Source organism: Uloborus diversus, chromosome 7 (genome assembly GCF_026930045.1).
Source record: "Uloborus diversus isolate 005 chromosome 7, Udiv.v.3.1, whole genome shotgun sequence".
In the NCBI taxonomy this organism is placed as follows: Eukaryota; Metazoa; Arthropoda; class Arachnida; order Araneae; family Uloboridae; genus Uloborus; species Uloborus diversus.
The window spans coordinates 12,284,333-12,348,236 of NC_072737.1; the positions used below are offsets into that span (position 1 = coordinate 12,284,333).

The 63,904-nt window shown below is 35.4% G+C and overlaps 1 protein-coding gene across 1 annotated transcript; it reads left to right on the forward strand.

The window, feature by feature from the left end:
• Window positions 1-3,443: 3,443 nt before the first annotated feature.
• LOC129225729 (alanine aminotransferase 2-like) lies at window positions 3,444-42,521 on the forward strand. The gene is made up of 13 exons (XM_054860223.1): window positions 3,444-3,575; window positions 9,005-9,094; window positions 10,519-10,627; window positions 10,874-11,004; window positions 11,089-11,202; window positions 16,547-16,676; window positions 16,780-16,859; window positions 21,820-21,953; window positions 28,198-28,306; window positions 30,458-30,523; window positions 34,720-34,875; window positions 38,828-38,940; window positions 42,431-42,521. The coding sequence occupies exons 1-13, from the start codon at window positions 3,444-3,446 to the stop codon at window positions 42,519-42,521; spliced, it is 1,455 nt and encodes a 484-aa protein (XP_054716198.1).
• The last annotated feature ends 21,383 nt before the right edge of the window (window positions 42,522-63,904 follow it).

A 63,904-nucleotide genomic window follows, 5' to 3' on the forward strand; every position in this document is an offset into this window, starting at 1 on the left:
CTATGGTTGCTGCAGTCAGCAACTGTTTAGCATTGGATTGCTTGTTATTTCATGTCTAGAGAGTAGTAAAATGTGTCGAAACTAATTTTACGCCTTGGCATTTCGGACTGCCCTTGATTTTTTAGACGATGTACGCAGCTATTAAGTTATTTAATAACCATTTGCTTCTTTACAATTTCCAGTGTAACCATAATTAGATATATATTGTGTGTTCAAGCGTGAATAGTTTCAACACCCGTGTTTATACTTCATGAAACGAAACCCTTTGGATTACTTATTCAGTTGTAATGGAGGTACTTAGATTTTCTTCCGCTCATGTTCACTTGTAAGTATTAATGAATATTTTAAAACATGTTGTTATATACATTTATATTTTTGTTGATTTGCATTTGATGAGGCTCCAATTGTAACTGTTTTTGGGTTTATTGAATTAATTTAAAGTTATCCTACATACCTATGTGCGCGGTGTACTATTTGTTGTAACCAACTGAAACTGATTAATTACGCAAAAGAAAAGAGATTTATATTTGAGAAGCAATCACAGAAAAGTTATTTCGAAATACTTGGAAGTACATACATTTTGATTCAAAAAGAAAAAAAAAATCAATTGTTTAATTCATTAAAAATATGGTAATGCAAATATTTTCTAGTATTGTAATATGCTTCACAAAAAATGTGCCAGTATTATTTATCTTTTTTTATTATAATTTATTCATTCATTAAAAAATATTTATACCATTAGAAAATGACCATGTTATCTATTAGTAAGAACATAGTTATGCAATTAATTCATCTGCTTATTCATTTTGTTGAATGTGGTTAACAATAAAAAAATTCCTTGACATTAGTTGTTCCGAAAATAACATTTCCTTCGTGGATAGACTAGTTTAATGTAGGACAGTCAGGAGGAATGAGTCAGTGGCAAAAATGGAACAGCTGCATTTACATGCCGAAATAAAATTTAATATTATTTCATGTCATCGTTTTAAAAGTGATCATTTTTTAAATACTATGTTATTAATATGCAATGCACATATGGGGAGAAGACGAGGGGCGTTCAAAACGCAGACTTGTCATTGACATTTTCAAGTGGTTGCTTTTTTTAGGGGGGGGGGGGCGCTTTATATCATTTTATGGGTGCACCATCACTCTTATGGTGTGGGGGGGGGGACTCTCGTATATATGAAATGGAATAATCATGTAATAGAGTTCAATGTGTTAATAAATAAAATATATAATGCATTTTGCGCACACTCTAAAAATAAAATCAGTAACCTATTTTGATTAAGTATCTATATTTATGATAAACTGGAAAAGGGCAAGAACAGAAGAATAAACCCGAATGGTTCCAGCAGGGGGACTTTGGTGTCATATTTAAATTCATCAATTTCTCTGTTGGTACTTTTCGGTACACTTTGTTCGTCAAAGAAATTGACTTGACGTGAACGAATTTCGGAACGCGAAGTGTAGGTAAGTTTTGTCAAATTTTATCCGAAAATAAAAGCTATCAAGTTTGATACAAGATATGTTTTTAAGTTCTGCATTAAAAATACAATATGTTGATAATTTTGTCTTGTAAATATTGAAAGAAAAACTGAAGTTTAAGATTGTTTAACAAACAATCCCCACTTTTCAGAAGGTACCCCCCCCCCTCCAATTCCCCGACGATTTTGTGATTGGGAATGAAACTACTATATTATTTCATAAATTTTCAAAAATTTATAACTGTGCATATGTTATGCTGTTAACCATGCTGTTTGTCATTAGAAATTCAGTAAAAAAAAAAATACATGAATGATTCTAAAATTGCTTGTTTCATTGCTCTTAGATATGAAAGAATTGAAACTGATATGGCATGCAATACTATAATAAAGAATTATTTTTTAGAAAAACTCACGGAAAAAGGATTCCGAAATTCTCAGAAACGTTTTTGAAAATTGTTTGGAGAATTCCGAAATACTCGGAAACGTTTTCGAAACTTTCATGAACCACAGCTGCACAGAATACTCAGAAACATTTCTGCAAATTACGGAAAGAGGATTCCGAAATACTCAGAAACGTTTCTGAAAATTACAGAAAGAGGATTCCAAAATACTCAGAAACATTTCTGGAAATTATAGAAAGAGGTTTCCGAAATACTCAGACACGTTTCTGGACATTACAGAAAGAGGATTCCGAAATACTCAGACACGTTTGCGGACATTACAGAAAGAGAATTCCGAAATACTCAGAAACGTTTTTGAAAATTTCATGAACCGCAGCTGCACGATATACTCAGAAACGTTTCCGAATTTTTTTTACAGTGTAATTATTTCAAACGTATCTCAAACACAATGAAAGATAATGGGGTTTAGTTTTTTGGTTTAAGAGTAAGTCACTACTTTTTTCTAAGTGTTGACAATATGAACCTAATCCTGAGTATGATATTTGCTCCATGATGTGGGGTGGAGGGGGTCCGGAAGCTCTCCCCCGGAAAACTTTCAAATTTGTAGTCTTAAAAATGCATTTTAGCTTAATATTTTTCACAAACTTGCAATTTCGCTTTGGGTGTCATCCCTCAAAAGGGTGACACCCGAAGTGGAGCGCCCCCCCCCCCCCTATCGACGCCTAACTGCATCACGTCAATAGGGAAAAATTCGGTTCTGGAAGGTTTTATTCCTACAACAAGGAGTCATTTGTTAATCCGTTACCCGATTAAGCGGGACTGACAGAATTTGAATTTTGTGTTCTGGCCTTCAAGATGGTGAGACCCTCGCGCAGAAACGGGGTTTGCACCACTGATCTTGCTATTATTCATTTGAATCGTAGGAAAGGGGGTTTTAAAGCGTTTGTTCTTGTTTGAGACCTATCGTTCATTCACTAAAAAGAAGTCTTTTTTTTTTTTGTAATAAATCGTGAGCACAGCAACCATATCAAAACGTGACGCTGTCAGTGTATTATCAGGCTCTGTCAAGGTTGTTGTGATAAAATTTGCATTCGGGGGTGAACGAGCCTCGGTACTTTGAAGATAAATCAAAACATCTGAAAAATTTCTAATGAAACTACGGAAATGACTTAATCTTAATGTGTCTTAGCGCAGGGGGAAAAAAAGGCAATTTCATTTCTCCACTCTTAGGCTGACAATTCAGTGAGCAACTACAGCTAATCTCATTGACATCAGCTGAACGGGAAAATTACTAAGGATTTCGTAAGCCTTTATTTACCTGTATTTTCATGGTTTCAGGGGCAGTTATCTCTTATTTATCGCTATACGTCAATCTCGAGCGAAAAGAGAAAAAAAAATCATGTGTTCTAGTAATGCTTTGGCCGTTCGGCGCACTCTGGCTGATGTTTTAGCGCACGTGAATAAAGATTTCACGAATAAAAACTCCACATGTGCCACCAGAAAAACTATGCACGGCGGTTTTGCAGGTTGCCTTTCTAAACTAAGGGTTACGTCAAAAATGTATTCTACGAAGATGAGTTCCAAGACAGTGACTTTAGACAACATGAATCAAAACTTTAAACCCATGGAATATGCTGTTCGCGGGCCAGTTGCTATTCGTGCAGCAGAAATAGAAAAAGAATTGGAAATGGTGAGTTTAATTAGTGATATTTTTTTCTGATATAATTACCAAATTTTAAAACCATATTTTTGCCAAAGTGTTTTATATTTTCTTTGATATGCATGGTCGATAATTTACTCTGTTTTCGCAGAATAAATGAAGTTAAAGAGCTCTTCTTGCGCACTGACATTTACTGTAGTCTTTAGTTGGTAGTGTAATCAAGATCGTTTTTTCTTGAGGTCAAAGAAATTCTATTATTGAGCAATATTTTTTAACTTTTTCATTTTAAGTCGTTGTTGAGCTTTTCAATTCTAAATTTCTGAATTTTACTGCACTTAGCAATGTTATCCCAGGTTCCCCTTTACTTACCTGTATGCGCTTTACCAGTTTAATGAGGCTCTGAGAGTGTTTGCCTATTGTCTCCATAGAACGTGCCGAGTATTAAATAGTGTATCCATAATTAAACGATCCTACTCTAAAGTTGTCTAACGGCGAAACTATTGCTCAGAAACTGACGAAATTTTGTGCACAATGTATGAGGAGATGGGAATTAGTTTGCGTGAATAAAAAAAAATCTAAAATTTCACCACCAGAGCTGCATTTGTATGAGTTACACATTTATTATGCGTAGCGCATCCAGAAGATAAGTTTCCTGAAGTTTTCCAATTTTAAGTAAACCTAACTAGCCGTGTACATTGCGCATGCGTAACAGATCTATAACGTATCAATCATATGCCAGCCATACAGATCCCACCTTGTGCCAGTAGCGTGGTAGCAGTGATCCGAAAAGGAAGCATTTATTCCTTCTCCCGCCGCCTGGGAGGTTCGGTCGGTGATAAAGTTCTTGAATGCACAAAGGATTGCGCCGATTGAAATTCACCGTCAGCTCTGTCAGGCCTATGGGCCGAACAATATAAGTAAGCATATGGTGCGTCGCTGGTGTTGGCAGTTTTCTGAAGGTCGTCAAATTGTCCATGATAAAGCGCACTGTGGGTGACCGTCCCTACCGCCCTGATCTTACTCCCAGCGACTTTTACGTTTTCTTGCACCTCAAGAAATTCCTGTTTTCCGGTGAGCGTTTTGGCAACGACGAGAACCTAAAGACGTCTGTCACACGCTGGTTCCATTCACACGCGATAGAGGGATACAAAAGTTGATCCCGCCTACGACAAGTATCTCAATTCTGGTGACGGCTATGTTGAAAAAACGCTGAAACATTGCTGTACTTGTTGCCAATAGATATGTTCCTGAAAGTGTGAGGTTTTTTTCTTAATGGAGAGAGTGAAACTTATATCCGGATGCGTCTCGTACATTTAAGATAATTTTAAAACAGATCTTGCATCAAAACGTGTTCAACATGACGGCTATCATTTTTATCAACCTTCTGGATTCATGAGATAGCATATGTTCTAGAGTTGACCACAGTATGCTCTTTGATGTGCTATGAACATGCTGTGAAATGCTGTATTTAAGATCAGATTAAGTTCTTGGATTTTCACGATTTACGAGGTGTTTCAAATGAATCCAAAGCTAAAACACAGTTGGATCGGGTAGTAAACTTTAGTGATCGGGTAGCAATGTCTTTCATTATTAACCCCTCACCCCCGCCGGCGGCGAAATTTCGAACTTTTTGAAATTATTATGAATTTTATTCTCTCAAGCAAATTACCATTCCTTCAGACGTTGACCAGCAGAAGGGAGGAATGGGGTTGTTTCCTTCAGTCAAAAGTATTACTATTTTAGTCACTGAAATTGATAGAATAAGCAAAAAAATAACATGGACCCCAGAAAATATTTTAATCTTTTATCAATCTTTAATCAGTTATCTTTTAATTAATTATTTAAAATGTCCGATTTTTCAAACAAGGCGTGGTCTTTATGACGTCACAAATGATGTACTTTTGGTGCATCTGTCTGCCGCGATTCCACGTTATGACAATCAAGAAGCGAATGAAATATTGCGCTCTACTCTTGCTATTATTCCTATCGTTGCCAGTACATGTGAGTCAAGAAGCAGATGAAATATTACGTTCTGCGAATGGTGACAGTGAATGGCATTTCATCATTTGTGATATCATTGGCAGAAGCGTAAACGATGAAAGCACACCAATTAAAGTATTTTTTTTAAATACTAAACTTAGTCAAATTATTTAAAAATGGTCAGATCCTATGTTTTTAAGCATGCTCTTTGAAAAAAAAATAGTTTTAAAATTTTGGAAACGATCCCATTCAGTGAAGCCGAAACAGCCTCTTCGTGCTGTTTCGGCTTCTTTCCAGTGGAACTACCAATCAGTGTTGCCAGGTGAAAATTTAGGAAAATTGCCAAACAGCTTCGAGAATTTAGCCCAAAAATAGCCAACCTGTACGAAAATCACCGTCTTTTTTAGATTTTTTGGAAATTAGAAGGGGATCGACTTCCTTATATTTTAAAACTAAACTTAATAAAAACTCACGAGAGCATAAAGTAACAAAATAATGAAAATGAAGTGATACTGTTACTTTGGGAGACTTTCGATTTCAAAATTGTTAAACATTTTCCCCATGCTCTAAATCTTGCCTTAAAATGGGGCAATAAGTATTTAGATCTGGTACCCTCAACAGCCACGTGCACATTGTGAAAAGCAGTTTCGTTAGGTATCCCTTAAAATAGATGACCCAAAATTTGAGACTTCAAATTCGACAGTTTTCACTTAGTTTCGGGACATTACTTTTTCCATGTATGATGACTGTTAAGTAAAATGTACGTATATGCATGATTTAAAAGTTATATAAAGCTAGTTGAAAAAAAAAAAAAAAGAAGCAATTCCTAAAAAGTCAAAGCAACAGTTAGGCGTAAACGTAGTCAAACACCAGTTTGGCAAATTCTTTCTATTTTTTTTACAGCCAAGAGTCATTAAAAATGGCCAAATTGGCTAATATTAGCCAAATTAGGCAACCCTGCTACCAATTCTCTAGTGTTTGAATACTTGGGAAATGTGGACTCGGGCATTAGCGTGGTAGTTTCGTATTTAGGATCCTGCAGCTGCAGACCTGGCTCAGTATCAGTCCCCTATATATACGAGCCGACGCATCAGCTAAAGATCAGCCATTTTGTATCGGAACGCGTGTTAGAATGGTTGTCTTTTCTGGTAAGTAATCGCGTTTGGTGATTTTTCACTGCGAACAGTTATTAGCGTCACGAAGATTGCTTATTAAATAAAATGTTATTTTTGGCCCATTTGGCAAAACCCGAAATTTTGCCGTGGTAACACTAGCTCAACAACAATGAAAAATCCGATCCAAAATGGCTAAACTTAAGCTGATGCGTCGGCCTGTATATGTTACAACAAATAAAGCATATCATGGGGCTGAGATACAGATGGGTGAAAACCACAACTTGTTCTGCCGTGTAAACTGTCCTTAGTCGCGTGTTTAATTTCTTTCGTCTTTCTTGGCGATGGATATTTGGTTTTGCTAATGGCTAACATTTGGCTTTCGTGGCGGGGGGGGGGGGGGAGCTCTTGCGTCCCGTAAAAAACGTAAAAATAATGACTATAAAACTTGATAATATTGTCTCCATCCTAAGGACTGCACGTCCAGGTCAGTAAAATCCCCAGAAAAGAAGCCAAACTTGTATCATTAATTTACAAATGCACACACTGAATGACAACCAATCAGAAACATATAACACAATAACAAACCTATACTTAAAAGTAAAATCAAAAACTATCCATATAATTTTTCGGTTATTAATCATGCCTCTTCGTTGTTTTACGAAACGTAACTATACTCATAAACTATGGCCACAGTATCTGGCTAGCCGATCATAACGTACAACCCTCGATTTAGAATAATGTTATCTATGGATCCTCACTTTGACGTCTTTAGGGACTGTTTAGGGCTCATCCCAGTGCATCTGCAACTTGGGTGAGAGACCTTTCCTTCGGATGGGATTCCAAAGGCATACCTTGTCACCTTCGTGGAATTCATGCCCAGTAGTCCTTGTGTCGTATCGGGTCTCGATTTCTCCGTCCCCATGTTGATCCGTTCTCGTGTTCCGTTGATCCGTGAACGTGTTCAAGCCGGGCCTGGAGATCCTGGATGTCCATGTACTCCATCCCCTTCCATGTACTCCTCTGGCGATGAAGGTACATCTGGAAGACGACCGAACACGAGATTATAAGGTAGACGAAGATCTCGGTCGAAGAGCATCTGAGATGAGGAATATCTGGTACTCTTGTGGGCAGCACTGCAGTACGCACGAGTGCAATAACAAAAGTAACTTCCTGTCTCAATCCTGTAGGGTTTTGAATACCGTAAGCGAGAGATTATTCCGGTTTGGGCGGTTAAAGCTCTTCATCATGCAGTCCGATTGTGGATGTCGTCCCAGTTTTCTCCATTTTGAGAAGTTGACATAGTCCTTCGAAGACAGCAGAGGTAAAATTCTTTCCTTGGTCAGCAAGAATCTGTAAGGTTACTGCATACCTGGAGATCCAATGCTGGACTAGAACCTCTAGTGCAGTGGAAGATACTTGATCCAGAATGGCATATACTTCGTGACATTTGGTAAAAGACACTTTGGCAACGGGGATGTACTATATATTGCCATCAGTGGTTCTTGTTGGAGGATCCAAGATGTCTGTCGCAATCCGTTCGAAAGGAGCTTAATGTTGTAACGATGCAGCTACCCTCAGTTTCTCCTCTTTGGCTCCTTGCGAGAGCACAGACATTGCAGACATGACACAACTTCTCTACGCCATCCTTTGCCTTGCTCCAGAAGAAGCGATCTCGATCTTGTTCCTTTACGAACAGCACAGGCGTCGCAGGAATGGCACCACTCTCTACGTCCTACTTCTCCTTGTTCCAGAAGAAGCCCTCTTGAATTTTATTGGGAGGAGGGGGGGGGGGGGGTTCAGGACAACAGAATGTCCTCCAGGCTCTCTTCTATGCTATTCCTTTGTTCAGAACGTCCGAAATTCTTGACCGGGGAAGTTTGTTTACTATCTTCAGATTCCCATAATTTCGGTACAGGACGCCGCGCCGTTCCGTAAATGGAGTGAGTTTAATGGAACATAGTATCTCTTCATGGCAGAAATCATGGTGCATCGTAATATGACGTATCAACTTTCTCAGACGACACCTGTTTCCCTCCCCTTGTTTTTCAGGGTGGAATTTTCTTCTCCAATTTTCCCTAGTTTTTGTTGTTCTTCACGGACTTTGAACTCCCTAAATACCACAAAAGGGAAGATTTAAAAGCGAAAAACAGGGGGAAGAAAATTTCGCGTCGGCGAAACGACTGGGACTTCAACTATTTAGGGCAAAAATAGAAAAATAATGTTTATGTTGCAGTATAATTTGCTTCTTGTTTTGCATTCTATTGGAACTTTTACTTATTTTCTGATGAATAAATATGTCTAACTGCATAAATTTTTTTGTGTGCTGCTATGCATGAGTGGAAGTAACTTATTTTTTAATTTTAGGGAGTCAAAAAACCATTCAATCAAGTCATTAGAGCTAATGTAGGAGATTGTCATGCAATGGGTCAGAAGCCTATCACTTACATTCGACAGGTAAAAATTGTTTTAATGTACATAAATGCGACCATATTCGACTAGCAACCGCTTTTAAGATGGACTAAACAAACTTGTCCGTATCAGCTGGCAACCAAATCCATGTATCTTTTGTATGTAGCTAACTTTTCGGTTGTCACACAACTATCTCTGAAGCGGAGTTTATAATTTTATCGATAAATAGTACTGTGCATTAGAGTTTAGCATAATGTCAAAATTTAAAGATAAAGTGACGTCATCACTGTCACGTGGCAGCTATGATGTATGACGCCATCAGGGTCATGTGACATCAAATATAGCAGCCTGTGGTGGTCCCACGACAGTGGTGAAGCCATCCATCAAAGAGGTCACGTGACCGTCATTAGGAGGGGAACCACCTAGTATCTTCTTCATCATCAAAGAGCGCCGGAACGTTTTAAGATACTAATTTAAAAAAAAAAAAAAATCCGGGGAGATCATCCAAAACATAGCATCACCAAAAATAGATTAACATTGCAATGTTTAGACTTCAGTTTCAAAAAATTTTAGAGGTTGAATCCTCGAATGCGCTATCTCCTTCCCCTACTTTTAAAGACGGCTTGAATTTGCGTAATTATGCCTCCAGTTTAGGAATTTTTTCTATTAAGAAAGATTTTGCTGATTATTTTCCATTTAAAAGGGACTTTTAATGTTGTTTCATTTGTTTCGGTACCATTTTAATGGAATTTTCAATGACTTGTTTTAATGACCTGAGTTTTTTTGAATAGATTTTTTTGGAGAGTTATCTTCATTTTATTGGTTTAATTTAATTACTTTTCTTTTGAAAGGAACTTTTAATCGTGAAACAAATATTTTGTATGTAGCTTAGACCAAATATAGCACTTGGCTCCCCAGCGTCCCCCGCACCAAATGATTTAAACTGGTTTATATCAGATGGAAATGACACGGCAAGCCCTGGAAAATGAGGGATTGGTTTCCACATGGTACTAAGGGGATGGAGGCTATCCATTACCCGGCAGCTAAGGTAACTGCTAGTGACCTCCCCCGGGACTTTTTGAACCCGTTGTTTTTTTGCAAGCACGTACTCAGTGGGTATTTGATGGCACCGGGCTTTGAACCCAGAACCATCCGATTCCGAGTTCAACCCTCTATGCACAAGCTTCTCAAGGCCTGGAAAAACATGCCAACAATAAGTGAAATGAAAACTAATCGCGAATTTTTAAACCGTGCCGCGTGCCAAGCGTAGAGCATATAAGGGGAAAGTACCGTCGTATTTGTATGCTGTTAATTGTTTGAGAAACGAGACTGAACTAAAAATCCTTCCATCGAAAGGATTTTTAGTCCATCCCTATTTGATTTATATTCTTTTTTCTTTTCACAACGTGATCTTGCTTTTACCAGGTTGATAAATGAAGACCAGTAATTTTTGTGTTTTCTTGCGACAGGTTCTGACTTTATGCACTTATCCTGATCTGATGGAAGATGACCGTTTTCCATCTGATGTCAAAAAACGAGCAACTGAGATCTTAAATGGTTGTCTTGGACGTAGCGTTGGTAAGTTATTGTTTGATTTTTTCAAAATTTAATTGACTATTTTTCTTGATTGATAATTTTAACACTTTTTTTAAAAGAAATTATTCCAAAGGAAAAATAATTGGAAGATAAATTTTAATATTAATTATCATTAGTGTAATAAGTAGTATAAATAAAGTCGATTCCACGGGACAGGAGCCGTTTGTCGAAACCTAACAAGTAGGGTGCTATCGCAACTCGTTAACACATTTGTCAACATTTTTGTAGGTTCTTACAGTGACAGTGCAGGTTTAGAGATTGTTAAAAAGCATATTGCTCAATACATTGAAAAAAGAGATCGTGTTCCTGCCAATTACTTGGATATCATTTTGACTACTGGAGCTAATCAAGGGATTAAGGTTGGTTTCAATTTTATTTCTCCGTCCTTCATTTTGTAATCGTCTTGTAATTAGAAACTAAAATTGAGTTTTAAATTTTTTAAGGCTGTATTAAGCTTGTTGGATTATAAAGATGGTGACAAGGTGTCTGGTATCTTGGCTCCTGTTCCTCAGTATCCAGTGTATTCTGCAACGATAGTTGAGTATGGAATGCGTCACGTAAGTAGAAGTTTTTACTTCATGTAATTTGGGATAGGGGAGTATCAGAGAACTTACAAAGCGGGTAGGCATTAGTATGACGCCGCATGGTGTGCAAGCGGCGATGCATGCGTATACGGGTGTACCCGCACTCCCCCCCCCCCCGTTTCAAATAGTCCCTGAGAAGCAGCGGTTAAGCAGCATGGCATGACCAGGCTTAAAATAAGAAAAGTGATGCATATCTAAAAAAAACTGAAGGTATGTAACTTGTGATTAATCGAAGACCAGTTTTTTTTTTTGTCAATAATATTACTTTATTTTGACACCATCCACCTGCAAACTACAATGGTCATTTTTTTTTTTTTTTGAGCAATCACGATTGCTTATTGTTCTCACTTGACAGTTTTGAATTCCTATGAATTTATTTTCCCCCCGCCATCCTCTGCAGCACCATCGTCGGCCGGCCGGCCGCCTCACGTGCTGCTCCTCTAGCGAAAACCGTCTGCAGGATACGTCACTTACTTGCCTACACTTACACATACACCAACACACACACCTACACACTTAAACACATATACACGCGCATACATACAGACACCTACACATACACACACGCCTACACACACACACAAACACACATGCCTACACACATACACATACCCCCACACATCACAAACATACCCCCCGCCACACACACAAACAAACACGCCTACATACACACACACTCGTGATTGCCAAAAACATAATTTGAATTCAAGATGTCAAAGTTCAAATTAATTTAAGGTTATGATTATTGAAAAAAAAAAAAAAAATGTTGGGCAATGCGGGTATAAGATTTAATCACATATTTATTTATAATTTCTTGAAAAATGTGCTAACTTAGATTCTCTACTTCAATAGGAAAAGTAAAACTTAGGAAAGTTATTTTTTATGATGGCAATTAGTTAGTCAAATTATTCAATCAATTATTTCTGTATGTTTTAAAACAAATGTGCTGACTTTGATTTTCAATTTAAAGTGGATAAGTACATTTTATTTGCTTATTTTTTATAATGGCAGTTAGCTAGTCAATTAATTTAATCATTTATAACTTCATATTTGATTTTTTTGTAAAAGGAAGTATTGTATTCGCGAAAAAATTTTCACTCAAAAATCGGCCTTAATTTCCATTTTTCTCACCCTCGAATGAATGTTGAGTTTTTTTTTCGACCCGACCCCAGGTGGATAAATGCCTAGGAACGTACAGACACCCGAAATATCCATTTTGACGACCCCCGAGTTAATTACAACGAATTTTCTCGTGATGTCCGTATGTACGTATGTGCGTATGTGTGTATGTATCTCGCATAACTCAAAAACGCTATGTCCTAGAAAGTTGAAATTTGGTACGTAGACTGCTAGTGGGGTCTAGTTGTGCACCTTCCCTTTTGGTTGCATTCAGATGTTCCTAAGGGGGTCTTTTGCCCCTTTTTTGGGGGGAAATCATTGTTAATTTCGATGTAAACTCAAGTTGTGTTATAATTTGTCGGACACTTGTCGATTTATCGCCAGTCTTTTGGTCGCCAAGTTTTGTCGCCAACTTGGCGACAAATTTGGCGATTTTTTTTTCTTTTTTTTAAAATTTGATTTCAGTTTGGCCACTGTTGGTGATATTTAGAAAATAAACAATTGAATCACATTAAAATTGTCAATAATTGGGAAATGACATTGAATTGGAGTAAAAGGAAGTCATGTGATGCACACATCAGCTCGTTTTTGTCTCAATTTTCAGTCATTTTTCGGTTTTCTAAAAATTTCAAAAGGAAGCTAAAGTTTTCTGAGCCTTTTCGCAATTAGGCCCAAGTGTCTTTTCTATTTTGCTGCAATGGGCAGGAACTGCGAAATTTTATTTTTTTTAATTTATTTTATTATTATTATTATTATTATTTTGCATTTTTGTTATCTATTGTACGCTAGCTTAATTGTACAAGCTTGCCTATTTGGTTTCCTCTGAAAATAAAGCGCAAAAACAACTCTAATTCCAACATTTGCCTGTTGTTATTATTGAATCCAAAACGCGTTTTCTCAAAAATCTCCAAAACTCATTTCTTGAGATACTGCCGTTTACCTGCTCACGACAGTATACGTCTTTGTGATGTTCTAACTTAATTTTGTTCTCTCTCATTAAACTATCAAAAATCTATGGATGGCCTTGAAACAGCCAATGAAATCGCTGAAGTGTTATGACGTAGAAAAGTGAGCTTAGTCAGAAATAGATCAAATACTATAATTTGCGACTGATCAAAACAAGAGTCGTATAGATAGCACAGTTACACAAATTTGTTGCAAAATAATTTTCTATCTATATTTAGAAAAAATATTTGAAAATTAGAACAGGTGCCCAATCATGGAAAAGATTGTAGGAAAACATTTTCCTTTAAAAGTCAGAGTGTATAAGTAGCAAAAAAAAAAAAAAAAAAAAGATTTTCATACACATACAGCGTAATATTTTTTGATAGTAATTATGAAATTCTGTTATAGCATTTCGATTCCGAGTCACAACTGACTACAACTGTATTTTTGTCGAGGACTGCATACTAAGTGCCTTGCTCCATTATTTTTTATACCGATAGATGGCAGCACCATCAGCGGATCGAACAGTTAATGAGAATTTAGAACTAGACCAGGAGCTAATAGCTACCTGGTGCTAGCACCCCCAGAGGTATCGTTTCACTTGGAGGACATTGAGACCACGAGCCTATTTAACGTCGCCCAGTCCCGTTTAATGACGACGGTGGATCTTCGACCATCGAGGTTCGAACTCAGGACCCTCCGGCCCCGAATCCGACACTCTACCGATCGGGCTACCACGGCCCCTTATAGCGTTTCAAAATTTGTTTCCTTTTTTGGTGATAGGTGGACAAGTTGCCTTCATTAACAATAGTTACTTAGGCTTTTTATGTATTTTTATTGATTTAAAATTAATTTTATTACAGTGAAACCCCGATTTTACGTCCCTAGTATCCCTAGTATCTACATTTTCCCCACATCTTCGGTTCTTTTCATCCGGTCCCAGTTTTTCCATTTACTATCCATCCTATATTCTAGTGTTCGTTTAACCCGGATTGTAGGTTTGTTATTTAAGTATATTTTCCGCATTTTACGTTTTTCTTGGGAAGTAAAAGAAAAAACTAAAATGTTCTAAAATGAATAATAAGTTTCATTTGTGCTTTTTAAAAGGCTTTTCAAATTTTGAAAGTCATTCTGTAGAAACAGAAATGCTGCTACTCCATCCGTAGCCGATCTTATGGACTTTTCGTCTGCAAATGAAGATGAACAAGAAGAAACGGAAGCACAGCCCGTCACTTTTATCAATATCGCATTAAAAAGCTGCATTGAAAACGTTATTGCATTAAAAAGCAATTGCATTAAAAAGCTGCATTAAAAAGCATCATTGCAGTTAAAAAGCAATTGCATGAAAAAGCTTACAAGTAGTTAAAAACTGTTTTCTCTCTTATAAAGATCAGGAAAACGTCTTGCAAAGTATTTCAACCCTGGACGATGCAGCATTTACTTTGAACTCAATGGCTAAAAAACGAGCTGATGTGAGCATCACATGACTTCCTTTTACTCCAACTTAATGTCATTTTCCCATTATTGGCAATTTTAATGTGATTCAATTGTTTACTCTCAAAATATCACCAACAGTAGCCAAATCGACACCAGATCTAAAATTAAAAAAAAAAAAAAAATCGCCAAATTTGTCGCCAAATTGGCGACAAAACTTGGCAACCAAAAGACTGGCGATATATCGCCAAATTATTACACCACTTAAATTTACATGGAAATTAACAATGATTTCCCTCCAAAAAGGGGCAAAAGACCCCCTTGAAATCACTCGACTGCAACCAAAAGGGAAGGTGCACAACTAGATCCCACTAGGAGTCCACGTACCAAATTTAAACTCTCTAGGACATTCCGTTCTTGAGTTATGCGACATACATACACACATACATACGCACATACATACGTACATACAGACGTCACGAGAAAGCTCGTTGTAATTAACTCGGGGATCGTCAAAATGGACATTTCGGGTGTCTGTACGTTCCTAGGCATATATCCACGAGTGGTCGAAACGAAAAAAAAACCCCAACATTCATTCGGGGGTGAGCAAAATAGAAATTAAGGCCGATTTTTGAGTGAAAATTTTTTTGCGAATACAATACTTCCTTTTTTGTAAAAGGAAGTAAAAACAATCCACTATTACGGGCTGTTTTCAACATGGATTCGCAACTTAATGCGCAAAATCAATTTAATAATGTTCGTTTCGTAAACTATAGATATTGCACCGTTTGAAAGAGTCATCTTTAGTACCTTTAGTTTTTTCTTTTTTTTTTCTTCCTTTTACAAAAAGGAAGTATTGTATTCGCGAAAATATTTTCACTCAAAAATCCACCTTAATTTCCATTTTGCTCACCCCCGAATGAATGTTGAGGTTTTTTTTTTCGACTCGACCACACGTGGATAAGTGCCTAAGAACGAATAGACACGCGAAATATCCATTTTGTCGATTCCCGAGTTCATTACAACGAGTTTTCTCGTGACGTCTGTATGTGCGGATGTATGTCGCATAACTCAAGAACGGTGTGTCCTAGAAAGTTCAAATTTGGTACGTAGACTCCTAGTGGGGTCTAGTTCTGCACCTCCCCTTTTGGTTGCATTCGGATGTTTCTAAAGAGGTCTTTTGCCCCTTTTTTGGGGGAAATCATTGTTAATTTCTATGTAAACACAAGTGGTGTTATAATTTGGCGGACACTTGGCGATATATCGCCAGTCTTTTGATCGCCAAGTTTTGTCGCCAATTTGGCGACAAATTTGGCGATTTTTCTTCAATTTGGATTTAATTTGGCCACTGTTGGTGATATTTAGAGAGTAAACTATTGAATCACATTAAAATTGCCAATAATAGGGAAATGACACTAAATTGGAGTAAAAGGAAGTCATGTGATGCACACATCAGCTCGTTTTTTTTTTTGTAATTGATTTTCGCTTTCTAAGCATTTTCCGCATTTTACGTTTTACCGTATTTTACGTTTTTTAGCCCAGTCTCCTGAGAAACATAAAATTGGGGTTTCGCTGTATTATTATTATTTGGTGTAAGCTAATGCGGTCTGTTTTTTGTTCTTTATTACTATTGAGAAATACAAATTATATCAAATATCAATGATTCTATTACTTGCTTTCTTAAAACCAATAAGTTTCGAGAAACATGATAATGAAAGAATATTATCATCTACTTATAATTTGAATTAGTGTTTACATTTTTTCAATTAAAAATTAATAAAACTCATTTTAATTATATAAATGTTTTTTCTCCCTGAAGATAAATTATTACTTAGATGAGGACAATGCATGGGCTCTAAACATAAAAGAGCTGAAAAGAGCCCTAAATGAAGCAAAAAAAGATTGTTTTCCTAGGGCTTTAGTAGTTATCAATCCTGGAAATCCTACAGGTAAATTTTATAATGTTTTTTATTTCAAGTATTTTAAGCCTCTAATCTAATTTCTCTTTTTGCTTTAATGTATCAAAATTTAAAAAATATTTTTTAACTGTAGGGGCTGTGCTTACTCGTGAAAACATCGAAGAGATCATAAGATTTGCTTATGAAGAGAAACTTTTTCTAATGGCTGATGAGGTAAACAGTTTGCTTTCAGTTTTATTTTTCCTTCTTTTCTATTGATTTGTATTTGTATGTGATAAACGGCTGTTCACAGATGATGTCACACTATTCTCAACATTTTTGCCCCCCCCCTTCCCCAGTCGTCACTATGTGCCACACTTCACCTTCCCCCTCCCCTTGTCACATGTCGCGCTAATTTTCATAAGCGTATTCTTATTTTTAAAAATGCTTGACGACATCTTGTCCCTCTCCCCTTGTCACTAACTCTCAGATTTCACGAACCTACGTCCCTCCTTCAAAGCGTAATATCATTTGTAAACAGCCCCTTTATTAAAAAACATTACTTTCGATCGCTTTCAACTTTAATAACATTTTTTTTAAACTAGAACTTTAGAGAACACCAAAAAATTTGTTAATGTGTTTGCTAATAAAATTAGAAATGATTTTATTAAGAACTAGTGGCACCCGCACGGCTTTGCCCGTAATAGAAAAGTTAAAAGGTCTTTTGGTTCGCCTGTATATTTACAAATAATGTATGGGGAATTTTCTCGCCAATTGGCTTGCGCCCACGTTACAGTTCCACGTTATGATAATTTCGTATCTCGCCAATTGGCATGTGCCCATGTTACGGTTCCACGTTACGATAATTTCGTAATTTATGATAGTTTTTTTCTTAAAATTGAAATAGAAAAAGAACCACATCGAAATTTCGAAAAATCGCTTCGAGGTGCACACCCCCATGCTACAAACTAACTTTGTGCCAAATTTCATGAAAATCGGCCGAACGGTTTAGGCGCTATGCGCGTCACAGACATCCTACAGACATCCTCCGGACAGAGGGACTTTCAGCTTTATTATTAGTAAAGAAGATAAAGATAAAGATTCTTTCCCATTTTATTAAATTTCTGTGAAAAATGGGCTTAACATTGGAATAAAAAAAGAACAAAATCGAATTTTCGAAAAATCGCTTCGAGGTGCACACCTTCATGCTACAAACTAACTTCGTGCCGAATTTCATGAAAATCGGCCGAACCGTCTAGGCGCTATGCGCGTCACAGACATCCTACATACATCCTACAAACATTCAGACATCCTCCGGACAGAGAGACTTTCAGCTTTATTATTAGTAACTAGTGGCACCCGCACGGCTTCGCCCGTAATAGAAAAATTAAAGGTCTTTTGGTTCGCCTGTATATTTACAAATAATGTATGGTGAAATTTCTCGCCAAATGGCTTGTGCCCATGTTACGGTTCCATGTTATGATAATTTTGTAATTTATGATAGTTTTTTTCTTAAAATTGGAATAAAAAAAGAACCACATCGAATGTTCGAAAAATCGCTTCGAGGTGCACACCCCCATGCTACATACTAACTTTTTGCCAAATTTCATGAAAATCGGCCGAACGGTTTAGGCGCTATGCGCGTCACAGACATCCTACAGATATCCTACAGACATCCTACAGACATCCAGACATCTAGACATCCTCCGGACAGAGAGACTTTCTGCTTTATTATTAGTAAAGAAAATTGGAATAAAAAAAGAGCCACATCGAATGTTCGAAAAATCGCTTCGAGGTGCACACCCCCATGCTACATACTAACTTTGCCAAATTTCATGAAAATCGGCCGAACGGTTTAGGCGCTATGCGCGTCACAGACATCCTACAGATATCCTACAGACATCCTACAGACATCCAGACATCTAGACATCCTGCGGACAGAGAGACTTTCTGCTTTATTATTAGTAAAGAAGAAGAAAAGAAAAGAAGAAAGATAAAGAAGTAAAGAAAAGGAAGATAATTTTCAGAACAAATTCTTTCCCATTTTATTAAATTTCTGTGAAAAATGGGCTTAAAATTGGAATAGAAAAAGAACCACATCGAATTTTCGAAAAATCGCTTCGAGGTGCACACCCTTATGCTACATACTAACTTAGTGCCAAATTTCCTGAAAATCGGCTGAACGGTGTAGGCGCTATGCGCGTCACAGACATCCTACAGACATCCAGACATCCTCCGGACAGAGAGACTTTCAGCTTTATTATTAGTAAAGAAAGCAAGTTTCGTTGCGTGCCTGAAGTAGAAAGGGTTACTTCCGGTAATTTTGAAGACATATTGTTTATTCGCCAGACAAATATATTTTAAAGAAAACCGACGTCGGTTAAACAAGTTTTCGGTTAAAAGAGTTTCTGATGATTGGGGTTCCAGTGTGCTTGGTCGGATTTTGAAGTGCATAATTTTGAAAGCTGGTTCTACAAAAACTTTATTTCAATCTTGTTATCGAAAAACAAAAGTCAAATTCGCACTATAAAGATTGAAAATCGCCAATACGCCGTTCCAATTTTTGTACTGTGGTTCATTCAAATTTTTTTCTTAATTGAGTCCACGTGCCTGGATTTTTATACATTTTTTAAGAGTGTTAAATAGTGTACAGCGGTGTTTTATCACACTTCAAAGTGTAAAGCTTATCTATCTTTTGATTTACAATCGCTCTCCATTGGCGGTCTGGCTGAAGGAGTGTTTCGCATTTGGAACTCCTACCGGTCATAAAAAGAGGAAGAAAAAGGTCCAAAATAAAGCTGAAAGTCTCTCCGTCTGGATATCTGTCTGGATCTCTGCGTGACGCGCATAGCGCCTAGACCATTCGGCCGATTTTCATGAAATTTGGTACAAAGTGAGTTTGTAGCATGGGGGTGTGCACCTCGAAGCGATTTTACGAAAATTCGATTTTGTTCTTTTTCTATTCCAATTTTAAGAACATTTTCCCGAGCAAAATTATCATAAGATGGACGAGTAAATTACCAAGTTATCATAATGTGGAACCGTAACATGGGCAAGCCAATTGGCGAGAAATTCTCCATACATTATTTGTAAATATACAGGCGACATTTTAATTTTCTACTACGGGCAAAGCCGTGCGGGTACCACTAATAACAAACAAACAAATAAATAAATAAATGATGTTTCAAAATTACTATCCTCTTGATTGCGAGGAGTTTTTCTTTAGAATCAAACTCATCTTTTTCTACTGTTGTTTTCATAATATGCCCTGATGAAAACAAAGCTAACCAATTTCAAGTTTTCATTTTTATCAGATTAATGTGTAGTCCACCTGATGATTGTTGGCGTTCGTCCTTGGACGAGTAAACTTCAAAATCGGTTGAAATTAGGAGAAACAAGGGGTTTGCTATAATAAAGCGTAGCTGAAACAAGTTTTTTTCTGAACCGTCGTTGTTTGTTTGCAATAATAAATAAACTTGAATTGAAAACTCGCGCCAGACTCCCCGCTAATGCGCTAACAGTGGAAGTTCTCGGTTTCGCGATCGCGCTTACTACTCTCCCTGTTTCCTCGAATCCGATGTCTTTGACTCTTTCACCATGTGAGGTGGATTAAAATTGAACATTTTTTATAGAGCAATGACAAATTGCTTATTATCCTCACTTTATTAAAGTTGATGTTGCTCTGATATTTCTGATTACCATGGAAACATATTAAGACGATTGTTTCTAATATTTATTTAGAGAGCGAAATTTTCGTTGCCATAGTTACAAATCGTCTGGATTTGATTTTAATCATATTTTTGTCATGGCTTGACTCAAGCAGACGTTACATTAAAAAATGTTTTTTTTTCTTTTTTTTTTTTTTGTGTGTGTAAAATCACTTTTTTTTTTTTTTGGAAAAACACCCCATCTATATAGTATTTGTTTAGTAGAACAAATATAGATGAACTTGAAAAACAAAAACTTCATTCAAATATAAAATTCTCAGATTACTGATTCCCCCATCAATTAAGATTGATAAGAAATAACAATACATGACGTTATACGCTGCAAATAATCTTTGTGATAAGTGTTCTGGTAGATATCGGCCATAAAATCTTTATCTTTATTATCGCATCCTAATCACCATTTCTTTTTCATGGATATGCCTCGTAATACCTATTCTAGAACATCACCAGTCATTATATAACGGGAGCCAATTTGTTGGCCATTTCCATTCCATTCTATTTGTAGAAACAAGAAACCCAACGAATGGGTCCTATTCCTGATTGCCGAAGAACATAATTTGAATTTGAGACGTCAAAATTCAAATAAATGGTGGATGTTTTTTTTTTTTTTTGAGCAATCACGATTGCTTATTGCTTTCATTTGACTGTTTTGATGTGCTATGATTTTATTTTCCCGCCAGCACCCTCTGCAGCACCACTGTTGACCGGCTGCCTCACGATGCTGCTGCTGCAAAGTCTCCAGGTTGCGTCAGTATCCTACACTTACACGCATACATACACGCACGTACACATACACACACACACACACCTACACACAACTACTCACACACTCATGCCTGCACGCGGACACAAACACACATGCCTACACAAATACACATACCTCCTAAACACAAACACACATAACCCCCCCCACACACACGCCTACATACACACACACACACCTACACACAACTACTCACACACTCATGCCTGTTCACAGACACAAACACACATGCCTACACAAATACACATCCCCCCTACACACAAACACACATACCCCCCCACACACGCCTACATACACACACACACACCCACACACAACTACTCACACACTCATGCCTGTTCACAGACACAAACACACATGCCTACACAAATACACATCCCCCTACACACAAACACACATACCCCCCACACACGCCTACATACACACACACACACACCCACACACAACTACTCATACACTCATGCCTGTTCACAGACACAAACACACATGCCTACACAAATACACATCCCCCCTACACACAAACACACATACCCCCCACACACGCCTACACACACACACCCACACACACACACACTCGTGATTGCGAAAAACATAATTTGAATTCAAGATGTCAAAATTCAAATTTTTTTTTTTTATTTGATATTTTCAGTTATTTATTTATTTATTATTTTTTTTTTTTTGTAATCGTACATTTATGTTTCAGGTATATCAAGATAATGTGTATGCCGAAGGAATGAAATTTCATTCTTTTAAGAAAGTTATGACAGAGATGGGGGAACCATACAAAAGTATGGAGTTAGCATCCTTCATGTCCATCTCTAAGGGATACATGGGAGAGTAAGTGGTGTAATATACTTAGCGTTTAACAACTCATTTTGGGTTATTTATTTTAAGACCCACTATATACTGTCTGACCATCGATTATGTGGAAAGGCTAATATCCGGTTTATAGGCGGAAATGGACGTATCTATTACTTTATAGGGTTGTTAGTTGGTTTGTTGCAAAAGTGCACTTTTGCCTCTCTCTATTATTTAGCCTTAGTTTTGTAAAAATGAAAATTTACTCACAGCAGCATTTTTTAAATCTAAAGTATATTCGATCCATATTCTCACGGCAAAAATTAATTGATTTATTTATTCACCACAAAGTTTTGAGCTTACCATTTTGCTTTTACGTCCCTGAACGAAATGAAAATATTTTCTTCTCTTTTTTTTTGTTTCCATGGTAACTATTTTTGTTTCCTCTTATTTTATTTTTGAGAATGCAATAAATGAATAGGGCACTAGTGACATCATAAAACGCGTGCATCGAAGTCCCATCGTTATTTTCCCTTCTCCCCTGCTAGATTCATTCAGATGGAATCGTCTTTACTTGGCAGATTGCCGAATTACATACAATCCGTGCTCAAACAATACATGAGCCGACGCATCAGCTTGAGATCAGCCATTTTGGATCGGAGCACGTTTTTGAGTGGTTGTCTTTCCTGGCGATTTATCACGTTTTGTTATTTTTCGCTGAGAGCAATTATTAGCGGCACGGGAATTGTTTATTAAATTAAATATTATTTTTGGTCAATTTGGCAAAACCAAAAACTGTGCTCTGGTAACCCTATTCCCGCAACAATGAAAATTCCGACCCAAAATGGCTAAACTTAAGCTGATGCGTCGGCCTGTCTTAGCTCTAATTTACTGTAAACACATCGTTACAAGTTCGTTGATTCAGTTCTAATAAAAATACAGTAAATTTATTTACATTTTTTACAAATAAGTCGTTACAATAGCTGAAATGTTTAGCAACTACGCGAATCTCGTAAAAATGCCGTAGTCGCCACGGTAAACGCGTATTTGCTTCTAAGTAATCAGAACCCACTTTCGTGAAAATCACATCTCAAATTGCGCAACGGAGATAAACAACTGGATAATAATTCAAAACTGACAACTGTATGCAAAGTTTCTTGACAATAACGTCACGATGACGCGGGGAAAAAACAGAGTTAACAGATAAAGCGTCACACATACTAGTTCCTTTCTTGGCGAATTAGAGGAGATCGCCAATAGGGAAGTTGCAACCTATTAAATGTTCATATTTTGGCTATTGGATATTGTTAATTGACCCTCAAAACTAAAAAATTCACCATCGCCGAATTTTAAAACACCGTGGTTGATTTTTAATGAATTTTTAAAAATCCACGCGCAAAAGTGCGCGCTTCTGAAACGTCACGAGCCTACGTCTCAGGGCGCGAATGGGCAGCCTTCCGCCGAAGATCCCTTGTTTTCGCTACGGACATTTTGAGCGCGCTGATATTTTTATTTTTTAGAAATTCAATAATCCTTTTGAACACACTATGGAGGCCGGATTCGTTAAAGCACAATCTAAATAATCTTCCTCAAGTAACACCAATGAGATATTCGAATATTTCCGAGAGGATGAGAGGTTTAATGTTCCAGAAACGCGAGGAGTTAAATGCGAGGAGAAAGCCTTTTACGTTTCGTCTTCGAAGTCGAATGCATGACCTTCGCTTCTCCCCTATCGGAAGAGGGGATGACGTCACTTCCTATGCCATTTGACGTCACAAGAGCTTGAACTTTAAAAATTAATTTAAAAAAAACTACTTATCGTATCGCAAAAATTTTTTCACCTATGATGTTCATACATATTACTCTATCATATAAAAATAAAATTGAAAAATCGAAAACTTCCCTATTGTTTCTAAGCTCTTATTGGCTGATTCGTTCGGTTCAAATGAATGTACTACTTCGCGCTATGCCGCTCGTAGAATTAAAATTATTTAACTGTTTGCAGAAATTATGACAAAAAAGGCTATGCTTGCATGGATTTATCAAACTAATCCAATTTTTAAAGCGAAGTGACTAATTTAACCCAAAACTTGGACACCACGCTGAGAACTACTTACATCGCTTGTTCTCAGCTTATTACTCCATTGTCAACAAATGTTGCTGCCTCTGATAATTACTTAAGATCAGAGCAGCAACTATTTACATTCTCGAATGGAAAATCGCTGGAAAATTCTAGAAATATCTATGATCATCAATTAGGTTTAAAAAGTCGCCAAATGCTTAATGCTGCCAAGCCTGGCAATGGCGTCGTTTCCGAAATTTAAAAAAAAATAATTTTTTCTGATATAGCATGCTTAAAAACATAGGATTTGACCATTTTTAAAATAATTTGACAAAGTTTAATACTTTTTAACCATTATTTTAATCGGAGCGCAAATTCAATTTCAGTTTTTGCGCTTCTGCACATGACATCACAAGTGATGAAATGCCATTCACTGATGCCATTAGCGCAGAGCGCAATAATTCGCTTCTTTACTCACACGTATTGGCAACGATAGGGTTGATAGCAACCGTAGAGAGCAAGGTTCAATTCGCTTCTGAATTATCATAATCTGGAAACGCGGTAGACATTAAGCGTAAGCATTCAGCGTGCCAGTGGAACAGCGCGCCAAAGTTTATCACTTGTGACGTCACAAAGATTACGCCTTACTTGAAAAATTGAACATTTAAAAAAAGTAATTAAAAATTAAACGTTTTGAAAATAGAAGTTTCCCCCCCCCCCCCCCCCGCTCCTTGTTTTTTTTTTTTTTTTTTTGAGCAATGACATTGCTTATTGTTCTCATTTGACTGTTTTGGTTGCCCTATGACTTTATTTTCCCTTCGCCTTCTTCTGCAGCACCACTGTCGACCGATGCTGCTCCTCCAACGAGCACAGCACCGTCTTCAGGTTCCGTCAATATCCTACAATGCCTCACACCTACACACACACACACTCATGCCTGCACACAGACACAAACACACACGCATACTCGTCATTGCGAAAAACATAATTTGAATTCAAGATGATGTCAAAGTACTATTTTTTTTGAGCAATCACGATTGCTTATTGTTCTCATTTGATTGTTTTGATGTCCTATCTTTTTATTTTCCCACCGCCACCCTCCGCACCATCACCGTCGACGGGCTCCTCACGATGCTGGACCTATAGCGAAAGTCGTCTCCAGGTTGCATTCATGTCCTACACACACACGCGCATACATACACAACTACACACACGCACGCACACACAAACACATACACATACATACAGACACCTACACATACACACACACATACACACAACTACCCACACACTTATGCCAGCACACAGACACAAACACACATACACATAATCCGTACACACAAACACATACATACAGACACCTACACATACACACACACAAAAACATACACACACACATACACACAACTACCTACACATTCATGCTTGCACACAGACACAAAAACATATGCCTACACACACATACACATCCCCCCCACACATTCATACACACAACTACCCACACACTTATGCCAGCACACAGACACAAACACACATACACATAATCCCTACACACAAACACATACATACAGACACCTGCACATACACACACACAAAAACATACACACACACATACACACAACTACCCACACATTCATGCCTGCACACAGACACAAACACATATGCCTACACCACACCATACACATACCCCCCCCCCACACACATTCATACACACAACTACCCATACACTTATGCCAGCACACAGACACAAACACACATACACATAATCCGTACACACAAACACACACGCCTACATACACACACTCGTGATTGCGAAAAACATAATTTGAATTCAAGATGTCAAAATTCAAGTTAATTAATTAAATTTTTTTTTTTTTTTTTGCTCTTTCTATCAAACTCGGTGATTAAAAGTGGTACTTTTGACTGATGGAAACAATCCCATTTCTATCAGTGTCTAAAATCACTTATGCCAAAGTCCCAGTTTTATTATTACCCCTCACGAGAGAGCAGTTCGCCGACTGAGGTGTTCAGTCCTGAAGGGTAAGAAATGATTATGATTGTTGTCTAGATATACTTGGAACTATAAAAATTTTACTTCCTCATCTTCTTCTTCTTCTTCTTCTTTATCTTTACTAATAATAAAGCAGAAAGTCTCTCTGTCCGGAGGATGTCTGTAGGATATCTGTAGGATGTCTGTGACGCGCATAGCGCCTAAACCGTTCGGCCGATTTTCATGAAATTTGGCACAAAGTTAGTATGTAGCATGGGGGTGTGCACCTCGAAGCGATTTTTCGAAAATTCGATTTTGTTCTTTTTCTATTCCAATTTTAAGAAAAAAAACTATCATAAATTACGAAATCATCATAACGTGGAACCGTAACATGGGCACAAGCCAATTGGCGAGATACAAAATTATCATAACGTGGAACTGTAACGTCGGTACAAGCCAATTGGCGAGAAAATTCACCATACATTATTTGTAAATATACAAGCGAACCAAAAGACCTTTAATTTTTCTATTACGGGCGAAGCCGTGCGGGTGCCACTAGTTACTAATAATAAAGCTGAAAGTCTCTCTGTCCGGAGGATGTCTGGATGTCTGTAGGATATCTGTAGGATGTCTGTAGGATGTCTGTGACGCGCATAGCGCCTAGACCGTTCGGCCGATTTTCATGAAATTTGGCACAAAGTTAGTATGTAGCATGGGGGTGTGCACCTCGAAGCGATTTTTCGAAAATTCGATTTTGTTCTTTTTCTATTCCAATTTTAAGAACAAAACTATCATAAGATGGACGAATAAATTACGAAATTATCATAACGTGGAATCGTAACATGGGCACAAGCCAATTGGCGAGAAAATTCACTACACATCATTTGTAAATATACAGGCGAACCAAAAGACCTTTTAATTTGCTATTACGGGCGAAGCCGTGCGGGTACCACTAGTACTAATAATAAAGCAGAAAGGATGCAGCGGAGGATGTCTGGATGTCTGTAGGATGTGTGTGACGCGCATAGCGCCTAAACCGTTCGGCCGATTTCCATGAAATTTGGCACAAAGTTAGTTTGCAGCATGGGGGTGTGCACCTCGAAGCGACTTTTCGAAATTTCGATGTGGTTCTTTTTCTATTCCAATTTTCAGAAAAAAATATCATAAGATGGACGAATAAATTACAAAATTATCATAACGTGGAACCGTAACATGGGCACAAGCCAATTGGCGAGATACGAAATTATCATAACGTGGGCACAAGCCAATTGGCGAGAAAATTCACTACACATCATTTGTAAATATACAGGCGAATCAAAAGACCTTTTAATTTGCTATTACGGGCGAAGCCGTGCGGGTACCACTAGTTACTAATAATAAAGCTGAAAGTCTCTCTGTCCGGAGGATGTCTGTAGGATGTCTCTCTGGATGTCTGTGACGCGCATAGCGCCTAGACCGTTCGGCCGATTTTTATGAAATTTGGCACAAAGTTAGTTTGTAGCATGGGGGTGTGCACCTCGAAGCGATTTTTCGAAATTTCGATGTGGTTCTTTTTCTATTACAATTTTAAGAACAAAAATGTTATAAGATGGACGATTAATTTACGAAATTATCATAACGTGGAACCCGTAACATGGGCACAAGCCAATTGGCGAGATACCAAATTATCATAACGTGGAACCGTAACATGGGTATTACCCAATTGGCGAAAAAATTCACCATACATTATTTGTTATACAGGCGAACCAAAAGACCTTTTAATTTTTCTATTACGGGCAAAGCCGTGAGGGTACCACTAGTTACTAATAATAAAGCTGAAAGTCTCTCTGTCTGGATGTCTGTAGGATGACTGGATCTCTGTGACGCGCATATCGCCTAGACCGTTCTGCCGATTTTCATGAAATTTGGCACAAAGTTAGTTTGTAGCATGGGGGTGTGCACCTCGAAGCGATTTTTCAAAAATTCCATTTTGTTCCTTTTCTATTTCAATTTTAAGAACATTTTCCGCAGCAAAATTATCATAAGATGGACGAGTAAATTACCGAATTATCATGACGTGGAATGGAACAGCGAATGAACATAGCCAATTGGCGAGAAATTGGTCATCTATTATTTGTAAATATACTGGCGAACCGAATGACCTTTTAATTTTTTAACTACGGGCAAAGCCGTGCGGGTACCACTAGTACAAAATATTTTTGTATATGATTAATCTTTCAATATGTTTTTAGGTGTGGTTTGCGTGGTGGGTATTGTGAAATCATCAATCTTGACCCAGAAGTCAAAAAGCTGTTTATGAAATCTGTATCTGCTCGCTCATGCTCCAGCATTTTAGGTCAAGTAAGTTTATTACTTTTTCTTTTAATTGAAAATTAATTAGAATCTTTTGGGGAAATGGAAACAAATTGGATAAGTACACTGGGGGATTATTTTTGAAACTTAATTATCAGTAAATGAAGTTTAGTCAGCATAGGAAAAGCGTTAAAAGAGTTCTATGTATTTCCAGTTGTGTAGGAGTCATCATTGTTTGAAGATGACACTGTAGAAAAGTTACTTTTTGAAGTTTTAGTGTCTCAGATTTTCCTCTAGAGCAGATCTGAAAAAGTGAAGTTACTGGCTTCACTTCAAAATTAATTAGAATCTTTTGGGGAAATGGAAACAAATTGGATAAGTGCACTGGGGGATTATTTTTGAAACTTAATTATCAGTAAATGAAGTCTAGTCAACAGTGTTTTCTACAGTGTCATCTTTGTTTGAAGATGACACTGTAGAAAAGTTACTTTTTGAAGTTTAGTGTCTTAGATTTTCCTCTAGAGCAGACCTGAAAAAGTGAAGTTACTGGCTTCACTTCAAAATTAATTAGAATCTTTTGCGGAAATGAAAACAAATTGGATAAGTACACTGGGGGATTATTTTTGAAACTTAACTATCAATAAATGAAGTCTAGTCAACATAGGAAAAGCGTTAAGAGAGTTCTATGTATTTCCAGTTGTGTAGGAGTCATCATTGTTTGGAGATGACACTGTAGAAAAGTTACTTTTTGAAGTTTAGTGTCTTAGATTTTCCTCTAGAGCAGACCTGAAAAAGTGAAGTTACTGGCTTCAACCATTGAGAAGAGATAACATGGAGGGAGGGAAGTCCGTCTTTCCTGAAACCAAGACCCCAAGTCACGTGATAGCTTTTAAAGCAAAGCATTAGATGAAATCAGGTTTCTTTCGCTTGTTTCTCGCAAAACGTGCCAACCATTCGTCGTTGTTGAATCACGTGACTTGGGGTCTTCGGGTCATCTTTTGCTAAGCCAATGATTGGACTCGCTCCCTCAATTTTAATTTGTTTCAACTAGTTTTACTCTTCACGTGCAGGGGCGCTCTATACTTAATTTTTTTTTTTGGGGGGGGGGGCGGAAATTCTCAATTTGCCAGTGGAACTCCAAATTTCGCTGAATGATGATAATTTTGCGGAATAGAACTCTAAATTTTGTTGCATGATGATAATTTGGCCGAATTTTGTCGGATAATGATCATTTTTCCGAACCGTTAAAAAATTTTGCTGAATGAGGAATTTTTTAAAGGTCACAGTGACCGCCCGTGACCTCTTATCGGCGCGCCCCTGGTCGCGTGGAAGGTTACTGAAAGCATATAGTTATGAATTTCGTCTTACAAGATAAGGTTTTGATTTTAATGGTATTTTTTTGGGAATTTTACTTAAATTTGGTGTCTAATTCATTTTTTGTACTAAACTAATAGTTTTAACTATTTTCCGCTACATTTGGAGGATTTACCATGTCGCAAAAAACTTGATTAAGTACTGTAGCTGTAGAACTTCTTATACCAGTAAACTGATTGTGTATGTCACGTTTATCGACTTACATCATTCTCATAAGGAAGGAAAGTGGTTTTCATTTACCCCGTAGTCTCTGGGGGTAAATGAAGATACACTATGGTAAGGAGGGGCGCCCCGATACAAGGTCACTGAGATCTCCCAAAAATCTCTTTATTCGGAAAATTTAAAAACAATATTATAATATTAAGATTATTTTAAATTTATTTTTAATTGTTAATTTTTTTTCTTATTTATGCCTAATCTTTCTTTTCTTTTGATGTCATGTATGTCTGGATGATTGTATTTTATCGTTCGGTTAAATTGGAATTTCATTTGCGAAATTGAGAATTTTCCCCCTTCAAAAGTTTTAGTTCAAGGTGCCCCTGACAATGGTAAATGGAAACAGGACTTCATTCGTGAACAAACAGTCATAAAGTCAACGCTTCATAATCGGCACTCTTGGGGAGTGTAGTCTTGAATGCCAGTGCAAAAAACTTTCTCTTTCAATTCATTCAAAGGGATGGAGCGAGTATCAATTTAAAACATTGAAACTATGTTCCCATTTATCCCAACTGACCCCACTAATGATAATATTAGTAACAAATATAATTTAACAACCGAAATTTGTTTCGTTTTTTTCTAATTCCATATTTTCTTTTCTTTTTATAGGCAGCTTTGTCATGCATTGCTATTCCGCCTCGAGAAGGTGAACCATCCTTTGGTCTGTATATAAAGGTAATAAATCCTCCTATAAATAATAGTCAGTGATCGAGTAACGCTCCTGACGTCATCAACAACGAAGCTCGCGCCACGGCATAATCATTTGATAATATGTTTTGCTAATGTTTAACATTCAAGGAAAGGCTTCATTGTGGCAAGGCTGAAGTGGATCCATTGCTCCCCGAGGCACCGTTGTTTTACCCCAAGTGTGAAAACCTGCACCCCTTAGGCACTTCCGGTTCTAACAGTATGAGGGTTCTGGTTTCCTAACTCTGGTTTCGATGGGATATCCCTGGTGGTCACTGTCACCTTCCAAAAATGTCCTTACTCGGCAAATTTTGTCTGACGGTTTGGCAAAATTATCACCATTCTGCAAAGTTTGGAGTTCTATTCGGCGAGATAATCATCATTCGGCGAAGTTTGGAATTGTATTCGGCAAAGTAATCATCATTCGGCGAAGTTTGGAATTGTATTCGGCAAAGTAATCATCATTCGGCTCAATTTGGAGGTCCATTCGGCAAATTGTGAATTTTCGCCCTCCCAAATATTTTGTTCGTTGCGCCCTCGCTTACAACACTCTCATTATAACTACGACATATAATGCATGTATTTATTTCATGTTTTTTTATTGGTAACACCCCATTTTGATTGAAGGCGTATTTTTTTTTTTTTAAGTCTCTTGGACAAGCACCAGATTTCTTTTATGTCATGCAACTTCTTGAGAGCGCCACGGCATAATCATTTGATAATATGTTTTGCTAATGTTTAACGTTCAGGGAAAGGCTTCATTGTGGCAAGGCTGAAGTGGATCCGGTAACTTAACTGTTTTACTGGTAAATTGTGTCATTTCATGCGATTGAAGGAGCGAAAGAGTGTCAACGCTACCTACTGGAGTTAGAGTTAAAATTTCAACCGTCAAAATATCATAGAGCAGGCAATGGCTTCGTCCAAATGTAGAAGCAACTTTCACCCGTCATATCTTGACGGGCAGTTTTCTAGTACCTTGTATTGTTTTTAAGAAAAAGAAAGTGTTGCAGAAAACTATTAACTGATGTTTAAAGATGGTTTCCCAATTGGCAGCATTGCTTTAAAATTTTATATGTTTATTTTCCGCGAGCAAGCCAAGAAAGCTTTACATTCTTTTCTTTGCGCAACTTTTCTGTTTCCTTTACAATATGCTCTTTTTTAAAAAATCTCGTTTTAATTTTAACGTTCTATCATTGCTAATGCATCCTTTTTTAAATTTTGAGCTTTGCGACTGAAATGAAAAAAAAAAAAAAAAAGAAGAAGAAACAGAGGAAAACATTATATTAACGTGTATGCAAGGAGCATCAGGTTAAAAAAAAAATATTTACTCTTGTCAACAAAGAATTTTTTTACTGGAAAAAAAAAATTAAATTGAATTTTGACATCTTGAATTCAAATTATGTTTTTCGCAATCACGAGTGTGTGTATGTAGGCGGGTGTGTTTGTGGGTAGGGGGTATGTGTATGTGTGTGTAGGCATATGTGTTTGTGTCTGTGTGCAGACATGAATGTGTGGGTAGTTGTGTGTGTATGTGTTTGTGTATGTGTGCGTAGGTGTATGTGTGTGTATGTGCTTGTGTGTGTGTGTTTGTGTGTACGCGTGTGTGTGTGTAGTTGTGTATGTATGTGTGTGTGTAGGACATGGATGCAACCTGGAGACGGTTTTCGCTATAGGAGCAGCATCGTGAGGAGCCGGTCGACGGTGATGGTGCGGAGGGTGGCGGTGGGAAAATAAAATGATAAGACATCAAAACAGTCAAGTGAGAACAATAAGCAATCGTGATTGCTCAAAAAAACTGTGGATACTATTACTTATTTCCTAGAAAATACAATACTTATCGCATAAAAGCCCTAAATTTATTATTGTTATTTTTTTTTGTATTCATATGTGGTTTGACATCACATTTTTATCTCAATATTAATTCGCTACCTCCTCTGCTCTCTATTGCTTACCAACCACCGCGAAATGATGCAAACACGAAGTTCTCATTCCCAGCACACTTACTAAAACTTTATAGTCAAGAAGGTGCGGTTCAATATAGTATGCTCATATTTAAAAGATATCTGGGTGCTATTTTTTTTTGGCCTTGTCAATCATTCCAGAATGAAACGATCTTATATAATTAAAAACTGAGCGTATGTATCTATGTATGTATGTATCTATGACCGAGTTACTTCCCCGAACGCCAGTGAACTGATCATCAAACCAAGTATCGAGAGATTCGAAATTTTCCCGTCTTTATGTTTGGCTATTTAACATAATCCCCCGATAAAAATTAGCGGAGGTTTAATTAAAAACTATTAATTAGGATGCTTGGATTTTGACATGAAAAACCTATTTTTCGATGGCTCTCCTCCATTCAAATTATTATTCAGTGCTTCATCTCAACTTTCCGTAACAATGCTTTTATTAAAATTTGTAGCGTGAAGAAAATCATGGAGAAGAAAGATCTGTTGCCATTTGTTTTCTCGAATATGAAGAAATAAAATTTGGCTTTTGTTTTGAGGCTTTTTTTTTTTTTTTTGCAATCGGGGGATTGAAAATGTTTTCTTTTTTGTTATTTTTCCACAAATTTGCCGCAAAATGTACTGATTTTTTTTTTTTTTTTTTTTTGTTCAAGCTTGATTGTTGAACACGCGCCACTTGACATAACTTTTATTTTCGAGGTAGACCGTGCAAAGCCGGGCGACGCAGCTAGTAATTGTCTAAAGTTTGTCGATTGTGTCAAAATTTCAAACATCAAAATATTCCCCACAGGGTTAGGTTTTGGACTGTCCAAAACTGGTTTAGGACAGGACAGGTGTTTTTTACCGTCCAAAACTGTCTAAAACTGTCCAAAAGTGTCCGAAACTGTCTAAAACTAAGCTGACGCCAAAGGGGTGTAATTTAATTAATTCGTATTTACTGCAATATTTCTAATGCATAAATATAAATATTAATGGGGTCAAAATAATAAGTATTTGATAGTACTTTTCTTTAAAATGTTCATTTAAAAAAAATTTTACATTAAAAAAAAAAGCCAATAACTATTACATAAAAACTACCTTATGAACAGTTGGTATAGTTCTGAAAGGGAATTCACAACACTACCAAGACAACTAATTTCAGTTCCATTTGTAACTTAAAGGAATGTTATTAAATGTGCAATATTAAGGTGCAAAAACAAAATTGTTATTTATTGCATTTAAGTCTATTATTGCAGTATATTTTGAACACTTTCTTTTGCACACATACATAAATGTCGAAAAATTTGGTAAATGGAAAAAAACTACTAAATTGAAATGTTTAATGAAGAATTTAATTTCTACTCAACTAGATTATTAAAATCAGTTGCATAAATAAGTTACCATACTTGAATGTTCACTTTGAATAAACATATTAAGTAGTCAAAAAAATAATTTTGACACATTTTGTTTTATTTTTGATATTGTCTCATAAAATATAGTTTCTCAAAATTTGGACACTTTCGGACACAGAAGTTTTGAACAGGATGATAAAAACCTTGCCAACATTGCTTTCATTTGCACACATGCATAAACATAGGGAAATTTGGTTACTATTATCAAAAAATAAACAAATGAACTCATTCATACAAATTGAAATGTCAATCAATTATTCAATTTCTATGTAACTGGATTAAAAGCAGCTGCATAAATAAGTTGAATGCTTTCATTGATTAAATGTTCAATATAAAACATTACTTTGATACATTTTATTCTGTTTTTGATGTTTTCCACACAATACAATTTTTCTAAAAATATAGTTTTGGACACTTTCGGACTGTTTTGTACACTAGGGTTTTGGACAGGACGGTAAAAACCAGGGTTTTTACCGTGGTTTTTACCGTTGTGTCCAAAACCTTGCCAACCCTGATTCCCCACCATTGAGCGCCTACTTTTTTTTTCAATTAATTCTGTAAAATGAATGCAAAAATGTATAACAAATTTTTAGTGCTACTGCAGCATTATTTTGATCTTCTGCAAACTATAGCATTTGTTCCATTTCTGTCTTGCTTGATATTTGAATCTTCAATAATGATATTCAGCCCGACTTCTCCACGTCATGACGTTCCAATAATTTCATTGGCTGCTGCGACGCCATTATTATATTTTTATAATATTGTAAGAAACAGTTATCATTTTTTATTGTATTTTATTCTATTGTTTCTGTATTTATTTATTTAGGAAAAGAATGGGATATTGCAGTCTCTCAAAGACAGAGCAATCCTTATTACCAAAGCACTTAACAGCATAAAAGGCATAAGATGCAACGAAATTGCTGGGGCCATGTATGCATTTCCACGTTTAGAACTTCCTGAAAAAGCAATTCAAAAAGCAAAGGTAATCAAGCTGTGGGGTTGCTTTTAGTAGTGGATGACTTCCCTTGTAATCCGACGCGTGTAGTTTGGCTCTGATATGTTGAAGCCTGACCTCGACAGTGTTTATTTCATTTTGGGGTGATAGGTTAGGATCATTGGCGCTGAGTTGAGTGGGGTCCTACTTTCTTTGTAGTTATGCGAAGGTATTAAAACTCAAATCCCTTGTGTTCCTTTTGTGTGTACCTTTTTTCACTGAACTCCGTAAAAAGAAGTAAGGATTTTCAAGATCATGCTTCAACTTATTAAAGCCACACTATAATTCTTTTCTATAGGTCTGTTAACAAGTTTCTTAACGTATAGAAATCTCTGGGACAAAGACATATGTCAGCGACTGCATGCTTTTGGGAAAACCGTCCACCTTCCGGTGTTTTTCTTTCCTTTCTTTTTTGAATAATTATAATATTTTTATTTAGAAAAAAAAATTAACTTTTAACCAACTATTAAAACAATTAAAGGTACAAAATTTTTTTAAAGCTTTGGTACTGCTTAAAATATTTTTCTGTAAGTTAAAAATAAAGTATTATAGTGCTGAAATGTAAATGTTGATTGAACTACGTTATTGCGCACAAATTAACAAATTAATTGCCAACCCGTGTTTCGAGATTATAAAAAAAAAAACATTTTTCATTGCAAGTGCTCTGCGCTTATGGATGAAAAGACATCCGAAAAAACTTTTATCTAACATCTTTTCATCAATCAGCTCTAACAATCTATCCATAAGATTTATAAGTTCTAACAGCCAATAGCTTTTAACGCTGCGCAATCGTATCCCAAACACGTGTGTACGCGTCTTTAATGTTTCTTACACAGAACCTATTCACCCCCCCCCTTTTTTTTTGCACTTGAATTATTCAGATCATTTTCGTTTCATTAATTACTTTAGCTTCTCCCAAAAATAACCGTTGAGTCTTCGATCTTTTTCTATAATAATAAATAAATAAATAAACAAATAAATTGTTTGTTTTTTCCTTTTTTATTTGTGTGTGTTCTAGTTATGGGTAATCTTCATGCGATGCTTAAGTTGTACTTAATATGCTTGCCTATTTCCTTATTTGTTTCACGCTGCAGCAATGTTTATTTTGTCTCTTCTTTTGGGGGGCGGAGGGGAGGGGAGATTGGTGATATTGCACACGTCTATTCTCTCTAAAACTACCAACTCTGATAAATCCAGTTTCTTCTATCTTTATATTTGAGGAGTTGACATTGAATACAGAAAAGTAACAAACATATATTTAAAAAATGGTTTTGCATTGAAACGTCTTTGATGAGGGGGCAATAACGTTATAACAGAGTTAAATGCACTTAAAGAGATAAAAACACAAGCAAGTTTTATCGAAGGTGTGTCTTTATTTATCTGTGCATACATACGAGCTAGAATATTAATGGTATTGAAAGTCAAAAAATATTACAATTTGAGTTAATCATGGATTTGTGGTCCTCTTTAGCTCCCCTTTAAGTCTGCCAATTGCACACAAAAAAGAAGAAAAAAAATCCAGCACACAACATCTAGCATATAGCTTTTGGCATTAATTTGAATTTTGACATCTTGAATTCAAATCAAATGTTCCGCAATCACGAATGCGATAGGACCCAGCTCGTTGGTTTTTACTTCTTTTACAAAAAAGGAAGTATTGTATTCGCGAAAAAATTTTCACCCAAAAATCGGCCTTAATTTCCATTTTGCTCACCCCGAATGAATGTCGATTTTTTTTTCAACCCGACCACACGTGGATATATGCCTAGGAACGTACACACACCCGAAATATCCATTTTGACGATCCCCGAGTTAATTACAGCGAGTTTTCTCGTGACATCTTTATGTACGTATGTATACAGGGTGTCCCAAAAGGTCGTTTACAAACTTAACATGCTGGTCTGTCATATCATGATGAACAAGATTTACATAGTAACATAAGTTCGAAAATACAATGCAGGCACACTACATACACACAAAGTCAGACACTAAAGGATGCACAACATGTCGCATATTTATTACACAAAGACGATGTTACGCAATATTTTAGTTTTCAAGGAAGGCTTATAGCTGTTGTTGAAATTTGCTGCCTTTAGCTGTCATACACGCGTCGCAACGACAAAGTACCGACCGTCGTAATAACGATCCATTCGGACAAGATTTCACCGATCGCTGCGTTGTCGTTGTAACGTGATTATGAGAGTTGACAAGACGGAAATTTTATCAACTACTTTAAGCTTTCCTTAAAAATTAAAATGTTGTGCAAAACTGTCTTTTTGTAATAGATATGCGACATGTTGTGCATCTGTTAGTGTCTGACTTTGTGTGCATGTAGTGCGCCAGCATTGCGTTTGGGAACACATGTTCCTATGTAAATCCTGTTCATCATGATATGACAGACCAGCATGTTAAGTTTGTAAACGACCTTTTGGGACACCCTGTATGCGTATGTGCATATGTGTGTATATGTGTATGTGTGTTGCATAACTCAAGAACGGAATGTCCTAGAAAGTTGGTACGTAGACTCCAATTGGGGTGTAGTTGTGCACCTTCCTTTTTGGTTGCATTCGGATGCTTCAAAGGGGTTTTTTATGCCTCTTTTTGGGGTTAAATCATTGTTAATTTCGATGTAATCTCAAGTGGTGTTATAATTTGGCGGCGATATATCAGCCAGTCTTTTGGTCGCCAAGTTTTGTCGCCAACTTGGCGACAAATTTGGCGATTTTTTTTTATTTTAAATTTTTAAATCTGGTTTCAATTTGGCCATTGTTGGTGATATTTAGAGAGTAAACTATTGAATCATGTTAAAATTGCCAATAATGGGGAAATGACATTAAATTGGAGTAAAAGGAAGTCATGTGATGCACACATCAACTCGTTTGCTTCTGCAAATGGGGCCCCTATTGCAGTCATAATTGCGAGAAACATTATTTGAACTCAAGAGTCAAAATCGAAATGAATCCCAGAGACTATGGATGCTGTTATGTGCTGGATGCTGTTGTTGTCTAAAGATGATAGTGTAAGGACAGAAGGTCGGGCATAAATAAAGTTGATTTCAGGGAACATGTCACCTGCAACCGCCCAGGAGGAGCACCCGCGCGGAGGCTGTTGAACCTCAGAAAGCACAGGACGTTAACCACGGTCAAGTAAAACGATGAGCAACTCGTAATTGCGTAAAAAAAGAAACGTATTGGCCAGTAGGAGTGCACAACAGTTATCCACTAATCTAAACTGCTGTTCCGGTCAGAATGATAGTGGTATAAGTCATTTTTCATCCTGCTTATTGGACCATCAGCCAGAATTTTCTGATTTCTTCTAATTTTTAACACTCTTTGCATGTCATTATTTGGTGTTTTCAGCAAAGCCATCGTAAATGTAGAGTGACAGTGGTGATAAGCCGTCTAATGTTTCTTTGAAACAAGTACAATTAATTTTTGATTAAAAAAAAGCACCATAAAAAAGTACTAATGTTTAAATACTAATCCTTCTCTTGAAGCTTAACTTTAACGCACAGTATTGATTTTCCTTTCTTTTTTCTTTTTCTTTTTTTTTCTTTGATGACGTTTTTACAAAATCTTCAATGACTCGAAACTAAATTAGAATGAAACTTACACCCAGGGGTGCCCCGATGGGAGGTCACTGGAGGTCACTGTGACCTCCCAAAGATTTCCTTATTCGGAAAATTTTGTCTGACGATTCAGCAAAATAAAAATTATTCAGAAAAATTTGAAGTTCTGTTTGGCAAAATAATCATCATTCGGTGAAATTTGATGATCCATTCGGCAAATTGAGAATGTTCGCCCTACCAAAAGTTTTGTTCGAAGCGCCCCTGCTCACACCACACTTGTTATAATCACCACATATACATAATGCATGTATTTATTTCATGTTTTTTATTGATGGCACCTCATTTTGGTTGAATACGTAATGTTTTTTTCAGTCTCTTGGACAAGCACCAGATTTCTTTTATGTCATGCAACTTCTTGAGAATACGGGGATCTGCGTCGTTCCTGGCAGTGGATTTGGACAAATACCCGGAACTTATCACTTCAGGTACTCAAAAAATTCATTTACCTACCTACTCTAATATTTAAATTGTAAAGTCAATTTTAGAAATAAGTAGGGTACGTGCGCCATGTTTTATCCCCCTAAACTTTTATGACCTGTTACAATTAACTAATTCAAAAAAAAAAAAAAAAAAAAAAAATAAAAAAAAAAAAATAAATAAAATATCCCCGCCAACTAAACCTTTACCTCCACATGGTATTTAAAATTAAATACCTTTAAAACAATTTGTTTTTCGTAAAAAACAAGATTTTTATAAAGGCAATTTTACCAGAGTTAAAAATAGTTATCCTACTTTCATTCCCCTCCAATATACCTAGTAAAAAAGGTAGCAATGAAATTTAAATTAGTTAATAATGACAAATACGGATTAAGAATTGTATTTGGAAAAACATCACAAATTGTGCATTTTTGGTACAAAATATTTTAATAAACAGTCGAAAGATTGATTTTTCAACCTTCCAGATAAGCGTCACAAATGAATTTATTTTTGTTTTTCACCCCGAAGCACATCTCGCTGTTTGCCACGCGGCGCAATGACGGAAACGCAATTATACTGCTAAATGTTTGTCTTTACAAAAACGTTTTTCTCACATTAGATACTCTGCATCATCGTCTTTTATTCGAATCGTGGTAGGAGATAAAAATAGGAACATCTTATTTGCCAACATGTTGGCTTTTTGCTCCATGTGAATTGAACATAACATTTATTTGAACGCAACATTCTGATAGACATCGGTAAACGATATTTAGCAGCGTTCTCATTCCTAATGTAATGTAATATAAAATTTACTTTATTCAAATTAGATTAACTTCTCAACTTTTTCGGCAAGTGTAAAGTTTCAGTTTTAGGTTGGCATCCTTTGATGCCCAATCATATGCAAAGAGGCAAGTATAAATAATGAACGATGATTCTGCATCTTCCACTGTGTGGTATTATCTCTGCTTGTATAAGCATGTAACATTGTTGACTGACTTACGGAATTTAGCCTTTCGGCTTTTCGTTTAAACATCGTAAGTTATCACATTCATCGTCATCATAAAATCATGAACGAAACACTAACATTTAGCATAATGCTTACACTAAACAAATGTGTCAAATACAACTAAATAAACACGTTCAAAAATTCTAATAAAGCATTTTCAAATAATTCAGTCGAACTCGCTTATAACGAACGTAAAGGGACCGCGATATTTGTTCGTTATAACCGAGCGTTCGTAAAAAACGAGTTTGATAAAAACCATAAATATTCATCATAGTTGTTTTTTTTCCCCTTTTTTTTAATCACTATGTTCCAAAGAAGTTAGTTATATTGTTTTGAACTGTCTGAATATGTCTCTTTCTTATGTCATTGTGTTTGAGAAAGAGACATAAATACACATATGTGATTTAAAAAAATAAATAAAAAAATTTTACTCCACAAATAAAAAAAAGTGCTGTCATCGCTTGTTCTCAGGATTTATGTTATTGTTACGATTTCGGCACAATTTCAAACTTTCTTTAAATGACGACACAGTTCTTGAGAAAACACAGGAGATTTATTTACAACTTTGTACAAGAAATTATCGTTAACAACTGCTAAATTAACCATAGCAATTAGGCAAATATCAATTAACACCGTAAACTCAACGGTCACACAAGTCAAATATCAAAATATGAAAATACGCAAAAACAAAGCGCAAAAGCTAATACACACTTCCAGTGGAACGCTGAAAACGAGACTCCACAGTAGAAAGCAAACTAACTAACTCTCCCTCATTCACAAGACGCACGGCGTTTTATACCGCTTTGGAAAGTTCAACAAAATTCTACAACTTTTTACATATTTCTCATATTTTCTTTTTATGCCATTCACAAACCTTATCTTTCAGAAATGGAAGGACCATATACTTCATTCGAAAGTAATGGGGTTGAATATTCATTACAAGAAAGTATTTATAGGTTAAGTTATTGCGATAGTTTTGGATGAAAATTAATGGAACAAACGCTAAATGATTTGTAACATTATATCACTAACTTTGGTAAACTTTTGAATGTTAAAGAAATTTACCAAAAAACGGTTAAGCTGAGTTGGAAGTCAATAGAAATTTTATGAATCGCTAAAATATTGCTCGTTTTAAACTTGCTCGGTTTGCTCGTTAAAAGCGAGTTATGCTCCCATAGACTTAACACTGTACCATACAAGTATTTCTGATTTCCTCGCTAAATCCGGGTTCTCTTTAAATCAGGGCTCGTTATAAACGAGTTCGACTGTTTTACGATTACTTTCAAAAATCAGAATTTGTGCATCTAAACGACAGCGCTGCGGACTAGACTCATGAAACTTCCACAAATAAATGAATCGATGAGACCGAAAACCAGTATCTCCTGGGTTTTACCAAAGGAGAATTGGTTTTTGGACTCATCGATTCGATTCGTGTTTTCGACCACAACCAACGAAAAATATCACTGGTGGCGAAACCTAGTATTAGACCAGAGAAACTTAGGGGGATGAAATTGTGCAGGGGACGAAATATGTTGGCTTGACCTTACTGCCTTCTCTAGTGTTATAAAGAACTCGTATCTCTACATAGTTTAAAATGAAGTCCCCAAAAAGCGTCTGTGTGTTTGAACTTGCAAAACTCGATAACTACCCTGGCCAATTGCGCTGAAATTTTCACAGTTTGTTCCTTTAAGTCCTGAAAAGGTTTGCAGACCAGTTCAAATAAAATTCGATGAATACTTCTTTTTTTATTCCAATTTACGTCCAATTTTCACATAAATTTTCAAATATGTTAGTGAAAAATTACTTGCACATATTAACATTACATATTGTTAGAAAGGGTAGAATTTTCCGCGTTCTACGCAATTTGTTTCAATGCCCTAACTTTATTTCGGCGGGAGTTATTTGCGTTTTTAGCTCGAATTTTTTTAGGCTTAGCTGAAATTTAGGCACTGCTTTCTTCGTAAAATAAATCAATAAAAAGTGAAGGAATTGTCGCACAGTTTTCTTTTTGACGCCATTGGAATAAGCGGCCTTTTTTACTCCAGAATTAACTCGACCTTTGGTCGAAAAAATAAGCTTTTATATCAAAAGGAAAAAAAAATTACAAGCCTTTTTAAATCAAGTTTAAGAAATCTCGATTCCATTCTAATTGTGAACCATTTTCTTTCGCATTTAATTCCTTAAACTTATTTTATTTTGTTTCCATGGTTACGCATTTCAAATTCATCTCTCTGGATTTAATTTCTTAAAAATATTTTAATATCTGTCATCATTGTTTGGAAGGGAAATCATGATGTTTTTTTATTTATTTTTTACGCCTGATTGTTGAATATACATCACTTGACACAATTTTTATTTTCAAGGTGGACCGGGCAAAGCCGGGCAACGCAGCTAGTATAAGAAATACGTTGAGCCGCGAAAAGTGCATCTTATAAGTCTGAAAGTATGACAATTGTTTTATAAATATTTCTTCTCATTTTCTATGTTTTTAGGACTACAATTTTACCACAGACGAATGAATTAAAGATAATGCTGAAAAAATTAGAAGAATTTCATGAAAAGTTCCTAGAAGAATATAAATAATAGGTAATAATGCAGCTCTTGCTGTTGTTGATATAAGGTTTTATTTCTTGCTTATAGAAATGGTCTTTAGATTTAAAAAAGAATTTTTTTTTTTTTTTATTATACATTTTTTTTTCCAGAGGCTTGCATCTGGGTTGTTTCAAGTTTTCACGGAATCATGAAATTAATTTGAAAGCATGGTAACTTTCTAAAATCATTGAAACGGAAGCAAGTGAAGCTGAAGACTGAGCTGTCAAAAGCATGATTTTTAGAACTGTGTGTGTGTGCATCCAAAGTTATTTCAGAGTCACTTGAATCACCTTGCCATAGCTGCCAAAGCTCCCGATTTTTTCGTGGGACTTCCGAATTTTTACGCCTTCTTCCGAACTCTCTATTAGTGTAAATATCTCCCGAATTTTCATCAAAGAAATGAAATTCTCTGAAAAGGGGATTTTTCAGCCGTTAGAATTTCGGAAAAAATCCCTGCAGTAAAACAATCACGAAACCTTTTCATACGCGCGTATGGATATTGTACATTTCTGATAATTTTTTAAGCATATTTACTTCATTTTTCTATTATTTCCCGAAAAATGCGATAAAATGTTGCCGATTTTTTTTTTTAAATTTCTTAATTTTTTACCGGTTGTGTAAGGATTGTTTTGTTATTACTAAAAGGAAAGAAACTTATGCCTATTTTGAAATTTTTTTTCCTTCAAAAAAAGTAAAAATAGTAATCTCAATCTCAAAATTTTATGTCTTTTCTGAGCGCCAATTTTTTGCTCCTATACCTCCCGTAGAAGCTGAACTTAAAAAAATCCCTCCATATATTTAAAAAATCCTATTTACACGCAAACTTTTGTCGCTAAATTTATTCATTTTAAATCTCCCTAATTTTATGCATAAATTTCGCTCCCTTATTTTCATCTTCCAATGTAGGCAGATATGACTTGCTCATCAATAACAGTTTTTTTCTTTTTGAAATGTTTTGTAAAATAAATAGCATTTTATCTTGTTAGTTCGGACGCAAACCCAAATTATCAACTTCATATTTATTTGTTCCTGGGATGAAAATAATTTTAATTTGGCAATTTCACGATTCTCACCGTTACTATTATAAGCAGTTTTCTGGTTCAGTTCTAATGTAGAAAAAAAAAAAAAAAGTTGTTTAGCTTCTGATTATCCCACGGACAAAAAATGCCTTAGTGTTTCATCAACAGTATTTTATTTTATGTTAAAATTAATACTATTCAGTTTGAGATTTAAAGCACCTGTGTAAAATTCATACTTAATAAAGTTGTCACTGCTAATTGGTTTTTCAGGACACCACTAAATCCTCTCAATCCCCGTCATCCTTCCCCCACAATTATGAATTTTATTGAACGCTCGTTATAGAGTTTTTATTTATTATTTATTTATTCGATCATTTTATCTTGAATTGCATTTCCACCAGCTGCTAATTCCATTTCATACGAATGCAAAATGCATTTTCTCAGAATGCTACAATTAAAAAATAAAGTTTTTGCATTCCAACAATATTTTAGACTAATTTTCATTGTCATTAAATAATTTTAGTCAACTTGAATTGTCTTATTTATATTAACGATTTTTTAAATCCTACGTATTCATCAACGCAATGTATTGCTTTGTTTTTATTGAATTATCCATTTATACTTAATTGTGCAGTAAGAAAATGCATATTTTTCACTCACCCTCCATATTAGATTCATATAAGTTAGTAAAAGAATCTTCAAAATTGTCTTTTTTCCTAAAAACCCTCAAACATTTAAAAGATATGTTCATCATTGTAATTTGATGTAAACGATTATGAAAATAAAATTTTGTTTCGAAGCATTTGTTGAACATTATGAATTATTTGATTCTTTTCATTACAGTTGTCATTAGTTTAAACTTTACGCTTCTCTGCATCATACTTATTTAATTACTTCTATTATAATCGATTCCTTTATTTAATTTTTTTGCTTGTCATTTATTTCTCATATCACTAATTGTGAAGAGAAGGGATAAAAAAAAAGGAAAATGTTCTCTTAATATTTCTTATTAGTTTATAAAATATTCTTTTGAGAAGTTGGACGAATAAGAAGTTACCTTTTGTTTTGTCTTGTTGAGTTTTGTTCATTTAGCAACTAGATGTCAGCCTGAAAAAATTTCAAAATTCCTAAAAATGTTAACAGCAATGCATTTTTTTAAAATTTAATAATGTTAAATATTTAACATGATTTGGTAATTTTTGGAATCATGATTGATTGAATATCCTAAAGAAACAAATAACTTAACGTTCCCCCTCTGCAGAAAGTAAAATTAAGACTAATTGCTAAGGGGGCTCCTAAGGCATAGCAAAATGACCGTACGTCACGTATAGTTTGAAAAGTTGTTTTTCAAATTCGTAGTCTCCAGTAACATTTCGTTCTGTAGCTGAGCTTGAGTGCTGTGATGTGCCTAAAATTAGAAACGCTTATATCTCCTGTTCTAATTAACTGAGCAATTGTCTTGTGCAGAAGGGGGGTTACAAATGGAAAGAGAATGCTAGTTTTTACCGATTTTTGGATGAGTAACTATCATCCAAGACGGTCTAGGAAGATTCGGCGCCGTCGATTGAGCGCCGGGAACATTGCGATGGGCGCCTGGGATATTGGGCGCCGAGCATATTTGGCGCCAGGTACATTGGGCACCGAGTATTTTGGGCGCCGGGCATATTGGCGCCGAGCCCACTGGGCCCAATGTTCTCGGCACCCAATAGGCTCGGCGCCCAATGTTCCCGGCGCCCAATCGACGGCGAGCATTCTGCCCCGCCCAATCTACCCATTTCACATCCAAGAGGCTTAAAATCAACTACTTTTTCCAGCATTCGTGCGAATGGGGTCATTTCCAAATTTTAAAAGTACTTTTTTCTTAAAGAGCATGTTGAAAACATAGGATTTGACAATTTTTAAAATAATTTTACAAAGTTTAACGTTTTTTAACAATTATTTTAATCGGTGCGCAGTTTTAATTTCATTTTTTTACACTTCTGCGTCTGAAATCACAAGTGATGAAATGCCATTCATTGATGCCATTAGTGCAGAGTGCAATATTTAATTCCCTTTTTTACTCGCATGTATTGGCAACGATATGGTTGATAACAAGCATAGAAAGCAAGTTATATTTAATTCGCTTCTTAATTATCACATCATGGAAACGCGGTAGAAGACAACAAGCATAAGCATTCAGAGCGACAGCGGAGTTACGTGCCAAAGTTCATCACTTGTGACGTCATAAAGACCACACCTTATTTGAAAAAACGGACATTAAAAAAATAACTAAAAATTAAACGTTTTGAAAATAAAAGATTTTTCTCGCTCCATGATATTTTTTTTTTCTCATTCTATCAACTTCAGTGTCTAAAAGTAGTACTTTTGACGATGGAAACAACCCCATTGAATCATCATTCCAAAAAGCATTTCTGCATTGAAAACTTTCAAAAGACGTCTTTTTAAAATAGAACGAAGAGTTTTTACCCGCTTAAAGGGCTGTGCTAATGGACGCTTAAAGAGAGAATTGGAGTTTCGGTTATCTCTCATTGTCTTCCGTAGTGACGTCATTTGACGAGTAAAGTTTTGTGGGCTTTTGGAAAGGAGAAGCCCATCGTGCATGTTTCTCAAATTAATGCAGCACAGTTGCGCAAATGTGTTGTAGCAGCAGCGGCGTTTCTATTTATAGTTCAATAAGATCATAAGCATATTTCATTTCTTTGACTTGTTATTTTATTATTTAGTAGACTCTGTCTGTTTCTCTGCAGAAGTGTTATTTATCTCGTTCTGAAGTATATTTAATTATATTTAAAGTTTGTTTTCTCTTGTAACTATCGTCTTTTGTATTGGAAAAAAAAAAAAAAAAGCTAAAGCTTTGTTTTTAAAACTATTGCTCGACGTTCGCATTGCAATATGCGGCATTGAATTTGAAAGACCGAAGTGTTTCTTAGCAGCTATCATCAAATTTTGAGCAAAATGATGAAACGATCGTGATGAAATAGGTGTGTATTTTCATTTTCTGATAAATATTTTTGTCACGTTTTTCACTGAAAGTTATCGAGCATGTTACTGACGCTCTTGGAATTGAATAAACATGTTTATTTTCTTTTAAAAAATGTTGTTCACCATGATTGTGTTTGAATAGAGCGACCGGTTAACTCGGGCTCACTGGTGATTAAGCAGAAGGGTTCTAGTAGATCTTCCGTTAGTTGACCGTATGTGAAAAAACTCTATGGAGTAGACACTCACCGCACTAACCACTGACGTCACCATACCACAAAAAATTAAGATCTCAGATTAATTGGTAACTCTTCTAAGGTCGTTTCAAACACAAATGGGGTCTGCTTTACAGCTCCTTCACAAAATATTTTATCATAAAAGCAGACTGGGCCCTTCTCAGAATTTTATATCTTAAAATTAGACCTTTCACTAAATTTCATTTGTAAAAACAGTTCTTTAATCACTTTTAAGCTTAAACAATTGATCTGACAGCAAAACATCAGTACCCCCCCCCCCTTCAACTTGCGAGTGATTCTTGGTGCTTGAAGTCCTTTCGTCCAAAAGGATTTTGGATTAGATTAATGGTAGCTGAGCATGCTATCTTCGATATGACTGGATTTTTTTCGCAAAAAGAAGAAAGTTCTGACAAAGTTTAATTTTTTTTCATGAAATTCAGACCTTAAAGTAAAAACCTTAATCAACCCCCTGGTATTAGACTCGACGTCAAAACGTGGTTATCACAAATTTGCCATTTCAACTGCGCTTGTGCGCAGACTTTGCTTATTTAAAAATCTTCCTAAAATTAATTACAAACATTTAAAATTGTTAATAAATATGAGATGGCAACAGATAAAAATTAGAAATCACAATGCTTTCTCTGATTTAGTTTTTAGGCCTCAGTAAATACTGACTTTTGCGTCTTAATTATTAATGGATTCGGTGTCTGATTTTTCTGTCCCTTTTCAGGGCCAAATTTTTAACCTCGGAAGAGCGTACTAGAATTGCAGCATCACTTCTAACTCAAAGCCGAACCTTCAACCTAAATAAAAATGTGTAATACTAAGCTGTTTACGCCTAACGTAAAATAATCCGCAAAAGACTGACATCTGTACTCATATTCCAATCATTTTTTAAGTACAAAACATGTTTTACGTTTATGTTAAATATTTCCAAACCAATAAATATTGAAGTGTCATTTTTCTCTTTACATTATAAAGATTATCAGTTATTCATATCCGTAGTTTCATATAATATATCACGAAATTTCTGTGAATATATTCTAATTCCATTCATTAATTTGTATGGACTCTAGCTCAGCCTAAATATAAACAAGCAACACGAAATCTTAAAACAGAAAGCCCAAAAAGCTAAGTCCGCAAAGAGTTATGTATGGAAAATCACAATTAGTTGTTAAAAAGGCTTGATTTTTGTATACATGTCGGTTAACTGTATACATTTACAGTATACTATCGATATTGCTAAGTTGAAGGAACGGTAAAAATAATTGGGTTTTCTAGGTAACAAGGTTACATTTTTAATAAAATAATATTCAAAAAGTTTGTCACAATAGTTAAAAATAAGTGGAAACGTGTAATGAAAGTTGGAAAAGAGTCTTAATGCAACAACAAAAATTTTAATTTTTAAAATGAGCTAAAAATTATAGAGAAAAAAAAGAATGCTCCAGTGAAGTAGCAAAATGTTTTTATTTACCATGACTAAACTTATCAAAGATTTGGATTACCAAAAAAAGTTGTATAACGGTTTCAAACGAGTTTTGAGAGCCCCGGAACGAGAGAAGTAATTAGGGGTTTTCTGTTCATCTCCCTTTTTTTACGGAGGTGGAAATAGAGTCAAAAGGTCCAATGAAATGGCCTGAGAAGGGGGCTAAAAAATGTAGGTAGTGTTTTTGTGCTTCTTAGGATTTACATTTTCGGGCACCACCGCACTCTAGAATGAAAGTAAGAGTAGATAAGCTTCTCCGAATCATTCCTATTCTAACCCCTGAGAGAAATAATGAAGTGTATGAGAAATTTTCGGAAACATTCCTCGAGTTGTTTCAAGACAATAATCTGTGGGGGTTTTTTTTGAAAAACTTCTATTTGACTTCTAAAAGTATTCGACATAACAAGGTTTCGATTAAAAAATCTTCGACATAAGAATGAAAAATAACATTAGATAAACTCAAAATCGATGAGAAAAATAATTTTTCGGAATATCAAGGTTTTTGAGATATCAAAGTTCGAGATATCAAGATTATTTTGTATGTATAATCTTAAATATATAAATAGCTTTAATTAACTTCGTTAAATTAACGTTTGTATTAATGTTTTTTTTTTTCAGAATTGTCTATAGTTCAGTAAACAGCCAATTATCCAGGAAATAGACTTACAGCTGCCACGGATGATCCACTAAACCAGAGGTTTCTAAACTGGTTTCCCCAGTAAGAGACAATAGGTGCCATCAAGTGTAATTGGTAAATATATAGATATATTATGTGGATTTTTTTTTTTTACTGTACGCAATGTGAAAAAAGCATTTGGGGGTTTAATTTGATCATTATCTAGCATTATTTAGAAAATTTGAGCATTATTTAGAAAAATATCATTATTTAGGCAAATGGATTTAACTTTATTTCCTTCATTAGCTGGGCCGAAGTAGATAGCCGAATTCCAAGTGTGAATGCTTTCCTCTCTTTGGATTTTAAGTTTCTTTCTTGAGTTTTTTGAGCGTTCGGGTCATGGCCCGCACATTAGGGAAACTGGTGTGTGCCAGAGCAATAGGGGTTTTAAACCCCGGAATTTGTTTTACACCTATCAACAAAAATTAAAAGGACTTGGACGATCGAAAAAAAGCTCTGCCCTATAACGTATAGCCTGGAGCAAAGGAGGACCATAGGAGACATGATTCAGTTGTTTAAATTTATCAAAATGAATGCTGTTAATGGATTAAATTTTTGCACCGAAAACAGGACGAGGGGTCATTGTCTTAAGCTATTCAAATCTCAGGCTGACCTGGAAATAATTAAAAACTACTACTTTAGTAGGGTTGTGGGCACTTGGAACAGCTTACCAGAAGAGGTGGTAATGAACAAGGAGGTGGATAGCTTTAAGAGGGCCATTGATCTTCATTGGGGACCAATAAATTGACTAGGACCAGCCTAGCTGGGGCAAGAGCCTGTTGCTGGTCGTCACATTTGTATTTGTAAAGTCTTAAATTAAAAAAATAAATAATAAATAAAAAAAATAATGGCAAAAAACATTGTTGCCGATTGTTTTAGAGCTATAAAAAACGATTTTATCCTCAATTGTAATTGTATAAAATATTGTCCTTAAAGTTGTGCTCAATTGTACCATATAATAAAATATAGAATTTGCTGGTCATCACATTTGTATTTGTATTTATAATGAATGCGCAAGCCATGCCTTGAAATTTCTGGACATGAGAATCTTTTGAAGCCAAAAAACCTGTTTGAAATGAGGAATATTGAAGCGATTTTTGTCAAACTGTTGATCAACTTGATACCTCTCTACTAAACAAACGAGGGGAAATGAACCGAAACCCACAATTCGAGACCTCAACCGAAGAAGAGTCGCAACTCCAAACCCTTAAAGCCGGGAGAAAGCTCCAAATTGAAAATTCAAATGAACAAGGGCACCCATATAAGGGGGCAAGGGGGGCTCGAGCCCCCCCCCCTCCCCCTTGAAATTAGAACTTCCTTGCTTTTGGTACTTTTTTCTTTGCGAAAATGTAAAAACATTTATTCTCCAGACATTAATGAATAAGTTATTAAAATTGACATATTTTAATGACTCTAATTTGTTCTGAAATCGGTTTCCATGGAGAAAATACCTCCTAACCCATGGGGAAAATATCTGAGTTCTCCCTTACAATTTTGCATGTGGGTGCCCTTGCAAATGAACAAAGCAGCCTCTAAAGTTTTTCTGATGTCTAGGAACAACTCTGACCTAACAGTGATAATTAACAGCTATCATGCTGATGCAGTACAAGATCGTTATAACGCCGACCTATATAACGCAATTCTCTATAAACCGCACTACTTTTCAGAAGTAAACAATAGGTTTTGAAGTTTAAAAAATCCCTCTGTTTTGCTTTGCAAACATAAAAATTGTTAGGCAAATTAAATTTTGAAAGTTTTTCATCTTTCCATCTTATTTCAAAGCTTTTAAATTGAAAATTAGTACTCATAGTAAACAGAAAATACCAAATGGCTCTTGAAAATGCAGCTGTTATGCAAACCATGAAGCTATCAGAACTACAGGATCTTGATTATGAAACATATTTATTTGTGAATAACTAATTGTAATATTGGTGCTTTAATAATATCGCAGATAAAACTCATTCTGAAGTGCTAATGTATAGATACATTCTGAATATTAGTTTCAAAATTTGTGAAATGATCTATATAATGCAAAAACCTGTATAACGCAAAAGCTCTGGTCCCAAGGTGTGTGTTATAACGGTCTTCTACTGTACACTAAGAATTGAAGTTGAGCATTTTAGGAAAACATGCAGTGGGTCATCAATATTTAATGTTTTCCTAACAATAACAAAGCAAGGTTTACCCTTCCAAGGACACCGTGGGGCAGTGGGGGATCTAGCCGATCATTTTGCGAGGGGCCATCCAAAATTTTTGAACAAACTCTTGAGAAACATTATTAAAATGAATGATTCTAAAGGGAGAGTGAGGGTGTTTGGAATCCCCCCTTCCTTAATATTTTACCTTAGATGCTCTAAAAATCAAATTTTAAGCTCGTATTAGAGAAAGCGATGGAGGATTTGTGAGCTCTCCCTCCGAAAAATTTCGAAATTAAAGCCATGAATACGCAATTTTAGACTGTCTTTGGTCTCGTGAGCAACAGGTGACTCTGAGGACAACAGCATTTAGAGAACGTCCAAGTGTCTGAAGTTGGAATCTAGATATGATGTAAACGAAGAATTAAAATTTTGAAAATAATAGTTCTTTTTCTAGGAGAGAAATATAATTTCTCTCCCAATTAAGGCATAAATTTCTTTTAATATAAAAATCGTGTGTTAAATTTTGTTATTTTCTCATAATATTTTCGATCTTTTTTTCTTTTTAAAAAAATCCTACAATCACAAGGCTTTGGGAGGGGCCATGGCCCCCCTCTAGATCCGCCCCTGCCGTGGGGAGTCCTATTTTCTGAACAGAAATGTGAGCCATGGAAACTTTTTGGAAGCTAAAAAATCAGGGTTGGGTTTTTTGCCGGCAAAAAGGTATTTTTGCCGGGACAGTGGAAAAAACCATGGCAAAAATGGAAAAAACCGGCAAAAATGGACAAAACGGCAAAATCCTAATTGCAAATAAAGTAGCATCATATTGTTAATCACGAAATAGTGACAATATGATATATATATAATGCACTTTAATATTTTAGTTATGTCTCTCCATGTTACTTCTAATTTATAATGTGAAAAATAAATAAAAAACAAATGTTAGGATTGCAAAACTTAAGATTTTAAATGTTTGCTAAAACAATTTTTTCAGAATGAACCAATTCCATCAATACTAAAACAAAGAATGTTTACTTAAGCTTTGTAAATTAATAAAAAGTTTGAATCCTAATTATACAACATATATATACACATATTTAATTAATCACTTTTTTTTTGATCCCACTAAGATTTTTAAGCTATTTAATTCAATCTAAATTAAAATTCTAAATTAAATTCAATCTAATGATATTTTAATCTAAAGAAATGTGTATTTTGCTTTTTAATTTATTTTATTTCCTTTATTTTATAGTTGCATCTTGATTAAGTATAATTTATATAGATATTTAGTATTCTGTAAAAAATGCTATAATAAACAAGCTAATTAGATTTTCATTGTAAGTTAATTATTTGTCTAAGATGTTACAAACTGAAATTTTATGTTAGTTTAGAAATTTAAAAGTAAAAATGCTCCATAACTTTAAAAGCAAGTTAAACCTTAAAATTTTTTTAAACTATAAAAATTACATTAAAATTTTATCAAAATCTTTTCATGCTTTTACTTTTATATAAAAGGAAAAAAAAACTGTCCGTAAGTTATTAACACAAAATCTATTTTTGCCATTTTGGCAAAAACTGGCAAAAACCTATTTTTGCCGGGCGGAAAAAACTGGTTTTTTCCATGGTTTTGTCCGCTCCCGGCAAAAACTTGCCAACCTTGGCTAAAATATGTAACTGTGAAATTTTGAATATCCGTGTTTCACAAGTCATTAAAAAGATACATTTTTTCTTGAGAACAGTTAACACCCAAGCTTAATAAGATAAATGACAAAATATATTAGCAAAAACACGGCTGAGGCTTAATTGTCACTTTTTTGTCCAGAACTTTCCTACAAAAATTATTTTCCGTTCCCTTCAAATTCAAATGGAAATTGTAGATGAAGTGCATAAGGACAGGCTTCTTCAGCATTGAGGTCGACTCTTCTCAAGATGTTTCGGTCGTAGATTAGCTAGCCTTAATGTCCTGTATGTCATCAATAGTGAAATAAAATTTAGGTTATCTGCCAAAAAAGACGACAGGCGAAGCATTTTATTTTGAAATGAAAAGTGAACTCGAAAAGTTTGACCTTCCGACTGCAAAAATCGTTTGACGAAGCAGTTAATATGCGTGAACAATATTGTGGATTGCAAGCCCAATTGAAAAAATGCACACTGTACATTAACTATGTTAACGATTGAGTTCATGTAAGAGAATGTGGGGCAAAGTAAAATATTGAAATATTTACTATCTGCTTTTAGCGCCACCTACCTAGTGATGTTTTGACTATTTAGTAACACGTGTAATCTATTCCAGTCGAGAATTAATTTCCTCTGAAAACCAAAGAGTGATAATACAAACATTTTTCAAATACTCATATTGTAATATTTGTTAAAAGTCGAAAGTTATTTTTGTCATTATTAAATAATAAAGTTCTTGTTACTAACATTTCAAATATTGAGACCTACTAATATTTGGTGCTGTATTTATTTGTTTAATATTAAGCTTATTTGTATTTTAAATGCTTTGTACAGTTAGTCAAGTGCTTGCGGGGCAAAGTGAAGTAGTTCATTTCATTTACTTATTCAATCCTTTGTCAAATCACTTATGTATTCATTTATTGATTACTAGTGGTGCCTGCACGGCTTTGCCCGTAATAGAAAAATTAAAAGGTCTTTTGGTTCGCCTGTATGTTTACAAATAATGTATGGTGAATTTTCTCGCCAATTGGCTTGTGCCCATGTTACGGTTCCACGTTATGATAATTTCGTATCTCGCCGATTGGCTTGTGCCCATGTTACGGTTCCACGTTATGATAATTTCGTATCTCGCCAATTGGCTTGTGCCCATGTTACGGTTCCACGTTATGGTAATTTCGTAATTTACTCGTCCATCTTATGATAGTTTTGTTCTTAAAATCGAAATAGAAAAAGAACCACATCGAATTTTCGAACAATCGCTTCGAAGTGCACACCCCCATGCTACAAACTAACTTTGTGCCAAATTTCATGAAAATCGGCCGAATGGTCTGGGCGCTATGCTCGTCACAGAGATCCAGACATCCTTCGGACATCCAGACCGAGAGACTTTCAGCTTTATTATTAGTAAAGATTTATATAATTTACATTCTTTCATTTAATAATTCCCTTATTTATTCATTCATTCATTTATTTTCAAGTAATTCACTATTTTAGTCATTCATTTACCTTTATTCATTCATTTTTTTTTATTTACTCATTTATGTGGTCCAAAATATCATTATCAATCAAATAAAAATTATTTTATTAGAAAAAAGTATACATATTTTACTTTGCCTCATGAAAAAAAAAGAGTATCAGAAAAAAGAATCCGTCTTTTTTTCTAGGTGCAAATTTACTGCCAAAAATTAAAAAGTAATGTTTCAATGCAAATTTTATTATAAAATATAGTGTTCTTTCTTTAAGTACTCTAATTTTCAGAACATTAATGAAATATTTGCACTCAATAGCTAGTACTGACATTAGTGATTTTAATTTGGAAATCATTTGTAAAGCTAAAAGTTAGCTCCAAAACTGGTGAAAATTTCAAAATAACTTACTTCTATTTTCAATAAACTTTTCGAAATGTCAACTCGCACTTCAGAGTATTTACAAATAAAGTGGTTTAAGACTATTAGACAGCCGTCAAAAAAATTCAAATTTTGAACTTCAGACAAAACAAGATGATTTTTATTCCCTTCTTAAAAAGGCGAGTGAATTTACTGCTTATCTGCTGAAAAAATTAACTGAATATCAAAGGGTTATTTTGTTGATATGTGGGTTTTCTTCTGAAAAAATTAACTGAATATTAAAGGGTTATTTTGTTGATATGTGGGTTTTCTTCCCGAAAAGATAATTCCATTAAGGAAGAGAAGTCCTCGCGAATTATATCATGGCGTAAGGCAATTAAATTCAGTCCAAACAGTTTGGGATGAATGTCTACCATGCAGGGTTGGCCAGATTGGACCCAATTGGGTTGGACCCAATGGGTTTTTTTGGAAAAACCCATTTAAAAAAGCCCATTATTTAACCCACTTTTGGGTTTTTGAAAATTTTCTGAGAAGTTTTTTAAAACAATAATTAATTTAAATACTTTCACAATTTAAACTTCTTTTTTATTTGTTCTTCACCACAGACAATGGACATAAAAAGAGAAATTTTTAACTTTAATAGTATTTCTCAACTCTTAACGGCATTAAAAAAATACTTTAAAGATTTTAAATAAATATATTTAACTTTTTTCTTTAACTGGTCAATAAATAACTGAAATTTTCTGAACTAAGTCCTGTCACGTCTGATTTTCTCAATATTTGTAGATTGTACAGAAGAAACTACGCTAGCTGTAAGTCTTTCATGTGACTTATTTTCTGCAAACCAACATGTCACAAATCTCAAATAAACAACATATATGTTTTAGAAATTAACAGGTTTTTCAAACGGTCGAACAGAAAACAGAATAGGATGTACAATACTTTCATTATCTTACAAAAAGTTTAATATTTCTTACTCTGTACACAGAAATAGAAACAGTCAACATAAAGTTCAAAGAAATGTCTTGATTAAGCTGAATTCAGTAAAAAGGGATTTAAACTACTTTGACGTTCTACAGTAGTTTTGCATAACAAAATGAAATACAATAAAGTAAAATGCAAAAAAAAAAAAAAAAAAAAAAAAGAAAAAAAAATGTAGTAATTAAAAACGAACAATGGATTTTATCACTCGAGAAGTAACTTTGCCCTAACTGTTGGTAATCATGGAAACTGAAAAATCTTAAACTTCACCATTCTTGGGTTTCGTTGTCTTTTTTACTTTTCTTCAGAAAACGCTGAATTTTCCAGTATTTTTACCCCAAGACAATTTTTGTGCTTTGTCCATATACTTAAACTACAATATGCTACAAGCGCCCCATTTTCCCTAAAAAAAAGACAAAAAAAACCCACATTTCTTTTTAAAAACCCAGCTTTAGTTGGTTTTTTTGGGTTTTATTTAAAAAACCCAAAAAACCCTGGGTCCATGGGCTTTTTAAAAAAACCCCGGGTTTTTGCCAACCCTGCTACCACGTCATTTTGGGTACCGCAATTACACAATTCAATCCACGATTTGTTGCAAATGAATCCCTCTTAAAAGACATTGCTTGGATAGGAAAACTTACCACAAGATGCACAGTGTACTTTTATCAGATTACGCAAAAGAAGACAAAGGGTAAACTCGTGAAGAACTTGTAAAATTTGTTTATTCTTCTTTATATGTAATCCTCATGTATATAATAGCCAATGATCGAGTAACCCCCGTATTTCAACAACGAAACTTGTGCCACAACATGACCATTTGATAATCTGTTTTGGTAATGTTTAATATGCAGGGAAAGGCTTCATCATGACAAAGCTGAACTGGATGCGGTCACTTAACTGTTTTTGCTGGTAAGACTGTGTCATTTCAGGGGATTGAAAACGCGAAAAAGGGGTCCACAATGAACGCTATCTACTGGAGTTTAGGGTTCATCCACTGGGTCACAATTTCAGCTATAAAATATCACCAAACATTCAATGGCTTCGTTAAAATTAATGTAGAAGCAATTTTCACCCGTCATATCTTGACGGGTGATTTTCTAGTGTATAAATAAATCCTTACCCTCTCATGTACTCAAATATCCCAGGAAAGCTATTTTTTGGTCTTGAAAATAAACAAACTCACATAGATTCGAATGTTTAAGGTTGCTGAACGTTGAAGACAACATGCTGATTCATGTCTAACAATCTTTCAATTATGACTATGATAAAGGAGTAGATGACACAGCTCCCAGTTCAGCAGAACTAGCTTGGTTAATCAGTGCTTGACTGAAAAAGTATCTCTTAATTTTAAATACAATTATTTTACAGTTGAATCTTAATGGACTATTCCACGAAGCCTTGGGCGGATCCAGAAATTTTTGTAGGGGGGGTCAAGTTTTTAATGGCCAACATTATTCCTCATACGTAAAAAAAAGTATCAGTTGAACAGGGATGCCGACAAAGGGGATGGTGCACACCCTCATGCTACGGAGACCCCCCCCCCCAGATAAGATCAAAATCCTTCCACATTATGTTCCCTCCGCTAAATTTTGCAATGTCGCAACTTGTGCCATGGATCAAATTTTCATCAAGATTCATATTTCTGCAGGCAAACATGCTGGTCATGTTACCGTTGGTTTGAGTATATGACATTACAGCTATAAACTGGTTTGAAAAAGCACACACACACGACTGGTTTGGTGGAAGAGTACTTTGAAAAACGTTAAGCTTATTAGAGATGATTGTTCTTTTGAAAATGAACAAAGAATTCAAAATAGTGACAGCCCCAATCAATCCCTTGAATTATGACGTGCTGAGAAGAAATACCTTACAGAACCAAACAAAGCAAGGTTTACATTGATTCTATATGTATTTACTATTTTTAGTTAAATAATAATTTTGAAATTCTTGTTACAGGGGGTAAGCTGACTCTTTGACCCTCACCTGAATCCGCCCTTGCACGAAGCCCCCCCTCCCCCCTTGCCATTTTGTCCCTTATGTGAGAGCTCATATCTTTCATTAAAAAGAAATAATTTTGTGAGGTTCTGAGGAAATGGTTTTCCTTAAGAAATCACATTCCCTTGTGGTGACTTTAGCGCTAAAAATTTTTTCATAACCCCTTTAAATTATTAATTTTAATAAAATTAAATGTATGAGTTGTCACACATATCCGTGCGCTAGTGACCCACCATCGGTAGCGTGGTACACCCATTAGGCACACAGAAACAGAAGTTAATACGAAAACAGTTAACATCTTAAGTTTTGGGGTTCATTAGTTTTACACCTCATATGCTTTGAAAATGCTTTTTTACTCACAATTTTTCAACATTTTCCTTGCTCAAGCAAGTGTCAACTTTTCTCAGCCAAATTTCAGTGTCGTGGTACCGTGGTATCCCCATTTTTGATGCTCAGCGCACCCACACGCCTATGCTGTCATATGCAGGAGAAAATGTCTGTTTTTCCGTCACAACCGATTTGGTAATAAAAATTATTTTTCGAATCTGGTTTCAATTTGGTAATGTTTGGAAAAGTATTCATTGAATCACACTTGTGCAGAGAAGTAAATGGAAATTTTCAACGTTTTAATGCATAAAATGTTTGTGTTAAAACGCTTTGATTTCCATTTATTGTTAAAATTGTAGATATTTCGGGGAAAACAAAACCTCTGTAAAACCCCTTTTTTTTGGCATCGGTTCGCCACAAACTGGGGGTGTAAATATTTAAAATGTTTCCTGTCCCTCTCTCCATACTGTATTTTTGTTCTTTGTACATGTTCCATACAGCTTTCATACAATTTTAGATTACAGACCTAGAAGTGCCCAAAACCTTAATTTTTGGGAGGGGGAGGAGGGGGAGATTTTCACTTTGCCGAATGACACTCTGATTTATTTTTTTTAATTTAGTTGATGAACTATTTGAATCAAACTTTTTACGTTATTTAATCACTTTTTCGTTACTCGGGGGATTTTTTTTTGATATTTTAATGCTGGTTGCTTTGTTGTATTGAGGTTTTTTGGCCCAAGAGCCTTGATAGGCCATGCTGCGCAAATCACCTTTTAATGCAATACTTTAATCATTTGGTGGACTTTTTTCTTGTTGTATGTTTTAGAATTGTTTAATGGCATGTTTCGTTTGAAAGTTCATTAAAGTTATGAAATAATGTATGATATTGCCAAACATGCAGTTTCTCTGCAACTTTCAGCAAACTTGACAGTAATGAACAAAATGAACGCCAAGATTTAAAATGAGCCAAGTGAAGTAATGGAAAACTTATGTTTCACCATACTTTTTTGTGTGCAGAAAAATGTATAAAAAGCAATTCATTTTAGAAGTATTGCTTCTAACGCGTGTACATGAGTACACTCACCCTTCTTTTATATTCTGGAATCACTTCTCTTATAAAAACCTTTTAATTGAGGACACCACTCAAATATAATCTGCCTCATGTGTTTTCAGATTATTTTTAATGTACGTTAATTCTTTTTTGCAGCAACGAACTGGACTACTTGATTCCAACAAGTGTCATTGTGTACGAACATTCGCCATTATAACAATTCATCAATGAATTTAAGTTAACAATAGAATAAATGCAACAGAACTGAAATTTTCTTCAATGTTTAAATTGAAGAAATGAAATAAAGAAGTAACAAGAGCATCTAAGACTGCAGTGTTTAAAAAAAAAAAGTAGAGTACTACTACTATATGTATTACCCAAATGAATGCCCAATGATTCATGTTCTCATAAGCTGCATCGCCAATGGTTGTGTCAAAAATACATTTCGTGCACTCAAACTAAAGAAAAACGTAGGTTTGTTAACGAAAAGATTCATTCATACCAAAGTAATTGAACATTTTAACATTTGTTCCTTACGTTCTTTTCTAGAATAAGTGCTTATCAACTATATTACAAGAAAAGAGACAGTGATTCTAAATGCTCGTAGAGGAAAGAAAATAGCAATATAACAAAGGACATAGTTGTCCTTTTTCCAAAGTCTTGATTTATATTATCTGCCATAAAAATCAAGCGTATATAAACAGCTTCGCTAAACTGACTTTTGAAGAATATGTGATTATCAGCTATTAACACAAATGAAGAATCAATAATACTGCAAGCAGTATATTTAACAAACTTTGTTGTGGTGGCCTACAAACTTTGTTTTTCGTTATTGAACTTATCAGTTCTTTATGAAAGGAATTAACATAATGACAGGTATTGTCTTACTGACCCATGTCTCAATTTGCATTCGACTAACCGCAAAAATCTGATTTTGAACATCCATTGCTAATCAGAAGTAATTCATTCCTTTCATGTCTTAGCGCTGTTAATCAGAAGTAAACTAAGTTGATAGCCGATTATTCTCATTTCATCTCTGAAATATTTAACTATGTTTTGAATTATAATCAAGACGATGATTTAGGAAAAAGCCAGTTTCTGTTGGAATACTATTCAAAGACATTTTCTGAAATTTTTAACGTGATTAAAGCATGTGAGAAATACCAACGGAAATCCATGTTCAAGAATTAGTGTCCAATAGCATATAACAATCTTAAATTATAGAAACAATAGTGTCCACTCTGGAGAAGACCCTTGTCCATGTACGAATTGTTCAGAAGCATTACCTGACGCTTCAGATTTAAAGAAACGTGTTGGACATTCATTTTCATGCGACATTTGTTTAAGGACTTTCTGTGCATCTTCAAGTTTGAAGAAACATAAAAGAGCACACTGAGGAACCTATTGGTGTGGATATTGTTCAAAAGCTTTTCTGTCGGTTCAAATTTCAAAGTACATTTGAGAATCCTTTCAGCCGGAACATCTTACTCATGTGAATGTTGCAAGATGGCTCTTGTCAAAGCTTCAGACTTGAAAAATCATATAAGCACCCAAACTGGTAAAAAACTCTTTTCATGTGACATTTGTTCAAAGACATTTTCTTGGTATTCAAGAGTAAAGAGTCACAAAAGAATCCATACTGGGGAAAAACCGTACTCGTGTGAGTATTGTTCAAAACCATTTTCCAACCATTCAGCTTTAAAAACACATTTGAGAATACATACTGGCGAAAAACCGTATTCGTGTGATTATTGTTCAAGGTCATTTCCTAGACGTTCAGCTTTGAAAAAACATATCATGACCCACTTCGGCAGAATAACTTTACTTTCTTGTGACATTTGTTCAAGGACATTTTCTCAATCTTCAAGTTTAACGCAACATAAGAAAATCCATACTGGCGAAAAGCCCTACTCGTGTGAATACTGTTCAAAAGCGTTTTCTGCAGCTAACTATTTGAAGAAGCATTTGAGGATCCATACTGGCGAAAAACCTTACTCGTGTGAATATTGTCCGAAGGCATTTTCTTTCTCCTCATCTCTGAAAGATCATGTCACTACACACACGGGCGAAAAACCATTTTCGTGTGACATTTGTTCCAAGACATTTTCTCAGTCTTCAAGTTTAAAACGACATAAGAGAGTCCATACTGGCGAAAAACCCTATTGGTGTGAACACTGTTCAAAAGCATTTTTTTGCTCTTCAACTTTAAAAAAACATTTAAAAACCCATGTTCAAGGTCCAAGGTTCGTCTGAATCTTGTTCAAACACATTTTCTTTCTCTTCAGCATTGAAAACATATTTGCGAATCCATAATGGCGAAAAACCTTGTAAATATAAATACTAAGGGGACATTCATTAATTACGTAAGGATGATTTTGTCGATTTTTGACCCCCCCCCCTCCCAGGGCCGGATTTGGAAGTGTGGAGGCCCCGGGGCAAAGAAGGAGTGGAGGCCCCTAATCAGGGTTCGAAAAGATCATCAAATTTTGGAAAATATCCGATACTTTGATATATATCCGAATATTTTGATATAGGAATATATATATCTGATATTTTCGATTAGCACTTTAATATTAAATACATCCTGAAGTTACTGCTATTTATTTTTTAAAATTATTATTATTATAATTTATAGGGGAGAAAAAACCTAAAATTGCTGACCCGTGAAAGTTGGGATATTTTGAAAAAAAATTATTGTGGGCGCCTTTTTGTTGTGGAGGCCCCGGGACAGTAGCCCCGCCTGCCCTCCCCTACACCCGGCCCTGCCCCCTCCTCCTTGTGAGGATAAGTAAGATTTTTCACTCCCTCCCCATCTTACGTAAATTCTATTTTGTTTTTCAAAATATAGTCCAGTTGCATACTTAAGGTAAAAGACACTCCGTGGGGAATTTCGTGAGGAAATTATGAGACCAATTCTAATACATTCCTTATGGCCTATATAACTATGCCTCACCGGGTGTTTTGTTTGAATTCGTGTCAGACGACATGTGTGACGTCATTAATCCAAGATGGCGGCTGCACTAGATATTGATGAAAATTCTCGGTTTTAACACGTTTTTGAGGCCTATTATGATTTTTTTCAACTTGTATTACATATTTAATATTTTAATACGATTACTTTTCAAATTTAAAAACAAATTGTCCAGATAAAATACTTTTTTTTTTGTTTGATTTTCGATTCAGATTTTATGAACTTTTTTTGGTTACCAATAGCAGTTAAAAAATATTTTGGAAAGCTTGTATGATAAAGTAAAATTTATTATTCCATAAAAACATGTAAAATTATTTGCATACACGTGTTTTGGGGTTATAAGAAACTTTTTTTTTTAATGTAGAAAAATTTCCAACTTCAGTAACTTAATATCGGAAACAATAACAATTTTATTACTTACATTTTATGTACTCTAATCAATGAGCAAATTATTTAAACTCTGATTTTACTTAAAAAATACAGATTTAAAAGTAAACTTACAGTTTTTACTTAAAGTTCTTCATCTGAAGTGTCATCAATATCGCTTTGTTGGCTGTGATTTTCACATAAGTCCTCATCACCTCCACACACACAAAGTTCAGTGCATGAAATGTTCTGAGATTTGAATTTACATGAAACAATGCATTTTCCCTTTAGACAGCTGCATCGAACTAGCTTCAAGATGGATTCAGATGCACAAGGAATTATACACATAACTGAAACATAGAAGTAGTCTTTCTTTTCCCATCCGAAGTCTAACGGTGACGGTAAATTCGGGTGCTGCTGATCAGCAAGACGCCACTCTAATACCTGATAATGCGCTCTTAAAATGTATGGGGACAAAGATGCTCTTGTAGGAGGCAAATTTTCATTTTTAGCCTCCTGCTTGGAAAACGTGAACCAACGAAGTTCTCCAATGTCAGAAATCTTGGTCAGAGGCACATACACGGAGCAAATAAATCCTTCAATAGCAACTATATCATTTGCATTAAATTCTTCGGTTAACCCCAGATGACTCAGAGCATCAAGAGTATCCTTGTCTGCCGTCTTGTAAATTTTCGAAAAAGATGGTATCCCCTTCCTAGCAAGGGAGCCTGTTGTATCACATCCTGATACAGCATGGAGTCCTAATATTCCTTTAGTTTTTTCGGGTCCTATTGCGGTCACAATGCTGGTAAGATCGATCATTCATCGATTACTACCTACACCAGTCAAAAATGAGCATGGGCAGTGAAATGATTTTAACCAGAACAATGATAATAAAAATACATCAGTGTCAGGGGAATATATATGAATACTGGTTGCCCCTTCTCTAGAAGCATGAAGACAGTGCAGTATTATTTTATCATCTGCTTCTTCATGGCTGCTTTGCAGTGCAGTCACAACACCTTTTAATGATGATTTAGCTTCACTTCTCCAACTAACGATTAGGTCTTTTTCAATGCTGCGTGTGTACATTAAAGCTTTATCCGCCAGATAAGCTGTCAAATTATCCTTTGTTTTTATATGAAAAAGTAGGGTCTTCACCTGTATATTTTCAATATTAATAGAATCAGTTATTTTAAACTCAATGGGTGTTAACGTACTCACGCTTTTTTTCCACATGGAAGATTTCAGCCGTGTTTTTAATATATGTGTCAAACACTAAGTGTGTTTCATCCTAATTTAAAAGAATTTCCTTGATCTTATTATTAAATAGTGCAGCTAAATCATTACATGTTTTCACTAGCTCTGATTTCTTCATTGATTGTAGCTCAGCCATTCCACCAATAACAGCAACACTGTAAGATTTTCTATTCATTTGCTTCGGTATTTTTGAGTATTTCATGGGGTTTGGTAAAGAATCTTTGATGCTACTGTCTACTTTTTCTGAGCCACATACCTCTAAAATCTTCATTAACTTGTTCATGAATTGGTTTGTTTTGGGACAATTTTATCGACCCGTCCAAATTAAACATAGACTGTGGAAAAGCCGAAAATTCAAATGCACCAAG

Bases quoted from the DNA above. Each gene is read 5' to 3' on its own strand.
- LOC129225729 (XM_054860223.1), top strand. From the start codon at position 3,444: ATGTATTCTACGAAGATGAGTTCCAAGACAGTGACTTTAGACAACATG. The intron at 11,203-16,546 runs GTAAGTAGAAGT...TTCTCCCTGAAG, and splicing joins TTGAGTATGGAATGCGTCAC to ATAAATTATTACTTAGATGA. The intron at 16,860-21,819 runs GTAAACAGTTTG...TTTATGTTTCAG, and splicing joins TTTTTCTAATGGCTGATGAG to GTATATCAAGATAATGTGTA.